The 72,089-nt window shown below is 39.8% G+C and overlaps 1 protein-coding gene across 1 annotated transcript; it reads right to left on the bottom strand.

Moving 5' to 3' along the window:
* Positions 1–11,431: 11,431 nt before the first annotated feature.
* LOC310810814 (cadherin-12-like) lies at positions 11,432–58,217 on the bottom strand (the record flags this gene model as incomplete). The annotated part of the gene is made up of 11 exons (XM_083678668.1): positions 11,432–11,970; positions 13,826–14,077; positions 17,052–17,169; positions 19,777–19,898; positions 22,783–22,919; positions 25,177–25,430; positions 37,122–37,309; positions 38,125–38,292; positions 39,895–40,014; positions 41,770–42,064; positions 57,972–58,217. The coding sequence occupies 11 exons, from the start codon at positions 58,215–58,217 to the stop codon at positions 11,432–11,434; spliced, it is 2,439 nt and encodes an 812-aa protein (XP_083534794.1).
* Between the last annotated feature and the right edge of the window lie 13,872 nt (positions 58,218–72,089).

The following is a 72,089-nucleotide window of genomic DNA, read 5'->3' on the forward strand; positions in this document are numbered from 1 at the left end:
TAGGGCCTCTGATTTACATAGGAATCAATTACACACTGTATGGATCAGGTTGTCATTACAAACAGCAAGCAATGATTTCCTTTTTCCCTGAAACTTCCTTCATTAGCTGTAACTGAACTTGGGTTAAGGCTTGGCACTAAGGTTAGTCTGGGATTGACATGTTTTGATTGCAGAAGCTTGCTGTTCGACCCGATCCTGTAGTACACTATTCTCCTTTTCTAGTGTAAATATTCTTGTCTTGAACTTTTTGTGAGAATCAAGGAGTGCTTGTAATGCTGTGGCCACTTTTTCTTTCTTATTCTTTAACATCTTTGGGTTACTGTTGAGCTCGGACATAGCCCATTCATAGGGCTCATCTTGGCTGTCTAACCGCTGTAGTATATCATGTACCTCATGCTTATCAATACACTGCCCCAATAACGTGAAACTAACCACTAAAATCTAATGAAAAACAATATGAAATTCAAACTGTCAAAACTGGAACAACAAAGTGTTCCCAATGGTTGTCTATCCAATTACTTAAGGATAAAACACATATCTACTGCCCCTGACCTTGGGCTCAAAAGTCCTGAGCCAAATATTTTAGGTCTGTTACCATAAAAAAAGATGTATATCTAGTTACACTTTAGGATGTAAGGCTGCTGCTTTAAACCTCCCTGTACTCCTGTTTCTTTAGAAATAGACAACAACCAAATGTGGCTACTATTGTGAGTTTGATCGGATGGAGTTTGAACAGATGGCCACCTGTGAACTCTGAGGGACAGAGACACAGACCCTCATAAAATTCATGACCAACACCCGATTCTGAGTCTCCTCACAGTCTGAATCTTACAAAACCAAAACTGGAACATGATTTATTTGATCAGTCAGTAAGTTGTTGAAATTGAATCAATATTGTTGTGTTAGTTGTTGTTCTCTTATAAATTGTGGCTTTTGAGCCATGTATGAGTAACTGATATTGAAGAATAGTAATGATACAGCACAAAAGCTAATAATCAATTTGTTAATATTATAAATGCCTCCTAATCACAGTTCAGACCTGATACTTAATGCTTCAAAGACTAAGATATTGTCTCCCATAGCTGATATAAAGCCCTTCAGTGTTGTGGGAATGGGGCCATGTTATATGAATCACTAGCTTTAGAGCCAATAGAGGACTGCTGCTGTACTGCTTTAAGTGCACTGTTACCTGAAAGGAGATCATAGGTCAAAACAAGATATCCTGTTTTAGACTTAGATAAGAGAACTGTAGTGGGTACATAAAAGGTGAAAATAATTTTAAATAGAGGCCGCAGTGTCTTAGCTGTCTCATCCCACACACTGTATCAGACTTCCCATGGGACTTCAAGTGAGCTTCACTTGATTTTCTTTGGCCAGCGACAAAGCAAGAGAGTGAAAAAGGAGAGTCCCGATTTCCAAGAATAGCATTCAACTACAGTATATAACTGCGCAGAGCAATCCACTTGCAAAGCACTCTGGACAGTGATGGGCAAGTGAGATCAGTGATCAGGCTCTCAAACTCAAAGAATAAGGGCAATGCTCCCAGAGCAGAGACAAGTGAAAATATATTGAAAAAGAGTTAGGAAAGATTTGAGATTTGAAGCAAAACGTTCCAAGAACCTTTGTAGAACTTGATAGCCTGATTTGCATGGATTTTTCAAATAAACAGTTGGTATGTCTTCTACAACATAATGCCTTTAACCATTTAACTCTATACGGCAGAGCCCAAAGTATCTTAGCTCTTGCCTTGTAAGCTATTTCACTTCAGATACAGTACCCCAGCATTGCTCACACCAACACATTGTGTTGCCCTTGAAATGCAAGACATTCAATATTATTTTTATTTTGTTTGATTATACTGACTCGATTACTTTACATGACACGTTTTGTAATTGGAAGACAGACTGTTTCAGACTAACAATGAACATTTGGAGGCACAACACGTGCATTGGTTAATTGCACAAGTTGCAGTTATGTCAGTTACTGATGTTTAATAAACATCAACGTATTCAACGTATCAACGAGTCCAGCTTGATGCATGATGGCTTTTGAAAAATGTGACCTTTAAGTAAATTACCAGATTGTATCATTAAGGCATCTTGAGTATAATCTGTTAAGTTTTAAACCAGCTGTTTGTCCAGTCTTTAAGTCAACACTCAAATCCAAAATATCCCATACACATATAAAGAAATAGCTTCTGATATTAGAATATTGGACAATCTGAAGGATACATTATGAGTTGTACAGTATGGATTATTAGTTTCAGCATGTTTAAAAGTTTCTCATTTATGGTATCGACGTGCAGACAGACAGACAGACAGACAGACAGACAGACAGACAGACAGACATTGCCAATTTAGGAAGAAAAGTTTCTCCTACTGCATTCCCCCTCACTGATGATTGTAGAGTGAGAGTTGTGAGGAGTATATTTTTTTTTATCAGTGAACAAACGTGATGTGAGTATGGGAGTAGTAATGAGTGGCTTTGTTTTGAGATGGTGAGTTTCCATTTCAGCAGTGTACAGTATATGCTTTGGGCCAAGTCATTACAACTGAGACTATGCCACTGAGGGTATGCTGGAATCTTCTATGCCACTCCAAGCAAGGTCTGTGAGGAAATCACTCCACCTAACCTCATCTCCTTCCACCAGTGTCTGACTTTTCAGTTCAGCAATAAATGTATGCTCAACAAGCCAACAAAATGCACACTTGTTTATTGCATGTGCTGAATAGCAATATGATCGCATGAACGCTTGATTGATTACTGTAGTAGTTATTAAGATGCATTGATTACATTCAAATTCTGAATGGACCCTGACCCTTGACAAGGTATTTACAGTATATTCATAACATTGGGTTTCGAAGGAACAAAGATAGAATAAATCCCAAACGATCTTACAGACAAGAAGGTCAAAGAGATTTCATATTTGAATATTTTAAGATTGAATCTGAGCAAGGTCTAATTTTCCAGGACAGTAGATCCAGGATGTTCAATTGAGACATTGGGTGGGATTTGTGTTCCCTCAGACTGGCTAATCCACATGTACAGTAAGAGACTGGGCAGACTTCATAGGGATCAATCACTAAACCCTTTCACATTATGCCTCAGATGAGTAGGGTTTGCCAACCTTGGAAACACGGTCAATTGTGAGAACAGGAAGAATTAGAGACTTACACGTTGCAAAAAGACACAAACTTTCTTTATCAACTACATTATGAGACTCATATTTATGAGTTGCTTGGACATTGCATTGAAAAAGGCTGTTTTTCCTATTATAATTTCTCCGCTGTTACTGAATATTTTTCAAAGCAGTAAAAAAACACCAGGCCCTATAAATAAGGAATGCACATACTGTACACACAGTACTGTTCAGTAATGAACAAGAGGTTTTCTGCTGCCACTCAGAAGCTATTTTACCAATTATTTATTTCAGTTGTCATTCCACCAGAAAATAGAATAAGAGGAATCTAGTGCCAAAAGTACAACACATTATTGCCCATATTTACACAGTGGAAGAGAAGATTGTGACATATAATTTCATACAGTTGTATATATGACATGCCTTGTGCTAGTCATTAATTATCACTATGTGGGCCTTAGGGTAGGTGTTGCAGACTGGTGTCATATCCAGCAAGGTGTGTCTCTAAGAATATCTTATGGCAAATACATTTATACTGTCTTAATTTAATCATGGGCAAAGTAATCCATATGAAAGTAACTCCTAAACAAATGTAAATGAATGTGGAAATGATTTCTCATAGAATTACTCCATTGAACGCTGAAACAATCATTACTATCATCAAACTGTCAGAACATCATCCACATCAATTTACTGTAATTTACTTTACCACATCAATTTTCTCCCTTCAAGAGACAGCCAACTTGATCTCTCACCATTCTATCAGGAAAAATATGATAAAGTTTATAAAGCTGGAATTCAGTCATTGCGCATAAGAAGTACACTATCAATACCAGCATTTACCACCGTTTGGGTGAAAAGGAGCCATTTGAGCATTCAATATGATAGTTAGTATATGCTAATATGAAGGTACACAATGAATGCATTTTGGTAAAGGGCCCACTAAAGATCTCAAACCTATACAATCTGAAATGTCTGTTTTCATTGGTTGGGCCTCACAGGGGTAGTGTTGCTTAGAGCTGGCCTCCCTTCCTTTTTTATGACACTAGTCTTGGCAATGGAAACATGTGGGCCTATGGCTTTACCCCAAACGCCATTGTTTTAGTGGAATAGTGGCATTAATGATGTTGTTTCACAGAAGGCACTGAGATAATGATGGGAAGTCTGTTCCCATAATGATGGTGTTGAGATATGCTTATAATTACATTTCAGTAGAATATAAAAGTTAAAGCATATTGGAATGCCATGTTATTATGTTGTGGTCCCAGCTGCATTTTAAGCCCACATAAAACAACACATTTATGTGAAGCTTTTGATACATTTAAAATGCACCTGCAAATAATAAGAAATGTCTCCCTTGGTTATCACTGTAATGATTATGCTGATTTTCTGCAGTGTCTTTAGAGGCAAGCTCAAGCTCATTTTAAGTCAAACAAACACATTGTAATGGCTCTACTTTCAAAGGAAACACACATAACCAGATACAGTAAGGGCATTGAGATTTTGTGGCTGAAGTCAAATCAAATGTACATTATTCTTCACTATAAGCACTATAAGCATGCTTAAAGCTGGGACTGTGATATCAAGCTCTATTTTTTATATATATTATTGTTGAATCAACTGAAAACTTTAATTTGTTGGATTAAGTGTAATTACAATGGAATCTTTACTTGCAATTTTACACAGCATTCCAAATTCATAGTTTGATGTCTTGTGTGACTTTATGTGTAATGCAGTTTCCTCTGGACAATGTGTAGATACGGTATTATGTGAAATAAAATGATTAATGGGCTACTTGCCGTATTATTAATTAATGAATTTACACCATTCTCTATGCACTGGGGCAAGACAAATCACCTCCATTCAGTGTATTCAAACAAGGACAATACCCTAGCGTCATTTGTGTTGACAACTTAGGAGGTTAAGCATAATGTATAAGACACAGACCTGTAAAGTTTATCTTGGGATGTTTTTATGTTGTTTGTGTTTTATGCAAAGGAAGACATTAATTAATGTCTCAGAATGCCTGTATCTTGAAGGAAACATGACCATTGCACAAACTCTCCATCCAGTCCATTCAGAAAGGTCTTGCTCAAGTGATTATGATTACTGTCGTCCTCACATCAGCAACACCTTTATTATTTGTTAAGCACAGTATCCAGATAATCAAACATGGCAAACATTTAATTAACATTGTAGTTACAGTAGGCCAGAGTTTAGAAGTTGCCCACCGGTGTGTCGATGTCGCAGGCGTACGGCGACGGAACTAGTGAGCTTTATTTCAGGTCATTAACCTCGGCAAAATTAACCACCAGGAGGCATCGTTGAGCATAATGGATATGTTTACAGTGTGTTATAGTGTACAAACATTGCCACTTGATGAATTATGTGAAGAGTAGCTTATGAGTTTCAATTTGGAAAAGGAGAAATTATTGTCTGGTCAGAGAAATTTGAAATCATGTCCTTGGATAAACCTTAATTTAGAACAAATAATTTATTCATATAGGTGTCATATAATTGCTGTAGCAGTGGACAGTTGTTGAGATGTGTGACATTCATGATCTGTAGGCTACACATTTTGATTCAGCTCCTGTGTGTGTGCATGCTTGAGCTCTGCTTACAACAAGCTGGAATAATTTCCCATTAACAAACAAAAGCATGACAATTTATCTAACCACTAGAGAGATACAATTCGAATGATGAGCACAATCCAATCCTGCCATACGCCTGGCCACGGGTAAGCGTGTGAGTGACTTGTGTGCGCTATTGGTCTGCCCTACATGCACTCAATTTGTCCCTGGCGACACTAAGGTTATGTTATGCCCTAACGCAGCTTTCGTTCCCAAGGTCATATTCATAGCACAGGTACAGCTCCATTTCCATTCTCCTCCCTTTTCCTCCCTGGAAAAGGACTGTACTGTGTAAACACCCAGTCCAGTCCAGTCCAGTGCGTGCTTTGCGTGTTTACATGAATAGGATCTCGTTCTGTGATCAGTTGTTCATCTGCTTTGTGAACACTACCTGGGGTAGGGCACTGTCTACACAGTGCCTCTCCCATTGGATTGCGGGGGCTATTGCTGAGGCTTACAATTCTAGGGGATTGCAGCCCACTGTGGGGATCCGGAAACACTCCATCCACAGGTTGGCAGCATCCTGGACCCTGTTCAAGGATGTCTCTGTGTCGAAGATATGTGCTGCTGCCAGCTGGGCTTTCTGCATAGCTTTCAAAGGTTTTATAGCCTAGATGTGACTGTGCCCTATGTTGCGCATACCGTCCTTACGCAGACCGTCCCTGGTTTGGAGTGATGTAGAAGGGGTACATTCTTGTATTACATACTTGTTTATCATACTTGTGTTGTAGGGTCCCATAGTGAGGGGTCAAATCGAGTCGACTGAAAGAGAACTAAAGGTTACAAATGCAACCCAGGTTCACTGAAAGAGGTAAGGGAGACCCCTCACCTCATTGCCCTTCTCACACTGGGCTCGTAAAGAGTGGTACGCTGGATGAAATGGTGTACTTGCTGCGTCTCTTTATTGGGACGGGTAATAGGGATCTTCAGCGAAACGTACACAAGCGTGCGTTTTCCATAGTGAGGGGCCTCCCTCATCTCCTTCAGAGAACCTAGGTTACATTTATAATCTTGAGTTTTGTTTATAATTCCTGAGTTCTGGCACTAGAATTACATGATTTCCTCACCATAATATCTGTAGCTTCAAGCCATTGCAATTAGATTTTGTCTTTTATTCTTTTCAATATCATTTGTGTCTCTCAATCTAGGTGCTGTGATTTTAAGACATTGACAGCAGTTTGTTTCATGCATTGTTCATGGGTGCTAGACAATTCTGTCCTTATTTTCAGATTCAGTGATACCCAGTCAAACTTTTGAATGACTTAAGTAAAATATTCTGCTTTGATTTGATTTGAACTTTGAGCAATAGTCTTGTCAGCCTTGTCTGGACCCATATACAGTGTCTATACCCATATTATATTGCTTAATAACATATTTGATTCGACATATTCAAAGGTGTCATTTCAAAGTAGGTATAATGCAATTTATATCATTAATTTAATCTACTGTATGCACTGACAGATTATTAACATGACATTATTCACAACCATGGTCAGGAAGTCATTCAAGTGACTGTACTACATATTGCATATAAGCAGATATTATTGTCTCTATATTCCATCACTAAGTGGTTCAGCATTGAGCAAGATATTTTGTCATGTTTCATTTGAAACCAGGGTGTGATAATATTTCAAAAGACATTGGGGAAAGGGACATTCCAGCAACTTCTCATGAAATCTCGTGAAATTAAAATCCCTTTACCTTGAGCACTGATAAATGTGCCAGGGCTTTGTAGTATGTCCTGGAAATATAGGTCCCTGAAAGTGCCTGGGCAATTCACAGGGGAGTTAGGGAGAAAGTGGGTAGGCAGAAAAAGACAGGCTGAAAGAGAGGGAGAGCAGAATATAATGAGAAAGAGTAGCTACAGTAGCAAGTCACTAGTTTGTGTGTCTTCCATTGTGGTGGTTGATCCTTAAGGAACCTGAAGGTCTGATCCTAATCCACTGAGATTTCCAATATGGTCCACTAGGATCTGAAGCTATGGGGATTATGGAAGACTTCATGGGGGAATAATCTACATACTGTAGGGACTAAAGACTTCTATCTCCATCTGCTTTATGCAGAATCAGTAATATCATTTTAAATGTAACAGGAAATTATGTGGACAATAAATTCCCTCCTGTTTGTTCCCATCTGTTCCCACCACAGAAATGTATTTACATTTCTACCACAGCAGTAACACCAAATGCAATAAATAAATGAAATACCGTAGCTCAATATGAATAACAACCAAAATGGAAATGACCTGTGTTAGCAACGTTGCTCTTTTTTATATACAATGTCATTATTGATTAAATGCCTTTTTTGTTGCTTAGTATTTGCTAAACATGTCCTTAGGATGTGATTGTAGGTGTGTTTACTTTCACACCAGTTTCTCAAGTTAAGTCGGCAGTGCTCATATGTAATTACCAGGCCAAAGGTTTCAGTGCAGTTATTTTATGCAGGTTTCCACACTGAGATCAGCATATTTTTGCAGTACAAACCTGTCATCCTAGAGAGCCGTTCGGAACATTAGGCATGACAGCTTCATTTACATACACATAAATACAATGGAACCATGCCTCAAGATGCAAACTAATATGAAGGAGTTAGTCTTAATTACAAATACATCTGTTTAATATCGACACATAACTCTGATAACTCATACGAGAACATGTTTACTTAGAAAATCTATCATTCACTATGTAAATAGTCTGGAGTCTCACACAATTAAGAGTAGATACAAATGATGCGATGACATCTAATCTTTGTTAAATAATGACTGCTCACTCTCTGCATGACTCAATAACTGAACAAAGCATTTATCAAAATACTAAGAATGTATTATCCTGATTTAGCACAGAATTACTGATTCTGTAGCTGCAAATTGAATCGTCCCGCAGGAGGGTAAAATCACTGCATTTGTTCACTTCTGATTAGGAAGACTTCCCCTTCTAGCAGGGAGAATACTGGTGCCACTGTGCACCGCTATTGAGAGCTATCACTGAGCATGGAGCTAGCAGACCTGGGGGTACAGCAGCAAGGGGTGAATCTATTCCAACACATATTGTACGGTATCATCGCCATTATTTGCCTCTGCTGCTCTTTTGCTGTGTGTGTTGCAAATCCCTGAGCAATTCAGTGTGTGCCAGCTCTCATGTTTATGGAGGAGGGGAACCTCCCCTAGTGCTGATGTCTGTGTTTGGTCTGTCTGTGTCTGCCCACTGTCAGTAAAGAGGGTGACTCATCGCTGATATGGCAGTGTTGTGATTTCAGTAAGGCCACGTTACAGCAGGGGGACATAGTGGTTTTTCACAACAGCTGCTGAGATCAAATAATATATTCATAATGGCAAGCCGACTATTCAAAATGTATATGGAGTGAAAGAAGAGACTGTAGTTCAGTAAACAAAGACCACACAGATACTCAATTTCTGACCTCAGGGTAAGCCTCTACGCTTGTCAGACTGCCTGCTCCGACTTTCATCCTTACCATACCTCATTCTCAACATCACCACTAAAGTCATTGACATTAACTCACATGACACAAAATAACATTCCAGCAGACCAAGACTAAGGTTCAAAAACTGGTACCCTGGTTTTCAGGATAAGAGGAAAATACCATTGTTCCTACTGTACACAGCAGGGAAGTGTGTATGGGTTCACTTGTGGTGTTATTGAAAATTACACTCAATACTATGCAATTACAAGGCAATTGCAATGCAATTACCAAGGTACATCATTGATGTAATGATACTTTTGTAAGATTAGGGGTGTTAACCCTGGTGTCTTGGCTTGATTACCAACCTGGCTCTCATACAACCATGGCGGTCTAACCACCCCCTGATTCCTTATTGGTATGTCCACTGTGATAGCTGGTGTGTGGAGAGTGTTCTGGTGCAAAATGCCTGCTGTGCATGGTCCTCTGTGGCTCAGTTGGTAGAGCATGGCGCTAACAACCCTTAGGTTGGTGGTTTGATTCCTGCTGTGACCATATATACTGAAAGATGTGTTCACTCACTGCAATGTAAGTCGCTTTGGATGAAAGCGTCAGCTAAATCACATATATTAACCAGGTTTTGCTTTCCCGTTCTGCCATGTGCACTCTGCTTACAACTTGACCTGCAGCACGCAACGCACAGAAGGAAAACATGGACGGAGCTGATGCCACTGCAATGCTTTGGTTTCAGAACGTTGCTTACTAATTGTGATGTAGAGATGTTAATATGCACATCTCTAGAGAAACTCCTCATCTCCATTTCAAGCACCTAAATGATTCAGGTAAAAGCAACCAGATGCCCCTCAGGCCCGATTCATTATGGTTAGCAGTCATAATTTCCTTTTATGGAGAGTTTGACTTACTGAGACTACCGATTGACAGACAATTTAAAGCAGAGTTCCTAGATGCCCTGATTAAGGACATTTAATTGATTGTGCTATGTCCAGGACTTTTCCCTCCCCCTTTCTCTTCATGTGTAATTGTATATCAAATGGATTTAGAGACATTTTCTGTACAAGAAAGGGCATATTGTTGAGGTGTCATGTGTTGGATAGCAGCTGCACAGTGGCAATAAAACAATGTGTCAAACAGCAGAGATTGTGATAAGTGGGGATAGAAGAGGGGCATTTCAGAGGCTTATGTTACGCCTTTACAGTGTGCACATATGAATAAATTGTAAAGCTTTAGGTTTGTACTAGTGACTGCTTCTTGCCAAGATGTTCAGCAATATTGCAAAAATAAATACTGCACATCCTAACAAAGGCCCCCTGATTCAATCTAGACAAGGACTAGATTGAGATCATTGTAAATGAAAAAGTGATATTAAACTATTTTTAATCAAATGCCACTTACCAACACCGATTAAATAAAGAGAAAATAAAACATGTTTATCTTTTAAGTGATGTTTATTTAAGAAAACAGTGTTTATTACATGACTGAACTGCATTATCTCATTTAGCCCTAAATAATCTTTTTACAACAAGTACAAGTCTATACACCTGACCCACCTGACAGGAACATCCATTTTCATGTGGGTCATGAATAATTACAAAATCCTCAAGTGTCTTCAAAAAATAATTAATATAGGTATGATTACGAGATAAATAGATAAATACATAAACAAACAAAACAAGCTAAAAACAACCTGTCAATAAATAAATACAATAATAAATAACATTAAAAATATCTTTGGCCAAACTTGGGCCACATAATTGTCTCCATAACATGGCAACTGAAAGTGTTATCAAACAGACATGCCGCTGCCATTCATTCTTGAATGTCCAGCTTTATTTGAGGGGTTTTGAGAGAGATAATATAGAATATGTGCAGTGAATAAAACAATTATATTGAGGCACTTTCAAGGATGTCAACGAAAATGCTAGCATTTTCTGTGTTTCTATTGTATTTCCCCTAGCAGTGAAAAAAATAAGCAGAATAAATAAGACAAAATAACATTCACTATAAAAAAATAATTGAAAGGCTGTTATTTTCATCTATCTACCCTCCTTTTGTACAATCTTGGAATTGAGGATAGCAAAAGCCACAAGTAAAATAAACAAGGTCCAAACTGATTTGCCCAAAAAATAAAAACCTCAAATAGAAAAAAAAAAAAGATTACAAAAAGTTTCTTAAGAAAACAAAAATAATGCCATTTTACATCCACTTTTGGAGTCTATTAATAACATCAATGTGTGTTTTCTGTTGTTGTTGTTGTGGTTGTTGCTGTGGTTGTTGTTGTGTCTGACTGAGATTCTGACTGTTCTCCAAATATCCCAGCCAGGGTCTTAAACCGAGGACCCCATTCACTGAGGTAATCATAGTCCTCATCAGCGTCTATGGTCAGAGACTCGATGGAACTGAGTGACTCTGCCACAGAGCCTTCACCCTCATAGGCATAAGTGGCCAGAGAGTCATAGGGCGGGGCTGAGTTGTCCAAATCATTTTCTTTCAGTCGCTGGTTGATGAAGTCGCGGATATCTGCGCTGTCCTGGGAAACAGGTGGTCTAGGGGCGTTTTTTGGCTCAGGTTTGACGTCCCGCCGGAAAAGGTTCTCTTTGATGACCTTGGGATTACGGAGAGTTCCCATGTCAAAGGCGTGAGTGTCCTCTTCACCTCCTCCCTCATCGTCGTAGTGGATCACGTTGTCACGAATGTCCTCCTTAGACGTCATCAGGGTTTCCTTCTTCTTTTGTCGTCTCAGCCCCACATAGAGGACCACAATCACTGGAGAGAGAACACAGAGAATCACACATAAGTGGTTCATGGAAACAGTGACACACTGCTCATAATATTGCTAATACGGTATCCAGAGTTCTTGTCAATGATAAAGTGACCATATCTCCAACACGCATTGCTTTCTAGCAACAGACATTATGTACTGACAACATAATATACTGGTACGGCATACTATAGTAGTTATAATCATCATTTGTGGTGGTGGAGATGTATTCAGAGGAATGCACCTCCACAGTCGCAACCAATCTATCTCTCCTTCAAAATTCATTTTTTGCACTGAACCCTTGGGAAGCTGCCTAAGGCTGTCCATATTGTACATAGATTTCCCATACTAATTCTGAAAGCAAGGGGGACGAAAGATTATTCCAGCATTTTTTCTCTCCCGGTGGTAAATACAGTACAGTAAACAATACCCATATGGGTCTTCAATGGAGTATTCACGAGGGAAAGCAATGCACAGTTCAATACAGACAAATTATTAAATTTAAATGAGGAAATAAATGGGTTTATAGGGACTAAAACAATCAAATTCAGTAGAGCTAGCATCTCTCTGCCCTTCTTTCCTTCCCTCCCCATTTAGCCTTGGTATACCTTGAATAGTGCGCCAGCTCCCCTCTGTGGTACCTATCTGTATTTCAGTAGTTAAATAATAGATATAATTTATATAGCACTTTTCTAAGACCCAAAGACTCTTGCCTCTAGTTGTTGAACATACTGTAAGCACTCTGGGTGGTGGGTTTGGTCAGAAAGGAGAGAGAGTGTGTTTGCTGAGAGTGTTATTGCTGATGCAGACCCTCATGCCAGACAGCTTGATTTTACTCATTATTTCCACAAAGGAACAACTGGGTCAGCTTGACAAATCCACCATTGATAATAACTGTCTTTAAGAAATGTTCTTACTGCAAGCTGATTCTCTTTGGCACTTTCTCAGGGACATTGTGCCTTGATAGAATAACAACAGTGCCAGTCTAATCCTGAGGGCATGTTGAATTTTTCTCATCACATCAACCCTTTCAACACACTGCTTTACCATCACAGCTACCACTCTGGGCTAAAGGGCTTTCATATTCACAAGGTCTCGCCCGTGAAAAATAACTCCTCTTTGTTGACTAAGCATATATTAGTGTAATAAAGTCCAATTATGTATTTATTCATGTATGTGTATGTCTAAACCCAATATAGGATGAGTACTCCACTTTATGTAGATAAAATAGCTGATTTACATGCAATTAAAACCAATGTAATTGTGGGTTTATATAAGTAATGTATCCCATATTTTTTCAGTTTATCATGCTGTGGAGTCAAGACGATGCAGTTGTGAGAGTGTTATTGCTACTGATTGCTACTGACTGTCCACTCTATGAGGGTCAGGGCCACACTTGACCTTTATTGTAAAAAAGTGCTGTTTAAATGTGCCACCCCCCACCCCTCATATAACCCTGGAAACGAGGCCATAAAGCCACATTTACGTCCGCTCTGCTATGCAGATGAGCTCTCTCTTTAAGTGGGAGAGTTAGGGAGGAGTTTTACAGCCCTGACCTTGAGGGTTAAGTTAAAGCTGAAGTCTGGCTGTGACTTCAGAGTAATGAGACAATGGGATTGGATGTGGTTTTATGGGGCCAATCATGAATAATCTCCCTTCTGCCAAGGACTCATATCTTAGCAATTAATTAATACAAGTGCTGTAATTAAACTATACCCCATAAATGTTATAGCACTCCAATCCACTTCCAATGATCAATTCCACAAGCCTTGAAATAGTCCCCCACAACGGAAAAGTGCATACCAGTATACACAGGCAATAATGAAGAGGAACCCCAGGCTGCAGTAGGTCACAACTTACCCAGTAGAATGATGATGCACAGTAGGATGGCGATCAGAGCTCCCGTGCTGAGTCCCACAGGGAGAAAGATGGCCTCTGCATTGCAGGTTAGGAGCGAGCCATCCGACTCACAGCCACACACACGGATGGTCAGGGTGCCGGTGCTGCTCTGGACTTCGTACCCACCGTCCTCGATCACCACTGGCAGAAAGTAGATCTCCTGAGCCCGTCGCCTGAAGCCGCTCCGCCGGGTCACAATCCCTGCTGTATTATCTGAGACAGAACACAGGCAGCCATTGTTGTAACTATGAATGACTGTTCATGCACTGTAGTCTTAGAGGTATAGTATACAATGAGTATCTCCTTCAGTCATGATACCTTGTTTGAGACTGCATTTTTCCCCAATGTTCACTAATGACTGTTATCTATACTAACAGTGTCATCATGTTTATTGAAAGTGATATTGAGGATAAATACGATGACAAGTTATTTCATTCCACTGTACTGTACTTTTGGCCTTGATGTGAGACCAATTAAGGCTGTTTTAAATTATATAAATATTGCGAAACCATAGCACTCTTTGTATTTCAGCTCATGCGTTGAAATAAAGCTGCCCTGAAATAACCTCACCCAGCAACTTCTAAACTGCCAATTGCCCACACACTTTCTCTGCAACAGAGAGCTCTAGGGACCATTTGTGATGTGTATGTGTTCATTCATCCAACATAATTCTAGAGAAATGGGAGCAGTTAAGCAGTTATAAATAATAAAAGAACAATACAACGAGGGAGTATGGTAGGGAGCTTAGCTACAGCAGGCGTGATGCTAGTCAGAAGAATGGTGCTGGACAGTATGGAGAAGGAAGAGACAATGTGTCAGGTTGGACCAGCCCAGGCCTGACACTGTGGGTAGACTGTCTGACCCCTGTCAGGCCTGGTTTGTTCCACAGACTTTTTCCTGACAAGGGGGGGGGGTCAGGCGTTTTAGCACACCTTGCATGTTATGTACAACCTCTCTTCTTGCTGTGCTAGACCCGCCTGTGGTGCTTGAATGCCCTGTCCCTGCGTATCAGATCTTGCCCCATGTCTGAAGATTGTGTATACGGTCACTCGCGACAGGTGGGAAAACTGTGTCCAAAAGGTAAAACTGGATCAGAGATTCAAACCAGGACTCCTCGAGGTTGAAGAATGCATTCGTTTCCCCGGCTTCATTCTGCCATGCCCCACTTTGCATAACCCTTCTTTCCTGTTACACTTCAAAGGGTCCTATTTTTGCCCAATGTAAAATGTTATTATGATTATTAATATGACATATATATATATATATATATATATATATATATATATATATATATATATATATATATATATATATACAGTGCCTTCGGAAAGTATTCAGACCCCTTCACTTTTTCCACATTCTGTTGTGTTATAGACTCAATTTAAAATTGATTAAATTAAAATAATTTGCCATCAATCCACACACAATACCCCAGAATGACAAAGCGAAAACAGGTTTTTAGAAATGTCAATACATTTATTAAAATTGAAATACAGAGATACCTAATGTATATAAGTATTCAGACCCTTTGCTATGACATTCTTAAAATGAGCTAAAAAATGTCATCAACAAATCACTCAATAAGTTGAATTGAGTCCATCTTAATGCAAGGATAATAGTTCATGTAATTTTGGAATTAATATATTTTATAGGGTCTCTGATTTACATAGGAATCAATTACACACTGTGTGGATCAGGTTGTCATTACAAATTGAGCAAATGGAGAGGAACAAAACTGCTAAGGAATGCAACCCTGAGGCCTGGGGAGACTTACAAAAATCTACAAAGTTGAATGGTGGGGAGGAAAAAGCATAGTCGATGGGACAACATCATCTCAGTAACTCTACAAAATTGGTCTATAACCAAGTGGCCAAAAATAATCCCTTAATGGAAAATAATCTCTCTCATATCCATAATTGTGTTTGCAACAATGAATTCAAATGATACAGCAAAGAAAGTGGCTGGAAATGTGTTTATATGGTTATACTACAAAGCATTAAGTTTGGTGCAAATCCAGCACATGCAAGGTAGTTTCCACACCATCTCTCGTGTGAAGAATAGTGGTAGCTGCATCAAGTTATGGGGATGTTTGTCACTGGCAGGGACTGGGGAGTTTGTCAGGATCAAGGGAAAATTATGAAATTTGCTGAGTTGGTAGTGACATCCTAATCTACACAGTGTGTAATTAATTCCTATGCAAATCAGAGACCCTATAAAAAAGATATTAATTCCAAAATTACGAACTATTATGAACTAATATCTTTGCATTAAGATGGACTCAATTCAACTTATTGAGTGATTTGTTTATGACATTTTTGCATTTTAGCTAATTCTAAGAGTGCCATAGTAAAAGGTCTGAATGCTTATGTACATGAGGTATTTCTGGTTTTCAATTTTAATAAATGTATTGAAATTTCTAAAAACCTGTTTTCACTTTGTCATTCTGGGGTATTGTGTGTGGATTGATGGCAAATTCTTTTAATTTAATTAATTTTAAATTGAGTCTATAACACAACAAAATGTGGAAAAAGTGAAGGGGTCTGAATAATTTCCGAAGGGACTGTATATATATTATTATTATATATATTGTTATTGTGAATATGGCATCTTCACAGGAATTTCCCCCTTTATAGATTTGATCAAGTTTATGTTTATTTATCTTGGCCCAAATTTGTAGCAACTTCGCTATACAGTGGCAATGCATTTCTACCATCAACTAAATCATTACAGTTTATCTTGTCTTAGTTAGTGTATGCCAAACCCACTTCCACACACCTCTCCCTAACCCGTTTTAAATTCCTGATAAAGTCCTGAAACAGTTAAGAGGGAGAACACTATGTATGCCAGAGGTTAGACAAGCTGATGGTTTGAATGGAAAGGTGTTTGTAGCAGCCTTTTTGTAGCATGTACAGTACAGTTTGATCACCTTAATCCCATCTGTTTTTACTTTGTGATAATTCCCAGTCATGTTTTTAACCTCTTACAGTATATGCACCGCCAACTTCGTCACAGCTATGAATCACAAACAACAGCAATTATAGCTTTAAGTGATAGTCAAGACTTCTGTTCACCCAGAGTTATGTTAGAAGTTGACACCATGTTTCTTCACCATTAACACTACATTCTCTTCCTCACCGACACAGTGCAGTATAGTTAAGTGTAAAAAAAAAATATCAAGATGACTCACTTCCAAAGTCCCGGATGGTAAAATTCTTGTTTTTCGCATCCTCCTGTGGTGATTTGAAGGAGAACTTTTGGCCAGCTGGTGGCAGATCCTGGTCCTTTGCACTAAAGGTTTGAATTACCTGAAAGAATGGAGTTCAGACATTGAATCAAAGGATGTTCACCAAGGGACTGCGTGTCTAGCATAGATACAATGAAATAATAGCACATAATGGCATGCTAGAAGCATAACGTTATTGCAGCATGCAGTGCACTGTTGGATAACACAGCCAATAACCCCATTACAAATGCTAGTCTTCCCTTCCTATCTGCAAAATATATATACAACAGATCATTAATGATGTAGATCATACTAGTACATGTTTGCTAATGAGTTATGAATCTGTGAACACATCACATCCATACGTGAAAGGTTGCAACACCTCACATAATCAATCTAAGATGTTTTGTTTTCTTTGTATAAGAAATAGATTTTCATTGACCTTTGAAGAAACCCTTAAAAGTTCCTAGGGGAGAAATAGTAAGTCTTTGTTCTAGGCTGCTACAAAAATGCTCATAGAATTTAAATGAACAGAGCTAGTTCTCTACAGAGATAGTTCTTTCAGTGCTGTCTAGACTCACAATGCTCTCACGCTATTGGGACATTATCCTTTAAGCTGATATAAGTTCAAGTTCTATCAAGAAAGTTTACATTTGTACATATTTTTGTGCTGGCAACAATACTAAGAGCTCCATTCAGCCTACTTTCCAAGCACCTTCCAAGCGAACATATTCCCCTAACCACTTCTATGAATACATAATCAAACACAGCCAAACTTGCTATTCATCTAAAGCTGATTCTGAGCTGTGCATCCACAGTAGGGCCTATACTTCAATAATAGAGGCAATTTGAAATAGATTAAATATGAAATGTTTATTTATCTGAAACCATGCACAAACTCTAGCTTCATCATTATAAGGTAGTATATCTGCCCATTATGTACACACAAAGTGATCTGTATTGTACGTTTAACCGCTAGACCTTAGTGGAAATGTACATGTATTGGTCTATTATATGTGAAAATCATAACCGTCTCTTAATGCACATCATTCATATTCATGCAGAATGCTGTGTATGTCTTGCATGGAAAACAAGTGACACTCGATTTTTGTCACAGCAGTTCAGTCCAAGAGCGTGAGGTCGCTTATTCTCTGCTCTTCTCCTCTCAACTCTCCCTGTGTGTGTCTGGTGACAGCCTCCTAACTCACTACCCATCCAGTGTTCCAGTGTGCAACTCACTTTCCCGCCATACCCAAGTGGTCCATGGATTTCAAGAGGCACTAGGTTTTGAACATTTTGAACATTACTCCCATCACTATGCACTTGTGGTTGCAAACGTTGCTGAATGTCACCTGAATAAATGTTTATGTACCGTTCTACATATTGATAGGGGAGATGCATTGTGGATAACAGGTTGATACCTGTACTGTATATGTGATTGTATTTTGATAATGCTTGTTTCTCAGTGACCTCTCCACTCCAGCATAAACATCATATTTGGGCATTACCCTGCCATGTTCTGTTTCAACATCTCAGTTTGAAGCCATATGCTTTTTTTCCTGTCATTTTTCTTCCTGCTTCTACATGGAATTGTATTTGTTGTGTGTTGCTTGGATACATCCTGGTTACAGATTACTTTTCATGGGAAGCTGAAGCACAGTGTGATATGCTACAAAACAAGTGATTTGTATGTTCTTTGGCAGTGTGAGCAAAGCTAATCATCAAGGGAGACTTATGATGGCTTTTACAAGAGAAGACCTGCAACTCTTTATAATCTACCAGCTGTGAGGAACACCTGGTGGATCCATGCTTTGGAAACTACTATACAAAATGTAATCATTTTTGTAAAACAGGCATCCCACTGGAGGAGAAGAGAGGGAGGCTGAGTAAAGGGTAAACCATGGCCATGGCTGATGTTTGACTTCTTGTTCATGATTACTGCTAAGGGTCCAGCGCTGTGGTTAAGACTGGATGTCGGCATAGGAAAAACAGTAGGTCATATTGACCTCTAAAATGTTTTTAACAAATGCATCTGATGACAAAAAAGCTTAAAAAAAGCTTAAGGATCAGAAAGCATCCTTAAGCATCCCAGCATTTGTAATAGAAAAGTCTACAGCTATTTGATGAACTGCCAGCGGAGCTCTCCCTCGGAACACGAACTGCATGTAGATGCTGGCTAATGGGCTAATTTGTAGGCACAGGTGGTTTACAATGTGCACAACCAGATACTCTACTGCATCCCAAATACATAATCTGAAATATACCCGCTGATGCGCAAAACCATATCCTGTCCCCATTTTACTTAAGTAGATGGTTTGAACAACATGCAAAACTGGCATACAGTTATGTCTTTGCGATGCATGGCAATATATTTTGCTTTCATATTCTACTCCAATTTCACATTTGAATCCATTTTAATCTTTGGTAGTGAATCAGTGGTTCTAAGCATGACCTTCATGCTCAGAAATATCATCATTCACCATTCTCTCTCACCACAAATATTCCACATTCTCACTTTTTATGTGTGGATGCACTTGCTGTCTAGGTTTCATCAAGCTGGTTATTGGATGATCTGTTAATGTAATTGTCAGAGCACCTTGAAAGAAAGAGTGTGTTTGTGCATCATATGTGTCATATATCTTCTAAAACAGTGAGGGAAGCATAACCACAGGAACACATGGTCACTTACCTGTCCTACTTTGGCATTTTCACACACAAATGTCTCGTATGGGATGGCTAATTCAGGGGGAAACTCATTGATGTCCAGTACATGGACCGTAACAGCCACTCTACTGGTCAGCACTGGACTATCTGAGGAACAAAATCACACAACAATTCAATTAGTTATAAATGTTGCATTTTACTGCGTGAAGGGAGACAACTGTGTGAAAGTTAACCATTGATTAGACAACTCTGACATCATGTGGTTATATTGTGTACTGCAGTTTTAGGATGATCAAACAATAGGGTCTCCGACGTGTCAGACGTGTTGTTCAAAAGTGTCAATAGATGCAAAATCTACATGCAACATAAAACTGCATTACACAGCTGTGTAGACAGCTGCACTGGGATGAGCCCATACATTGTGTATCGTCCATTATGTTGTACCAGATCAGTGCAAGCAAGCTATTCTTTGTCAAGATGCTGTTAAGTTGCAAGTCACATATTAATTACAGAACCAAAGCTCCCTCGAGGAGCACTAACTGGAATCCTGTATTATATTTATGATATCACTATACTGTTGGGGCACTGGGGGGAAATGTTATCTTTGTGTTAAAGCCGAAGTGAGGTGAACTTTATGGATTTGGTGTGGGAATAGGCTCTGCTCTGTAGTGGAGGCTTAGTGGAGGCTGAGCAAGAGAAATGGAGAGAGAGAGGGAGAGAGAGTGTGTGTGTGTGTGTGTGTGTGTGTGTGTGTGTGTGTGTGTGTGTGTGTGTGTGTGTGTGTGTGTATTGGGGGGGTATTGAAGATGCGGCTACAGCTCAGTCAGAGACCTGTCGGTGACCTTGATGGAAAAAGCAATCTTCCCACTGGGGTAAAAATGACACTGAGTATAGGATTTGCTGCTTCGCACTGGCCACACTTACGAACACTGATGCTCTGTGAGCAGAAACTGTAGACATTGCTTCTCCCTCCTATGTGGCCCCTCTGATCTTTTTACCTATCAAGGTCCCCAGGTTTTTTCTTGCCAAAAACATTGTGCAACTCAACATCTTTTAAGATTGTGTTTATGAAAGGTGGTGTTGTGTGATCTCTGATGTAAGAGTTAAGGTCTACATACTATAAACTGGATATTAATACACAGTATATGTCAGCAAAATATGTGTCAATAGTATGTCTGTTATTCATGCAAGGCAGAACTCTAATCCTGATCCTATCAATTTGCTGACTTGCTCATTGATTGTAACACTTTGTGACACTTTTTTCTGTCCACTAGATGGTGCAGTGGTATTATTATAATATTCAAATCAGTCTTCCGACAGTGTTCCAACACAACACCTGAATCTTGTGGAAAAATAATATTTTTCTTGCATAAACTTTTTTTATGTTAGGGAATACTTGCAGGTGTAGCCACAAAGCAGGCTCACTCAAATAACTTGTGCTGTGCAGGCAGGCTATACTGATTAAAGCTAAGCTTGATTAGCTTCCATCTCTACCTTTAATCAACCTATCATTTGTGCTTTCTTGAAACAAAATGGAACTGTTGATTAACATCACAACATGAAATGCAAATGGTAGCTTGAGGTACACAATAGGCTGACTGACACACACACACACACACACACACACACACACACACACACACACACACACACACACGCACACACACACACACACACACACACACACACACACACACTCACAAGCTGAGATGAGATGAGTCAAAATTGGAGTAGTCCTCTAGGAAATACATTTGAACTGATTTTTCAACTATCACTGGATAGTCTATCTAGCCCACGCTTTTACTTACTATGCCTCCTGCTCTAGTACAGTGAAATGTGTGAAGACTGGTAGAGACAGTGTTTTCTTTTTGCTGCATGACTGCAGTGCTGGGCGAACACTAGGTAGATCACAGGCTTTGTCGAACAGTGAGTCCTCAGAAATTGAGGCATACACAGATAGAGTACCTGCATGACTTATGTCAGAAATGTATGTATATATGTTGGGTTAATTATGACAGTTTGTTTTTTGAGGTAGTAACATGTACAGTAGCATCTGCATAGCCTGGATTAAAGACATGCATTTTACAGACTATGCAATGTCCAGATTTTAAGTAAGGCCCGGACATAATGTATTCCTCTCAAAATGAAACCGTCTTTCTAGATTCTCTAGGGTGCTAGGTATGTTAGAGAGTGGGTTAAGTTAGTTGGGTTCATTCCAAGGAGAGAAACCGGTGTAAGAAATGGCTGAGCCCTAGACCAATGCAGCAACCGCCCGCCCATTATCCCATTCCCTCCCCACATCAGAGACAGCATTAGCATTTCACCACTACGACCTTGAGGGGAAATTACTAATACCAGTTTCCAAGGCGATAAAAGCTCAACTTTTAACGGCCCTTATTTCACAGTCCGTCCTACTAATGGATATACAGCGTGGGTAATGTTGATTGAGCACCAGCCTGCCTCTGTGATAATGACTTTGACGGCTCTTAGCAGATTTGATGACTTGATGACGATGGATTTGCTTATTTATCCAGAAATTTGCTCCACTTCCTTCATGAAAACATAATTAGCTTGAAGACATATCTTAAAGTAACAGTTTAGATAAACTGTCTCAACACAACACTGGGCTCTACATCTTTACTCTTGGTGTTTACATGTACAGGCTTGTATGCATGCATCATTTTTTTCTTCACTGAAAACCTTGACAATATCCTCACTTGATTTTAACAAAAAAACACTATCCTCCATTTGTTTCGTCACACAAAGAAGAGGTGTAATTGGCAGGCTGTAAAAGGGAGAGGGGGGAGAATGAAGAAATAGAGTTGAGGTGGGCACAGCCAGAGGAGACAATATCCTGATGATACACGCTCTGGGGAGTTATCATGGTTTACGGTTGCCCATAAACGACTCCAACAAAATGGGATTGACTATTGACTTGAGTGAAACTGTGTTAAATCCGTCACACAGATTACAATGGAGGAAGGACAATGAAAACTGCGTGAATCACAATCGATTTTGCTGTCATACTTACTAAGTTTGGTCGCCACAATGGAGATATTGTGCTGGGCAATGCTCTCTCTATCCAGTAGTTCGTTTGTGGAAATCGTTCCCTCCACTGGATCAATATCAAAGTAGCTGTCCAGGTCACTCTTCCAGTCGATGGAATACCTAGATAAAAATGTTGGTAAATTAGGTTAATTTCCACCATAAAGAAGAGGATAGCATTGATAGACATTGATTTTCCCCATGGGTAAATAGAGGTAGGTCTAATATTGGATTATTGGTTATAATATTGGAGCAGGTAGTGTTTATTACTCATACAGTATGGCCATTTCCACGAAATTGGCTATTGTAAGCATACATTCCAATTGAGTAATGGGATCACATATATCTTGGTTTTGCTGACAAAATGTTTTTCAGAGTATCATAAAGTCAACACTCTCTTTACAGACCCATGGCAAAATGTAGTCCAATGTACTCTCTGAACTGGTACAGTACAGTACATTTGGCTCAATACTGTACTATACCCTGAATGTGTAATGATGTTCTATTAGTAATACTGCAGTCCAACACCATGTTAAATGTCAGTACTTGTTGAATATTCATGATACTATATGACACCTGTATAACCTGAACTCCTGCCAATCAGAGACATACAGCACACTTGACATGACCAGGTTCTACTGGTCTTTCATATTTATGAGTGTGCAGGATACATGCTCTTCTAGGGCAATGTTTAAAGATAGAGTATAAGTTCCACCATATTTTCTGTTTAAATTTCCAATTATCAAAGCACTTTCTTTAACCTTGTTTTGTTGGGAGCCTTGAAGTAGACCTGATCTAGCCAAAGCTGTTCAGTGGTTGTTTCTTTGATGAATAATAAACTCAAATTCTGATCACTGGTTCAAAGGGTTGAAGGCGTGTAATCTATCCTTTGGGCATAGCCCATATTTTTTCAGGTAAATCTCAACTTGTCTCATCAGTTTAGTTTTCCATTGAATTCTGTTCCCATTTGACATTTTTCTTCTAAAAGAAATAATTATGAATTCAACAAATAACCACTTATTGCAGATATTGGACATCATTTTTTCAATTCTTTGAAACCTAACATCTATGATGTTGATATACAAAGACAGAATAACTTCTTGCACAGCCTTTCATGTAACATCACATTATCAGTGTTTTCAGAAAAAAGAAATGAAAGGTGCAATTAAATTGACAAAATCTCAATACACAAATGTTAATCATGGTCACATTTTAATCAATAAAAACCTTTAGAAACGATTAATCAAAGGCACACTAACGTGAGCAAAAAGAAGAAAGAAGCTAAGTAAATTCAGTGATAACCCACAGACTCAATGCTCTCTTTGGAGCTTATGTGTATATTTCAGATAAATCTGGGAACATATATTGTGATCCTGCTGTATAATCTAGCAATGTATTAGGATGTTACCCATCTATGGCCATGTTGTCCACTGTGCTACCATACATATGAAGGTAGGTGTATGATAAAGGTGCTGCATGTTTATGACCGGAGTGCTGGTATTGAATTCTTCTTTTAGCTTTCTTTCAGACCTCTTATCATGTCAGATAAGTGACATAAGTGCAATCCATCGAAGTCTTAAGAACTTTGCGTTGTGGTTTGAAGTAGCCTGGAGTAGTGTTCAAATGCAGTATTCATGCTTTTTGTTTCTTCAATTAGAGACAGAACCTGTTGCTGCTCTACTAAACAGTGGGTTGTTTTGAGTCAAACTCTAAAAGCATGATTCCCTATGCATGGTAGGTTATTGGGACTATTGTTTTGGAGTTGAGAATGCAAGTATTGTCACTAACCTTATAAAAATGAACAATGTCAACTGTGGAGTTGCTTGAATAATTAAAACACTGAGTGAAAATCTAAACAATGGCGAGCGCAACCTTTCTGTACAACAAATCTCTGCCTTGTCCATTGTATTGTCTTTTATGGGATGAAATATTCATATTAAAACAAACACTATACATGATGCAACAGGCTTTCTTTGCCATTTGTGTTTTATGGAGTAGTACGTCTTGGAAAAGCATCACTGTAAAACTCAAAAGCAATCTGTCTGAGCAAAAATAACTAATAGAATGCAAGAAAAATATATTTCATACATTTTTAAACAATGCACTTTGTTCCATCAGTGCACGGGACACTCTATTGTCTACTCCTCTGTGCTCAGGCTTTATTTTAAGCGTTCAAGTGTGTGTGTATGTATAAACACACATATACACGTGAGAGAGAGTGAGAGAGTCATTGAGTATACTAATTGAATCAGGTGTGTACGTTCTGGGTTGGAATAAAAACCTCTACATCATGTGGGTCCGAGCCTTGAAGGACTAGCCTTGAAGTGACCAAAGAACCACATTTTTACGGTATCTTTTACACACAAAAGTGGAGATTTACCTGACTGGACTGTTGCTAGCGTCCAAGTCCTGTGCTGTCACAGCTCCAATGATGGTGCCTACAGGCGTGTCCTCATACACATCCATCATGTAGGAGGGCTTATTGAACACTGGGGGCTCATCCACATCCAAAACGTTAATCTTGACTGTGGCCGTGTCCTTAAAGGCCCCAAAGCTATGAAAACGAGGGTCTAAATAAGCATTGGATGCATCTACCTTAAAGGTGTAGGCCTTTTTGGTTTCAAAGTCCAGTGGCTGAAAGAAGAAAGAAAAGAAAACATTATTCAGATGAAATAGGAGCTATCTTACAGTTGGCAGAAGTTGGCTCGCGACGGCAATGGTGAGTTATTTTTTTGGTCATTCATCTTTTCAAAACAACCACCAGGAGGCACTGTTGAGCATGATGGATATGTTTACAGTGTGTTATAGTGTGTTTACAAACATTGCCGCCTGATTAATTTTGTGAAGAGTATCTTATGAGTTGTTTTTTCAATTTGAATATAATGTTTCTCAGTTGATTCCACACATTTCAGCAGTGGGCTATATGGACACAGCGCGCTCACAAAGCAAAGAGCGCAGTTTGTGTCATTAATGTTCTGCTCTGGCACTGAACATATTTCATATGATTGAAATGAGAACTTTCATGAATCAATCAAAAATGTTTATATGCCATGTGCAATGACGAGACGAAAACAAATAAACAGCTCTGATCATGAGAGCGTTGCATATATTAGTCAGTATGTCAATCTGATCTGATCACCCTTGCATTTTGGCAATTTGTCCTGATTTCAACAATGGCAGAGTTGGACAGATTCAGATATTTTTGGTGACGAATAGGACACTATTGAGAGGCCGTGTTGGTAAAAATGACAACCATTATTGGCAACTAATTTGGCCACGTCTCTCTTCAATGTCTTCCACAGCAGAGGCATGTCTTTTTTTCCATATAGTTGTATTGGTTTCGCTAATTCCATATTGCTGGAAACAAAAACAGCCATTTGGACTTGCAATGACTACTGAATACCCGAGGCTCTAAAAATAAAAAAATCGTCCTCCCTAATCTTGAACGGCACCTCCTAAATAGGCAATGGCATTATGATAAAAAGAATTGTCCACAAAATAAGACTAGAATCAGAATCAGAATCAGAATTCTTTTATTTGGCGTATAAGTATATTTGCACATAAAGGAAATTGACTTGGTGAGGTTGGTGCATGGACATAAAAAAGAAATAGCAAATATTGACAAGAAATTTTCAAAATAGCAAAGTATTAACAAAATAGCAATAACAAGTTTACAAAAAGAGCAGCAGAATAATACATCTTGTAGGCTGTGTGAGACTAAATGGCAATGAGGCTAGAGGCTGTGAAATGGTTGTGGGGCATGTATACTATAAGTTAGAATAATTTTAAATAATTATAAATTACACTGTCAGTGCATTGTTTGTGTGACAGGGTGGGGGGGGGGGTCAGTGGGAGGCAGGGGGCTTGGTTGTGAGCCCCACTGCCATGGGGAAGAAACTGTTCAGGTGGCGCAAGGTTTTAGTCTTGATTGACCAGAACCTTTTGCCGGATGGAAGTCTCTGGACGAGGTGGTGACCAGGATGGGAAGGATCAGCGATGATCTTTCCTGCTCTCTTGCTGGTCCTGGAGTGGAACAGGTCCAGGAGAGATGGCAGGTTGCAGCCGATGACCTTCTCGGCTGACCGAATGATCCGCTGCAATCTGCCTTTGTCCTTGGCAGTGGAGGCAGCGAACCAGACAGTGATTGATGAGCTGAGGATGGACTCAATGATGGCCGTGTTGAACTCAACCATCACTTTCTGCGGCATGTTGAATTTATTCAGCTGCCGCAGGAAGAACATCCTCTGCTGGGCCTTCTTGATGGTGGAGGTGATGTTCTCCACCCACCTGTCCTTTGAAATTATTGTCCCCAGGAATCTGAATGACTCCACAATGTTAACTGGGGAGTCACACATGATGAGGGGGGCGGTTGGGGCTGGGCTTCTCCTGAAGTCTACTACCATCTCTACAGTTTTTAGGGCGTTCAGCTCCAAGTAGTTCTGGCTGCACCAGGAAACCAGGCTGTCAACTTCCTCTCTGCAGGCGGCCTCATCACCGTTGGAGATTAATCCAATGAGGGTTGTGTCATCCGCGAACTTCAGGAGTTTGACAGAAGGTCAAAGGGTGGCTAGAGGTGCAGCTGTTGGTGTAGAGGGAGAAGAGTAGAGGAGAGAGCACACAGCCTTGTGGCGCTCCGGTGCTGATGGTCCGGGGCTCAGAGACAAGCTTGCCCAGCCGTACCTGCTGCTTCCTGTCTGTCAGAAAGTCAGTGATCCACCTGCAGGTGGGCTCAGGCATGCTCAGCTGGGATAGCTTGTCCTGGAAGAGCTGAAAGCCGGGCAGCTGTACAGTGGAGTCCGGTGTGGCTTCTATCAGCCACACTTCCGTGAAACACAAAACAGAAGAGAGAGAAAAGTCTCTATTTGTCCTGATAAGAAGACGCAATTCATCCATTGCACAAATTCATTTTGTTGCACAGTGCGTGGACATTTGAGAGGAGTATTCCCGGTATTCCCGGTTGACTACATTACATTATTTGATTTGCTCCATGTTTAAACTAAAATCAAGATTTAGCCTACTGGTGATGGTTGTTCTCAACTGTAGCAAACAGACCTGTGTCATTACAATAGAGATCCAAACAAAACAAATCTCACATTTACGTTTGCATTCACAGACTTCAGTCAAAGTTAAACTGATGTAATGTTGATGGGGGAATCTTTTCCATTACCATGAGTGTGAGAGAATGGGAGGGGGATGCAAGAGTGTACAGGACGTTATTAATCACTATCACCTTGATTACTTTAATGTTACTCTCCTCCTGTGCACCTGCATTATAAACTTTCCTTTGTTGGCAAGGTTGTATAGGGTGGGTATATTTGAGTATCATGCCCGGGATGGGTATGTAAATAGCCTAAACCTATAGATGTTCAACCTGATCAAGATCAACCTGGGTGAATGGAATATGAATGATAGTCATCCAATATGCTGTATTAGAAATAATGCCATGCTCGCTGCCTGAACACCTCCTTTCCCCTCTACATATTTCAGAGAAAATACATGGCTGCAGTCAGATGGACCCTGTAGCCTACATTGTGATGATGATTTCTGTAAATCACATTTGTATTAATTTGGTTTGGAGAGCCTCAGTTATTCAGCAGTCATTGCAAATCCAATAAGCTGTTTATATTTGCAGCAATATGGAATTAGTGAAACCAATACATGTCCGCTATCGTAAAATGTCCATTCCAGTCGGCTATACGGAAAAAAAGACACTCCTCTGCTGTTGAAGACATTGAAGAGAGATGTGGCCAAATTAGTTGTCAATAATGGTTGTCATTTTGACCAACACAGCCTCTCAATAGTGTCCTTCAATAGTGTCCTTCATCACCAAAAATATCCTTCTCTCGCCAAAGAATGTGTGAGAATGGGAGAATGTGTGATCTGCAATTCATCAGCTGCTATAATAAACTTGATTTTGCCAATCTACATGTACACTGTATCTGATAAGGCAAACCATTATTTTTTCAAACATCCTTCACAGCTCTTCTCAAGATTCACACATTAGTTCAAAAAGTACAATGATACAGGTTTTGTGTAGGACTATATGTGTAAGGACTTAACACATTGTCCGAGAATGTCGAGCTGCTGTATTCTATGGTTTCAGAGCATTTCACCCTATATGAGAGCTCTCTATAACCATTGGCTTACAGGTTCATGTGTTCCACCTAGGTCTCTGACATGTCTGCACAGAGTGAATTAGTCTGAGTTGAAGGCGCTTCAGCAACCACGGCATGTCTGCGGCCATGGTGTAAACATCCAACAGTGGTGACATCCATGTCCATGCCTCTGCCCGTCTCCTGCCTTCTCATGTGTGACTGACTGCACTCACAGAGCCTGGTCACGCCTCGCTGGCCTTGAGTCACATGAGAGACATTCCTTTCTGTGTATTTCAAAATGACTAACACCTAACACTATGGCAGTAATACTATCTCCCTGCCCCAGGCTGATACATCCTTAGGAATATTTAACTTCCATATGACATCCAGTGAAAACATCTGGTAATAGCTATGGGAAAATGTGCTCCTTTGAAGAGGCAGCAAGTGTGAAGAGAGGCAGCGGATGTTCACCACAATGCACTTTCTGTGAGAGAGCAAACATGTACATGTCTTGTATTGATGGCACATCCCAATGGAGGCTGATGGAGATAGAAATCGGAAGAAAGGCTCATTGTAATGATGGAATGGAATGAGGAATGGTTTTTGATACCATTCATCATTCCATTCCATGCATTACAATGAGCCCATCCAACAATGTTTTACCTCCACCAGCCTCCCCTGATACATCACCAGCTTCCCCTGATGCATACATGATACTTATCATCGGTCTATTATAACATTTTAGCTAAGCAGTGTCAAACTATTCGAAACCTCAGAGGCTATGTGTCCATGAGATCGCTGCGCTGCGATGGCAGATGTAACTCAGTCTTACCTCAATCTCCATGGTGCTGTAGCCTCAGCACCATAGCAGGTGTCTGATAAAAAGTGAAGCCAAGCCAATCTGAGAGCAATCATTGACCATCAACCACAATGATTGGTTTGATTACAGTGAGCCAGATGCAACTGACTGGGCACAGCAATAGGATTTTCTAGAGGAAATACACTCAGTCCCATTCAATCATTCTCAGGAAAAGAGAAGATCAGGGTCTTCCAAGCACTTTTGTCTTATGGTCACTAAGTCTCTGAAATGTACAGTGAAAGCTCACTTCATGAATACAGTTTTATTATGTTAAAGTGTGTGTTTTTCTCAGGTTTTATGGGTCTATACTGTATGTACGGGTTGGTTTCTCTGAAAAAAATAAATTGTCCCGATGTATCATAGTGTGCAGGCACCAACACACGGAAACACTGCGATACATTGCTCAGCTAAAATCTCTGCGCAGGTGGAGGGATGCTGTAGAGGTGCGTAGCAGGCGGTACTGTATAGGCCTCATTAGACATACTATCACTGGAGACCTGGGGAGATTTGACACTCCACCTCCTCACACTGCATCACCACAATTACTGTAGGATGGAGGGTCATATGCTCGGATCCATTACTCATAATCAGCTATGAAAAGATAAAGACGTGAATGTTCCAAAGAAATTACCATCAATATAAAAACACTGTTGTTATAGAAACAATAATTGACATTTAATAAATACTGTATGTTTACTTTAGATTAAGGTATAGTATGTATACAGCATATAGCACATACTGTATGAAGTTTGTTAAATAACTAGATACATTCAATTTTGTCTCATCTTATAATTTCGCTAAAGATACTAAAGATTTTTACAAATAGAGCTTTATCGATTTTCATGTCTTGCCAAAAGAGCTACTGCAGCTACTGTGAAACTGTGTTTATTGCTTGTACTTTTACTTAGTCCACCAACACTTTTATTGAGTCCTATACATAGTATTTTCCAAGTTCAGGAGTTTTTTGTTGGAAACAACATCATAAAGGCAGTTAATTGAAACCTTGTATTAGCACAGTCAACAGCCAATGATGTCACTGGAGGAAAACACATGCAGCTGCCAGCACAGTTTCAGCTATATTGGTATATTGGTAAAACAGGAGGCATTTTAACACTCTCGTCATAACGTAGAGACATCCACCATGATTAAATGTCAAATGTAGCCCATAGATTAACATGCCCAGGTTAGGTACGGAAGAATGTCAAGAGCTCCATTGCCCTTTTAATGAGTCTGACTTTCGTGACAGACCCGACGTTGCCAGGTATCTATCGTTAATGGCTTCCGCCAAAAAGCTTGTAAAAGGGAACGAAATGGGGTGAAGAGGGGTAATAAGAGAACGTCTGAGTTAATGAGAGGAACTGCTAATGTGCCAACACAGGAGTTAGAAAGAATCAAATCAGATCTGGAGACCATAAGGATCTGTCATGCAGGAGAATGACCAATCATTAATTTCTGTCAGAATGTAAACCTCACCTAACAGACACACACACACACACACACACACACACACACACACACACACACACACGTATTGTGGGTAAATACATTGTAGCATTCCACATGTTTGAAGAACCTCATTATGACATGAATTGGTATGCATATTTCATGGGTATCATGGACACTGAGAGGCAGAAAATGGTCTTGACAGAGCAGCATTTGTAAAGAGGACAGACAGACTTCCTCTCATGTCAGTGCTGCTGCTCTTCAACATCACAACAGTACATGCTTGAAATTCTAGACGCGGTGGCAAGCCCTTTGATATGTAAATGTACACCTTCGTTGCACTGGTGGTGATACTGAATAAAGGAACCAAGGTTTTTCAATTCAAGATGTTATGATCCAAGGGAATTTGTTAATTCCGACTTGATTAATCAGGGCATCACAATCTCATAGCTAAAGAGTAAAGATACTAGATTCCATATGCTTTGAAAATATGTTATTCTCTCTGATTGAACATCTGTAAAAGTACAAGAGACATGTTTGTTGTAATTCTTTAAAATCTGGTTATACTGTGTATTGTAAACTGTCAAGAGCATTTAATGTTTGATGTACTGTATATTTCTAGCATTGACTTCTTAAGGCATCATTTGGCTTCTCCCCCAGATCTACCTCCCTCTGTGTGTGAATGTGTTTTATGATGTTACTCCCTGGTGCTTTATTTTGGAGTGGAAAATGGATGATATATTTTTAATAGGCTTTCAGTTTGCTTATATGGAGTTCAATATAACAATAACAGATCTTCAATGCCCTCCCCCGTCCCCTACCCCCTCTCTCACCCCTCTAACAAGGGGGACAGTCCTATGCTCATACCCTGAGATAATGGTGTTAAAGTCGTGTTGTTTTCATAGAATTATGCATCAGACACTTTATCATAACACAGCTAATCATTAGCAGGCTGATACACCTGTTAACGCTAAACACAGGTATAACCTGAAGATAACATGCTGAAGATGAAAGGGGAATAAAAAAGAGCAGCGCTGTTTAATCTTTCAGAAGAGTCATGAATCCCATTTAGTATTATGTACTATACTGTATGCACAATGTCACTGAGAAATCATTAACACCCCCTCACATGGCATGGCAGAAAATCAAAGCTAAGCTGGCTAGTAAACACAACATCTCACAACACATCTTTAATTCTAGCCATGTTCATCACCTCAACTGCCATAGATTCAGTGGAGACATCATATATTATCAATCGCTCATTGGTTTAGGTTGATCTAATGTCTTCTGTTGTGAGCGAGCTCTTTTCTCATGGGGTCATCTCAGCCATTGACTGACAGCTCAACAAAGTTCTGGCCATTCTGAGGTACGGGAGTCCTCCATCTCCCACCATCACCAGTCAATTGAGCATGGCGCACAATGAGCATCTCATCAGCCCCACTTACATCCCAGGGGAGTCATTTGATGACCCATTGAATTTGGTGGCCTCACACTGTGGAACAGAGATGCTCACTTTATTGTGTTCCCATCAGTCACACTGGTTCGTGTCCTTGGCCGCCTCACAGCTCTGTCCCCTGTGCTCGCAGTAATGTGGCATCTGAAAGACTTGCCAGCAGCCCTATCCACACTGCAGGAGTGGAATGACTGTGAGCGACTCACACTGCCACTCTAATAGGACAGGGTTAGCCGCGGGATGAGCCCTGAGACACTGGTCTAATCTATTACACCCACATCACCGTGGGCCACCAGAGAGAAGACACTCCATCCTCACTACCTCCCAGTCACTCTCTTGTTCTTTCACACCCTTTCTCTTTATTTATTGCTTTCTGTCTCGCTCTTACTTTGAAGCACGTGCATCCACACACGCACGCACACACACAGACACACAGACACAGACAAAGACACACAGACACAAACATAGACACAGACACGCACGCACGCATGCACACACACACACACACACTCAGCGGAAGTGTTATTTGTCTGTGTTGGGAACCCTGTATCTCCTGCTGTTGTGCAGCAACTCCTTGCCTCCTCCTACTCCACCTCCTTTGGGTTTGTTCCTTCCAGGGCCTAAAATAACTCCCCACACCTTCCAGAGTAACACTGAGCTCAAACCATAACTTTATGTTCTAAGATACCAAAGTACCAGCATTGTATGCCAGTGAGGTAGGTCACAAACTACCATATGTATTCTGTGTAAAAAAAAAAAAAGAATGTAAAGAATGTATCTAAAGAGGCTAAATTAGTTTCATACCTTTTGAAGACAATACAACATGTACTGTACATGCATTCAAATGGACCAACACATATAATATTTTATCACTGTTATCACTCTAACATTTGTTTATGTACTTTCCAAAACATGCGATTATTCAAAAGTGTCCAAAGGGTGGCACTGTGAGCTCCAGTATCTGGCCCTAACCCTGCATTCTTTTGAAAAGCAGCAGTCCTGCTCACACTCCTCCCTCAACCTCTCTGAAGACAGCGAGCTATTTGTTCTCCTCTTACGTCATTTGACCATTACCTTTTTAGAGCCTAGTAGTAACTCATCAAAACCACAAGCCTGTAATGGTTTGAAGTCTCTCAAATGATCTAATGTTCAAACAGCACACTAATGACATTTCTGATAGGGAAATTAGACTGCTGACAGTGTCTGGCTTTTGCAAAATTAAGTGCTTAATTGATGGCAGTCAAGATGAAAAAGGCTACTTGCTGAACACTGCCAATGGTTTTGACTTTGAAATGTCAAATTGGGGTCAAGTTCTAGATAATTTATTTGAGTATTTCCTTCCTATGACAAAACACTGTAGATACAGCTATTCAACTGCTCTATTGTGCATTGTACTGTATTTTTAAAATGTTTTCATCACACTGAAGCTGAATGCATTTCTCTGAATGTGTAAAGGAAAGTGTAATCTTGTATCCTCAGAGTGTTGCGATAAATGAATTCAGAGAGAGCTGCACTAGGGTACATGACTTTGGAATAGGGTACATGTAGTTGGGTTGGGTTTATAAAGAGTTTATAAACAAGAGACAGCAGACTCTTGTATTTAAATGGATTCCCTGGACTTGAGCCAACAAGGCTTATGCCGCACATGTTACCATTAAACAATACCATTCCTCCAGGCTTAGTACATTTCAATTACACATATCAGCAGCCCAGGCATCTCCCATATGCTTAAAGAAAGACTAGAGGAAGCAGACAAACATGTAAGCAGACAAATGCATACAAACAAATTTAATCTGACAACAAGCCTCTTACCAGCACTGCCCAAGGATGTATCATCTATGGGTCCCTTTTTCTCCTTCTGTCGCTCATTCTCAGCATGTGCGTGTGTGTGTATGTGCACGCCTCCCTCCTTGTGTTTGTGCCTGTCTGTGCATGTGTGTCTGCATGCCTCCCTGCCTGTGATTCCTGCAGTGGTGTTGTCTATTGTCTCCTATAATCTTGTATTTTGCAGAGGGGATGTCTAACCCCCCATCCATTCCGGTCCCTCGTTGCCTCCCCCTGTATCGTCAGGCCGAGAAACAGATGATCATCCTCTGAACCCATTACCCTGCCTGATCCTCTTATCATTTAACCAAACCTTGCTGAGCCCCTGATTTGGGGTCTGCAAACTGCGTCTTGTGTGCCATGTTGTTTCCCCCCTGCTGTCTCCCCATGGCTGCTCAATGTGTGGGTGTAGAAGATAGAGATATCCAAACACCAGTCCCATTTGCACACCCCTCCCAGGGGATCCCACCGATCCATTCTAAGACTAGGCTGTGGGCGGGTCAGCTTTCTGAGAACATGGTCAAGAAGTCATAATGACTACATCTCCAGCCTCCTACTTCTCACCACCTTCTCTTCACACCCTCTCTCATGGCCCACTGCTTCTCAGACATGGGTCGAAGAACATGTCGTTTAGCAAATTATACTGTGGGGGATCCAGTTGGAGTGGCTCAGACTGTCCCCTGTTGACGGTGGCTTTGTGCAGTAGCCTCCCAGTAAGGGGAATACATCACACTGTTCCATTGTTGTTATGGCAGCATCTCAAACACTGAGGTAAAACAATGGAGAAAGGAAAGAGGCATCCCTGGCTATCCATCCACAGTATTTACAATGTAAACAAATAAATGTCCTAATTTACATTATAATCATAGACTGTCTCATTTTCTAATTCCATTATTCACAATTGAGAAGGTCAGTTTAGATGATCTATACCCATGGTTCATTCATTATGTACTCATAATATGCACACGCACATGTGCATGTGCCCCCCCCCCCCCACACACACACACTCACAGACACACAGGCACACACAGACACACAGACACAAACACACACACACACACACACACACACACACACACACACAGCACAGAATCAAGTACGGTATGCAGACAGACTCGCATCTTCCTGCATATATTTGTGGGTGAAAGGTGTGCACATTCCTTTGTGTGTGTCTATATTATAGTATGCACGAAAAACATACCAATTAAAGAATTACACAATTCCATAAATCTAGCATAAGGATAGCTGACATGCATTTCAGCATGGTTTTAGCTGTTCGTTTTACACAAACAAAATATAAAAACATGATTACGGCATGATTGAGCTCAATGTCCATAGAGCTCAAAAGCTTTTTAATAAATTGGGGCAACTGTGCAGTTAAATTCTTGAAAGCCTCCACTTGGGGTGGCATATACTGTAGAAGAGACTTGTTAGGATAGATGTAACTGTGACACAAAGGTATGAGATAAGGTTCCTCTAACTCTGCTCGCTTAAACTCATTCATGCGTCACATATATCTTTGTAATCAAAAAGACGCCATTCTTCACAGGGAGACCACACTAGAGTGTCAGAAGAGGCAACGTCTAGTCTTGACATTTATTTGTTTCCTTTTGCATTTTGAAGACATCTTCAATGATGGTTCCATTATATTATGCAAAGTTAGCTTTGCTCTGCTGTTTTATTTTCTTTCCAGTGACATACTTCACACCATGCTGCCAACAAATACCATTTGAAATAACTACAGGGGTTTTTACTGCCTCCAAAAAAACCTCCGACCAGCCTGAGGAGAACAGTACTGTGTGAGGGAACGAATGGGTAAAACCCTGTGAGTGTGCAGGCATGGGGAGCGGGTGAGTGAATGGATAGCTGTGTGTATACATTTGTACGTGTTTTGTTGTTACGTCTAAGATGTTCATGCTGTGCAAAAGCAAAAGAAAACTGGATTAAGTAGGACAAAAACCTGTAGACCTAATCAACACAGTCTTTGACTGCCATAGACTCTGCCAATACTGTAACAGCCTGCCCAAACACAACCGCACACACATAAGGCACCGACTGCAGTGTATCATTCATCAACATTCATCCTTCAACTATTTGCTAATAGTAGCATATAGATTAAATGGAAAAGAACTGCAGTGAGGATCAAGGGAAGCATATGTTATGACCAAATACCAAATGCCTATAACGGCAAGTCAACATACGGCATTTTAAATTAATTCTTGCATATTGAGAGTACAGTATACTATATGTAGCACTTACGAAGTTGTCTCATAGCACTCAACTGTCCTTAATGGAAAACACCAAAGCAGCATGAAGCTCTGCATGTGTTTGACTGACCATGCAATCCACAACAAACTGATATAAGGTAGTTATGTATGTTTGATACACCATTAGGGACATGTGCTGAAGAGTTTTCAGGCATTTTTTAGAACTACAGATTTACCATAACATATCATACACTTCAAACTGCACATGTATCTATAATATCAGGCGATGGGAGTATGTTGGGTTCATATTCTATACTATCACAGTAATGTCCAAATCAGATCAAACTAATTTGATATACATTACAACATACCATTCCTATAAAGCACTAATGCTAATTAGTACTAGTGCTTTAGTTTATGAGCTTACACGTCTGTTGGCCTTACCCTTCTGAGAATGATGATACCCTCCTGGTTGTGTTCATTGGTGGTGATGTCAAACATGGTACCCCCATCTCCAGGTACGATGTTGTACTCTACCTCCGCATTCTTCCCTATGTCCAAGTCGTGAGCTTTGATTCTTCCCACAGCGGAACCCACTGCCGATGACTCAGGAACTCTCAGATGGAAGAAACCTTAGAGAAAAAAAAAAGGAAAAAAAAGTGAGAGAGAGAGAGAGAGAGAGAGAGAGAGAGAGAGAGAGGGAGAGTGAGAGAGAGAGGGAGAGAGAAAGAGAGAGAGAGAGAGAGAGAGAGGTGACAGAAAACACTATGCTTGGCCTAGACCCCTGTGCTGTGACAGCATTATGGAAATACCATCTTTTCCCAGAGTCAAGGGACCCGCCTTACTGCATGTAATGTATTTACATTCTAAGCAAGAGACCCAAAAAGGGATCTCAAAATACCCAGAGAAAAGATCTGTAACCTACCGAACAACTGTATATTATTCCCAGGCCTTCTTATGTTTAGATAACAAGTTTATGTACATTGGTGGTAGTGCTATTGTTCCTTATATTTCAGATATCTAGATTTTCATAGATCAATAATTTAATAAATAACACAATCTCCACTCTTGGCCTGCCTCCGATGTATTTCATTGTGAACTGATTAACTGTCTAATAGAATAGATTTTGTTCAATATTTCAGATAAAATACTTAATTCCAGCAGTTTTAATACATTAATCAGCTCAATAAATATGCACAGAGCCACAAGACCCTATACATCATTTGTTCCCACCCATATTAAAACAGCTAAACTATGCCACCTAATAACCTACATTACACCACACCATGAATTCCTAATGATTACTTTCTGCCCTTTTTCTACATTGGTCTTGGGTTGAATATAATATCTGGATAATACAATCAATTATTTTATCAAACAGTGTCATTGAAAAGGGTACTCACTCATTCTCTAGTAAATTGTGCACCAACACAGAGAGATGCCTTACTTTTCGAAAACCTTGGTGGGTTGTCATTTACGTCGCTGAGGGTGATGTTGACAGTGGTGGTCCCCGCCAGACCCCCCAGTTGGCCTCCCATGTCCTTGGCCTGGATGAGCACCTGGTACTGTTCCTTCACCTCCCGGTCCATATTGGGCAAGGCTGTCCTTATTACTCCTAATGGTGCAGTCCATTCAAGTAGGATACGAGGGAACAAGATAATAGTGTAGGGACAAGGTGAACATTAACGTCTCCTGCAAGATGGCTAGTGCAGTTTCTGCGAGGGCACAATATACAAATGACCTGCCTATGAGCAGCGCCCTCAGAAAGGTCCCACAGTTAGAGGTACATTCATGTACCTGAAACCAAGGCTGAAATAGAGGTCATTTCACAAACTAGAGACACTTGACATTCAATACCAAACTTTAGTGAGGCTGTATAATGATTCACCAGAGGATCTGAGACCTTGAGATCAGAGCAAATATACAGGAGAGTAATGACGGGTCAGCTAGGAGGTTGTCAGTGTGATAGAAGGAGGCCAGAGGTACGTTTCCTCTCCTCTTATTCCCGGTAATGTGGAGAGGATGTCACATTTGATCCCCCAATACCCCGTTCTGTGAGTGCACAATCAAAGGATGTTGTTTTGACACTCTTCTCATCTTTTTTTGGATGTGGTTCTAACAGGGCTGCTGCTGTGAAGTGCATGGTGATTAAGGCATGGGGCTCCCCCACCTCTCCCCCACCTCTCTCCCCCACTTCCTCTGTATGTTTGCTCACCTTGTTGATGATGTTTGAAAGTAGTGGCAGGCTCAGCAGCACAAAAATGTGTTTTACAGTTTGATTTCCCTCCATCAGTTTGAAATACAGTCACAGTGTGTGCTCTGTACCCTTCAGTGAGGAAAGGCGTAATCTGTGACAGAGTCTACCATTCCCTCCGTGTCATATGGATGAACCTATTTTTGCCCACTTTGAAAACTGTTATCATTGTGTGCATGGTGCTCCCTCTGTGTTAATGCACTGTATCTAACTCTTCGGTGGTGTACTCTGTTTGACCATGAAAGACCATGTTTATCACATGTGCACCATACATATGTCAGCGTAAATGGGCTACATTTATAATTTACATTTTCATACTGACAAAGCAATGTGGAATGCAAACATATTGGATTTGATTAGACTGCTGCACCAGCAATGTCATTACACACTGCCATACAGAGACAGACTAAACGTAATTACTTTGAACAATTTGATGTCCTTTCTCTCTTTGTAAAAACAGAGGTGTGTGAAATGTAATTTCTAGATACTTGCATTGATTGTTTTTCAGCTATAGTCATGATAAAAAGTCTACTTTCAGTACTGCAAGTTGTAAAGTGTAACAACTTCAAATCCATTGCCCCAATGTAATCAAATCAAGTAATCTCTCTCATGTGTTTAATAGGGTTGATATTGTATAATTAAGTTGAAGACAACAGTTTGCCCATACTAATGTTGATAATTAGATTCTATGCACCAACGTTGGATTATTACAAATACAAATGTTGGCAAGGAATCGTATACACTCTTTCAAAAGTAGGTTACGGTGGCAAAAATGTAAAGAGACTGGTGTTAATTTTCCCAACATATTTCAGACAAAGGTGAATGATAATTTAAGGAAGTGTTCTAAAAACAATACAATAATGAAATAAAGCAGTGTCAGAACAAAACAACATTCAACATCCATGAGAGGTAGAGTACCATAGATTTCTATATTCTCTGACTGGTGTGACTTGTCTATTTTACCTGTCTTGGGATCAACAGAGAAATATGGCTGGCCATGAAGGATGCTGTACACCACTCTGGCACTGTTCCCATAGGTTGGGTCATCTGCATCGGTGGCTGTCACTTGCATCACATAGGTCCCTGTGGAATATAAACACAGTTCAAGACTCCTTTAGATCAAATTGACTATATTTCTCATGAGTTGAGTAAATAGATGGATTAGTAGATTGTGCCCTGAATGAAAATTATATGATGGATAATATATGTGCAGTGTGAAATGCTGTTGAATTTTCCAATATTTAAAGTAGGCCTATACAACATTTGCAGCTTTGTTAAGTGGATGTTTAGCCAAAGCATAAATCAGGGGTAAAATAGCTCCTCATGCAGTCATTTATTAGGCACTGCTACCATTAGGGAAACAAAGAGCCACAGCAGGAATAGAAACACGATGGCAACTTTCCAAACTTCCACAGTATCAGGAACATGCATAATAATTGTTGGAAGTTTGGCTCATCCACCTTAACTAGCTTGAATCTACAATACTATTGCATGAATCCACTTCCGCATCATCGACAATCAATTCAATGGACAATAATTTTTGGTTAAAACAGTGCTAAATAAGATTTGTCTGTGTAATCCATACTGTATGCTTTGTCGACATTTAGAAGGGACTACATCCACACATGGCCAATGAAGCATCATGGATAGAGATGGAAATCTCTTAGTTGCTTGTAATAAGCCTTTATTAAACAAGCTTTGCACTGTGAGCAGATGGTAACAATTGTGTTAAAACATAGGTGAGAGAGATTAGAGCATTAATCCGTTTTAACAGAGCACACACCCATTTGGGTATAATAGAGCTACACACGGTATCACTGCTATTGGTGAATCACACGTTTACAGCTCTTATGGTTTACACTGGTTTACATATGTTGTCTGTGCAAAATGGATTCAGTTATACAACAGAACAAAGATATTTCCATAAAGCTTTCATGTTTAGCTCAAAATGGTTTAGCTCTGCACTACTGAAACTACCATTTCCTTAAGGTTCTTTGCAAATAAATAAAGATAATTCACTGTAATTGATTTGAATCCATACGCATTTCCACATGCATTTCCTCTAGGAAGGCTTTTCAGTTCCATTCATCTTATTAATGTAATTAGCAGTGATCTTCGTTTTAACCTACACACACTCCATCAATGAGCTACTGAACCATATATCACACATACTGCAGAATAATGGGGAAAAGAATAATCATTCCAAAAGCATATAGCCATTTTCTCATTTAAAGGAATCAGTTATTTCATTGACAGGCCAGGTCCTAGAGCCTACTCATCACCCTGATTCAAATTAAAGCAGGCAAAGACTTGAGCCCATAGAGAATATAACAGTTCTGTCTCTATGCTCAAGGCAGCCTCCCATCTTGGTTGTCCTGCAGTGCCTAGTAGAATGAGCTATATTTTGACTCAGCTTGAAAGGGACCATGACAACTTCAAAAAGGTAGAGCCCAGTTCCCTGTTCAGTTCATGGTTTTCTAACAGAGCTCTGGAGAGTGCTGATTTGCTTTTCTCTTTGCAAGGGCTTCATTGCCATTCAGATCAAGGGGAGCCAATCTCCAAGTGAATTACCTTGATCTGTCCTCCCTGGGGGAGAGAGCATACAGACAAGCCTTCTCAATGTACTCAGGCACATTGAGCATAACTGGCTCACTGAAATGTCAAAATCTGTTGCGTATTCTCCCGCTTGTTTTACCTGTGGTGATGGTGCTGCCTTTTTGTGGTACCTTTTTGTTATCTATCTGGGTCCATATGCAGTGTGGTGTTACAAATGCAATGACAAGTGTCTTTTTTGCCAAGTATACTAAACAAATAAAGCCGGCAGTGATATGCACTTACCTACTGGTGCCATCTCAGAAACACTGGCTGTGTAGGGACCCTCCAGGAACTTTGGCTCATTATCATTGATATCTTGGACCTTGATTACAAACTCTGATTCGGGCTCCAGGGGCCTGTTGGTGTCCATATCGACAGCCTGAGCACGGAGGGTGTAGTAAGGCTTCTCCTCCCTGTCAAGACTCCTTAAGGCATGAATGTCCCCAGTTGTTTGGTCAATGGTGAAAATGGAGCCGGCCCCATCTCCCGAGAGAGTGTACTTCACCACACTCTCCCCCTTATCCAGGTCAGTGTGCAGCTACAAGACAAAGAGGGAAAGGACAGGCTCAGTCCAAACAATAATATGTCTAATGATTCAATGAAAGCACTAGGGGAGAGCTCTCAAAGTAGGTTACAGCTAGATCGGATACAGCTTTTGTCAAACTGACGTTGAAGTCCTGTTACTATAACAAGGCTGAGTATCAACAACAATGGTGGACGGGACTAGACTAGAAAGGATTCCAAAGACCCAAAACTCTCAACAGAACCCATCATTGACTGAAGCACCAATAGAGAAAGTGCAGTGAAGTTCTAACATTCTCAGATGGAATTCCCTGCTTTTATTTCCTCACATTCAAAATGGAAGTTTAGATATTTTCTGTGTTTAGTTTGCCTTTTACTGATTAAAAGTTCACTAAGAACTATTTTTTTTATACTGAATAAAGCTTTGCTGAGTCAGGAACTAGTCATCATTTCAACTGACATGCTAGCCACTTCAAGACAATGCTAGCTGTACTAGCGAGCAGTAGAGCTAGCAATGGGTGTTATCATTTAGAGTTAGTTAACAAACATCTTTGTTAAAATGCGAGATAGATTAAATCCCTTTTTGATCATATTTGTTTAGTAGATTAACAGACCAGGAATATTCATGTTCGACAAGAGCATGTGAAAGCAGTCTCATCAGTAGGGCTGTGCAATAAAATAGATTTGACAGATTATCGCAATATTCTTTTTCACAAAACTCGATAATCCTGCCCTAGCATTAAAATCCTTTTTTATATAGTTTTTCTCTTTTATTGTCTATTTTCACTCCTCAATGTTAAACTCTCATCATGGTGAATCAAAACTGATTTACAGTTATGAATGGCTTACCCATTTCGACCGATATCAGCAACATAGACAGACAGACAATAACAGTTATTTGCATGATCAAAGTGTTTACATGTGAAAAGCCCACGCAGCACACACCCAGGCTGTGAAGAACAGACACATACCCTTCATCACCTGTATGTTGAAAAGCAGGTTTATTACATTTGTTTTACTCAAACCACCTATGCGTGTACACTCACCGAATACTTTATTAGGAACACCTGTACACCTTCTCATGGTGGAGGTGGTGTAATGGTGTGGTGAATGTTTTCTTGGCACAATTGGACCTGTTAGTACCAATCAATCATCGCTTGAATGCCACAGCCTATTTGAGTATTGTTGCTGACCATGTACATCCTTTCATGGCCACAATTTACCCATCTTCTAATGGCTACTCTAATGGCTAGCATGATGTCACAAAGCAAAAGTCGTATCAAACTTGAACATGAACATGACAATGAGTTCAGTGTTCTTCAGTAGCGGATCTGAATCCAATAGAACACCTTTGGGATGTGGTACAATGGGAGATTCACAGCTTGAAAGTGCACCTGAAAAATCTGCAGGAATTGCATGATGCAATCATGTCATCATGGACCAAAATCTCAAAAGAATATTTCCAACATCTTGTGGAATCAATGCCATGAAGAATTGAGGCTGTTTTGAGAGCAAAGGGAGTTTGCTCTGTTTTGAGAGTATTAGTATAGTGTTCCTAATAAAGTGTTTGGTGAGTGTATGTAGGCTACAGTAGCCTATGTGTGTCTGATTGATGATAAGAGCACGAGATCCATGCACTTGGAGACGGACACATTCGCCGATTATCACAGTATTATATATTGCAATACAAATTTGCCATGATGAGTAGGGCAGGGTATTAGCAGTTTGACGCAAGCTGTATCCGATCTAGCCATAACCCTCAAAGTACTGTAGTTCATGAAAAGAGTGGATTGTACTGAATGTGCTTTCAAACAGAGCTGTAATCTGTAATCTGTTTGGTTTCATGTGTTTGGTTTCATGGATTTGCACATACAACGACATGAATGATATGTCACCACTTCATAATTCACATTACAAACATAATGTTCCACATTTTCAAAGAAATTAATAGGTTCATGAGAATCTGGTAAAGATGGCTTTACACAAGAAAACATAACTGTAGGCTAACACACCACACACTGTATTGGGAGTGTAACCATGCCCAAGCTGTTGATTTTAGAAGCATGTGCTAGTTTCCTCAAAGCATGTGCTAGTTTACACTTTTTGAACACCTTTGCAAAATCTGATTTCTTCAGCCAGAGGACTTGATTAACTCAGTTCTCTCTCCACTGTGCATCTCTGCTCTGTACAATCACTAGAATAATATTTCCTTGTCCTCAGGCAATACACCTGTTGACATGGAAGCTTTTCACTCTGTGCAGCATGCAAACAATTCCCCCTGTGCAGGAGATCAGCCTCACAGCTCACAATTTCAAATACTATAGTCAGCCTACTGTTGTGTAATTTTATGGTCACCAGGACAAAATTGTGGTAACTGTCTCCAGTGTCTCTCTCTATAAAGTCCACACCAACAAAAACTGTTAGTGAAGATAATGGTCAATGTGGGCCCCAAAGAGCCTACAATTATAGTGCAACAGTGACCCCCCCCCCTCTCTTGGTTGACTATATTCAACACAAAGTAGGCAGCCATATGCACTGTATATGCACTGTATATACAACCTGCACCTATTATCATTGCAAGTACTTATTTTGTACTGTAAATACAGCTTGCAGTTTATTCACTGCGCTAGCAAGTTTATTCAATACCAACTACCTAAGAGTGACACTCTTTATCAGACCTGCAAATCGATTCATAACTGCACAATTATAGATGAAAAAGAAATACAAACCAAAAAAGAATAGGCCCATTCCCTCATTAATTAGAAGCGAAAAGTTGAGTGATACTAATTAAAAATTCCATTAGGCTAACAATGGTAATCAATTATACAAAGGGATTCATTAAAGGGGAGGCAGACTCGTACCCTTTTTTAAGCATGCCTCATAATCCACTAGGCCCCATAGACTAGAGACAGAATTGCATTTAGAAGCAGAGGTAGTTTTAGTTTTTTTTTCGTTCTTTTTTTTCTTTTTACAATATGTCGCAAGAAAATAAGTGAATTTTCTTTGTAGAGAAGACATATTGAGCACAAAATCTGTGGAGGCTTGCCTTGCAGCATTTGTTTTCAAGTTTTAACACGTGAATCAACAGAACTAAGAATGTACTGCATTCAAATGATGGCATTAGTATTATCATTATGTAAATCCAAAAAAGCAAACAGAAATTTGGTTAACGAAAGAAAACACATTCAGGGAGAGAGAGGGAGAGGGAGAGGGAGAGGGAGAGGGAGAGGGAGAGGGAGAGGGAGAGGGGGGGGGGGTCATAGAGACTGTGAAATACACAAGTGATGGGCCAAAGTCCCATCTAATCTATACTTTACATGGGAGTTAAAAAGATGAAGAACTCATTGGAGACCTAGCGTTTTAATGTCATATATGAACACACTCTATTTAAATGTATGGCATGACTGACCACGCCAATGTTGTTGTTTAATTTGACTTAGATCAAATTATTTTCCCTCTGTTAATCTATTCTGTTGGCGCATTGCAGGGTAGCAGACAGGTGTTAGTGCCCTGTGCAAAACACTTCCCTTCTCACATTGGTGGAATTAGTTAGTTGTTCTGCTCTTGTTGACATTCTGCAACTTTCATCTGACAGGAATAAGAGAGGAATCATTATGATAGTCTCATTATCATCAAATTTAGGTCTGTTTGGAAGCTAATGACGTTTTTAATGACTCAATAAAACATTTCTTGAATTATGTCATTGCTCCTCCTTGACTGGTACTAAGACCGGTATTATAGCAAATATATGTATCATTGTGCAATAGAAATGCAATATATCATAAGTATTAGGACTAAAATATGCCATCATCATAACATGCCTGTGGTACAGAACAATATTACCTTGAGGGGATTCAGAGAAGAAATACCCACAGGGGATAGTGAAATACCTTCGAATAGAGGGTAGGGTTTACTGAAGTGTACTCTGGAGCTTTTCATGGGGAAGCATTTCTCCTGCAGTATTTGCTGCGCCTGCTCCCTCATTGGTCATGCAGAAGACCGGCATATTGATTAATTTGAGTGATTAAAGTGGTAAATGTAACCAACCTCTGTAGAAAACGTTGTAATTGGATTCCTGAAACCGGGATTATACGGGTTTCATGTTGGGAATGCATATGGAGGCAGCATCTCATGTGGCATGCATGCCCTAGTGAAGCAATGGGAGGGGGAGCTAAAATGTGCATATTGTAGAGAAGGGTACAGTAGCTAGTATACCAGCTATGCAACCACTAAACAAGTGTGTGTGTGTGTGTGTGTGTGTGTGTGTGTGTGTGTGTGTGTGTGTGTGTGTGCGTGCGTGCGCGTGCATGTGTGTGCGTGCATGTTTGTGTGTAAGGTAGACAGATAGACCTATGTGCATCATAGGAGATGGAAAGTCTGTATCAACCTGCAAATCAGTCACAGTTTTTGTTCATAAACAGACATTTATCAGAATAGCGACAACATAAATTCTGCTTCTACCATTTCTGCTGGCTTCTGGTAGTGAATAATGTTGTATTTACTTAAATGTAATTAATTAATGGGAGTTATAATGCCTTCCTTTCCTTCTTCCATGGACAACATTATGAAGTATTTGGAGGCTACATGTTCTCAAGACAATTTGTCCAACTTTTTCCATAGTAGGGTTTCAAACCAAAAAAACATTTTATTACTTTCAGATGATCCATTAGCAGTTTTTTTCCTGGAAAAATGGTATTTGTATGATATTTGACATATCACATTTACGTCCACGATAGATATTGATCTTTAAAGCGTTTTCTCATATCACAGTTGATTAATGGTAATAAAGATACAATATAATGTAAGTAGTTTTCTGGCCAGAATCATGGCGATATTGTTCATCTTTGTCCAGGTGCCACTAGAAAAAGTTGAGCCGCCAAGTAAGTGATACTGATTGAAACATTAACAATTTTGAAATATGTTCCGAAGCCAATTTAAGTGAAAATACAAAAATATATGAAAAGGTATTACATTGGCAGGGCTGATGAATGACATCATTATCTTTCATTTTAGCTCCTCTTTTCAGAGCACCTCACCATATTCATCATCAACATACTTTACAATTGTAAATGCCTTCAGCCCCTTAACACGTTCTAATGAGCAGCAGAATTATTGGCAAACCTGACACATAATTGTAGGTACAGCAATCCTTTCAAATGACTTCACATCTGCAACCATGATTTATTTTGCCATTGAGTTTTGAGCTAAACACTGGATTTAGATGAAAGCTTTTTTGCATGACTGTTTATATATGAGTATGTTATTATACTGTTATGGCCTAATCCACATTTATGATGATATTTCATCCCTGTATCTAAACATATTTCCACAATTATTAATATATTGCATTGTCATGAAATTGAATTATGTAATTGCTACATGCACACTCGCAGTCACACACACACACACGTATGTACATATGTATGCACGCCTACACAAAATCACATGACAGACACTTACAGACACAAACACAAACACAGACAGAGAGACACACACACGTCTGCTCATGCACACACACACACACACACACACACACACACATACACACACACACACACACACACACACACACACACACACACACACACAATCATGTGTTGTACCACCAGACACCCACTTAGTGATTTAGGCATGCTTCATGGATAGATCATCATGATAATTGTCAGCAACTTTGCTGTGACTCTATGCGTTGTAACCTTCATTAGCTTCTAGGTCATTGAACAAACCTCTCTACGTTACTGGTACACGGCATTCCTGCTACAGAGCCTGGGAGTAGTAGTTAATTAGCTGCTGTATCTCAACCATAAAGTGTTCCCATTGAGCTATTTCACTAGAGTGACCATCATCATAGCGGTTAGAGGAAATGCAGTTTATGTCTTCACAGACATTATGAAATGCATTTGACTGCTATGCTACAGTTATATTACCATTATATTTGTTTGTGATGTGGGACACAGTGTGGTTATTGCAATGAGGCAAGCTAGCCTAAATTGGCCATTGAAATCTCTCTTTGTTGGTGGGCGTGGTGATCAATCAGGACATAAGTCTTGTTGAAAAGATTTTACGACCTAATGATAGGTTATCACTGAAAGATTAAATTGCAGACCGAACGCCAGTCATAAATCTGAGCCGAATGTTGGAGGGGACTGGAAGAAAAACCATCAATAAAAAGAGGGATTGCCATCTCCTGTCAGCCTAGAACCATGCGGGTAAACAAGTTGTTGGAGAAACACAGCTGCCCTTTCCAACAAAAGGGTTTTATTGACTCGTATTCAAATGTGCAACCTTCCTGATATACTGTAGGAGTGCAGGGGAAAAAAGGTCCTATTGGACCATGCTGCAAACCATGACATCACCACAGTGTCCTCATTACTGAGGGTTTGATTGCAGAGTTCTTGCATTGGCTACCCACAACGTCACACTTTATGTTTGACTAACTCTCTGAATGGAGCAGTTCCTCTATGATCTGCAACATACATTGCCTTACCCCTGACTTAATGAGCTTGAATTGATTCCCTTGCAGGGGCCAGTATACTGTTGGGTTCTTTTGAGAGTCTCAGAACCTGGCCCCCCATTGTGCTGTTCCTATTCCTATGAACAGGCCATTGGTCTGTTGTGTGTCAGTGCAACCAACATACAGCAGAGTCCCACTGAGCAAAGCCTTTGTAAATACACCATGAGCCTAGAGACCAGGTCAGCCTTATGCAGCCCCAAAGAAACCCATATCAATCTGGATGGAGCGAATGGGATCTTGAACAAAGGCTGTGTGTGGCACACAGAGCACACACACACACACACATGCACACGCACACACGCTCATGTGCACATTTTCTTTGTGTTTCTTTGATGCCATTGACAAGGTGACTGATTCCTCTGGTACAGTATGCTGTTACAGCATCAAAGACTGTGTTTTCAAGGACTGAAAGCTTAGTAAATAGCTTTATGGTAGCTTAATGTATGCTTCCATTCTACCACTTACTGTATGACGACAGACAGAGGCTGAAATTCAGTCCTTCTGAAATGCATTTACTTCTTCAAGAGAAGCTGAACTCTTTCAGTGCTAACTGTTGCCAATGCAACACTGTGACTTTACTGTGGCTGTAATTTCAAAATATCTTTTATGTTCCCAAAAGCACTTCTCTCTGACAAACATGTTGTCTAAAGTGGGCCAAAACGGCTGAATCACAACAACTCTCAAAAATAAAACTTTTGTGTCACACAGCCATTCATAACCATTATGGGTGATGTCTGCCTTGATGGCAGAAAGAAATGCTGGAGAGTGGATGCTGGACTCAGCGGGGAGTTTAATAGTGATTGAAAGGACGGAGTATGGCTTGATTTATGGTTGCAGAAATGATAGCTGTTTCTCGTGCAGATAACCATTGCTCAGCATGGGAACTGTGGGACATTATCTAATTGTGAGTGTGCAGGCTTGTTACATTATCCCCAAAGGCATCCTAGGCTTTTATTTCCTCATAATAAACAAGAAATTGCTGATCTGCTGTAGTCCGCTTTTTGTCATCAAGGGGTTGCAGGTTTTTAACATTGAGCTTGCACATAATATAATCCCAAGGTGCTGGACAAAGTTATACAGTATTTAAATCAATAAATGTTTATGATTCAAACACATACTTAATGCTTCAGGTGAATGGGTAATGAATTGCCTCCTAAACATGTATTTGAAGGACATTGTAAACTAACTTTGATTAGATACAAACTTCTTGTTTTACTTTTTAGAATAGCTTCAGCAGCACAAATTGTGGTACTTCACACATTGATGAATGTATGTATTGCACAATGTATTATTAATGGAAATGTGGATTGCATTTCTTACCTACAGTATTTTTTCTTTTAAATGATATTCTTTCAATTTAATAACAGACTTGTCTTGTATACAGTAAGACATTGTTCATGCTCTAAAGTCAATTTGTTTATATGGGAGGAAATCAAAGTCAGATATAATAGAACATTTTAAAAGGTAGACTGGTTTGATTGTGCTCAAAGTTAAATCAGTTTCATGCCCCAAATGGTATTTATTTTTTGCCTAAGCAAGGCTGAATGCATACAATCTATTGTTGTTTATTGTGTTTATTCTCTTGACACACTGACAAGCGAAAATGCAGACATAGCTTTTTCTTTCTCTAGTGTGTCACAGAAGAAAACAAATGTTGCTTTGCTTGCATTCATTAATCCAAAATAGACGAGAGGCAGCCCATGAAGAAGTCAAAAAAATATTTAAAAATTCCCTTTTTTCTCTCTGCTATTCCCCATCTTCAGTCATGCAAGCCTATTCACCACGAGCACAAACTCTAACTATTATTTCTTTGGAATGTAAGAGGTGTAGGTGTATCCATGAGACAGTGTATTTTTTTTTTGGCTTAAAAATGCACGTCTTTCAAAGTTAGGAAAAAGTGGGACATCTCATTAGAGGGTTTATTTGAAGTAAGATGGATAACGCTCATAGGGATGTTGTGTTTTTCAGATTTTGCACATCTGTGTGCCCCTGCTGATGTATGGGTATCATCGGAACGCTACTCTGCTGGTATCATCGGAACGCTACTCTGCTGGTTCCGGTCCTACCTGGACAGGAAACAGTATGTGTCTCTTGGACACTCAAAATTCTCCCCAGCCGCTGTCAACCAGGGCATGCCTCAAGGTTCTGTCTTTGGAGCCCTGTTGTTTATCATCTACAGGCTTCCCCTGGGCTAGATCATCCGCCGCCATGGTCTCAACTTCCACTGCTATGCGGATGACACCCAGATATACATCAAAACCAAACCCACCTCTCATCTCCCTCCCCCATCTCTGATAAGCTGTCTCCATGATATCAAAAACTGGATGACAGCCAACCTACTCAAACTGAACAGTGACAAAACTGAGGTCATGCTGGTAGCTCCCAAGGCTCTGCTCAAGAACGTGGGTGCCCTAGTGATGTCCATTGAAGGTTGTTCCTGCCCATCCTGCAAGGTCAGAAACCTGGGTATCATCCTTGACCCCTCTCTCTTCTGCGAGCCTCACATCAAATCCATCACCAAATGCGCCTTTTTCCACCTCCGTAAAATCTCCAGAAAAGCCCTGCATAGGCTCCAGTCCAGAACTCCGCTTCCAGGGTCCGTTTCCACATGCACCAAACCCAGGGAACACATCACCCTACTATGCACCACCTTCAATGCCTCCCAGTCAAAGAGGCAGTCACTTACAATATCCTATTGCATTACTTACAAGATCATACCGCTCACCTACAAGGCCCTGCATGGCCTCGCCCTCTCATACCTCTCTGACCTCCTCCACTCACACACTCCCTCCCGTTGTCTCTGCTCCTCTGACTCTGGACTACTCACCATCCCAAAAACAACACTGTGCACTGTGCACCACCTCCAAACTGGAACTCTCTCCCCCTAGCCACCTGCAACTCAACGCCATATTCGAAATCAGAATCAAAACCCACCTATTCTGTCTGGCTTTCCCCTTGGCTCAACATTTTTTTATTTTTCATGCTATTTTTCCTCTATTACTGTACAATGTCCTTGGGTTTTGTGAAAGGTTCTTTAGATCCAATGTATTATTTATTTTTTTTAATTATTTTTTTTCAGCTTAATGTTTGTAAGAAATTGTATTTCTTCATTACTTTCACTCCAGACAGTTTTCTCTGGTCAAATTAAATCAGTAGTGTGTAGCATTTCTGTGATGTGTGACATACATTCATACAGATGAAAAATGATCAATAGAATTGATGACATCCCTAACATGTATCTATCATGATGTCTTGTTGGACACATCTTGAATCCTTAGCATAGTTAGATGACACAAAACATTTATTCAAAATATATTTCACTTGAGTTCTAGAGAGTCTTCCCTTAACCCATCTAAAAGAGCAGACTCACAACATGCAATCATCTCTATCCCAGCAGGGGACTAACCACCTGTCTGTTTAAGGGATGCTTTAACACAACAAATTACTAATCATTGCAGAGAAGTTGTTTTTCCAGACAGCCTGTTTATGCCCTCGCCCACTGGTATACATGGGGTGAACAGCCGAGGAGACCAGGTCAATAGAGGTCAGTCCTCAGAATATTTCAGTCTAATAACATCATTCTTTAATCTCCCTACTAATGAGCTATACAGTATTTAATTTTCAGCCAAACAGTAACACTAAATATGGACTTTATTTTCTCTCGATTGTACTCTATGGGCTGGAAATCTCCCACACTAAAAATGTGTCCCATTTACCGGTTGCATACATACAAGACACAATAAATAATATATCACTTTGCATGTTTCTGAAGTGTACAGTATTCTAGAATGAATGAATAATAATTATGTTTGTGTTGTGGAGTGAAAGTATTGTTGCAATTAGTTGTTGATGTATTATAGGCATCAGTTCCACAGAGCAGTATGCCCCATTATACTTCATTTCTGTGCATTGAAAACAAAACTGTCACCATTTATGGGCTACAATGACTTTGCCTGATCTAAATCCCAGAGAGAAATGCATGTCCATGCAGTGTCCAAGTATTAGACACTCATCCCACTCAACTGTATTTATTTGCGGCAGTAGATTTTCTCTGTTTAAAATTGTCTTATGCAAGGTCCAGGGATTTCATCTCCAAATGCCTTTTATATGGCAGAGAATCAGTCAATTATTTTGAAGCGGTGCAGCAGACCAGGATTAAGTGACTTAAGAGTGCTGCAAACAGCAACTACCACACCCCCCCGCCTTTAGCCTTTGAGACTTCCACAAACAGTGCAGCACGTCAGGGCTGATTGCAGTGGCACTGGGGCAGATAAGTCAGTCTAACTATTATCCTGTGTAAGCTAGGAGTGCCAAATTACAACTTCAGCCTTAAAACCCCACAGAGTTAAGTTAAGAATGTCTTAAGCCTGAGCAGGGAAATAAATTGAATGCAAAAAAAAAACCCTGAAATGAAAAACAGCTATGGCTTTGATGGAACAAGTGGCAGCATGTGTGTGGCTTGAGGACTAAGAATCAGTTCAGGCTATGGGATGTCCTCTGCCTTTTTATTGCTGTCAGCATCCTCCTTTCCTCATAACTATTATGTTCTGACAGGTTTACAAGAGTCATAATTTAAATGTATTTCTACCAGGTCATTGATCCTTTCACCACTAATGTCGTGTGTGACTGCAATGGAAATGTAAGTCTAACACAGAAACGTTGGCAAGAATCCAGAAATGTTATGGATTATTTTTTCTTTACGTCGCAGACCATTAATATCCTAAAACACTCATAAAAAGAGACATTTCACAAACACTTCCATTATGAGTTTATAATGGCAAGACCTAGCTTCAGGGGCTGAGTTAACACCAGGGAATCAATCGGCCTTCTACGGACACACCTCGAAACCTAGTGGCCATTGTAGTTCTCACTTGTAGTTCTGCCCAAAAAGACAATTCCCACTGTTATTCCAATGGCAGAGTCGGTATTGTTCCTGACCAGATGAGGTAGATTCCAGGGTGACTGTGATGTTCTACAATTACATTCAAATATACAGATTCATGCCTTGGCCATCGCATTTTTTTATACCCCAGATCGGACGATATAGATCTTACTTCTATAAAGCACTGCCGTCATATGGTAGCGCCTACGCCAGCCAGTCAGGGCACGCGCAGACAGTGTGAACAGCATAGACAGTTGATAGAGACAGCTGCAACAGTGCAACTAGTGTTATATTATATTATCTGTACAGTATATAGGCCACTACATGTAGTCTAATTATTGTGTTCTCAACAATGGTTCTAACTTGCTACTGCAAGATCATGCAAGATGGTAATGTAGCATAATACAAATTATGCGATGATAAATAAATGATTATATGATTATATGATATTTTATGATGTTCTTAAATTACAACTTTGTGATGATGAACTGAGTTGTCCAACTAAATTAGAAAATTACATATTTTTCACGACATGCATAGGACAGCTTCAGAATAGAAAGTGATAGGCAATTATCAGATTCATAACCAGGCTTAGAACTGAAAGACGTTTTTATGAGCGTTTTTACATCGATAGCTGATGGAAGCTATTTTAGGTCTTGCTTGAGGCCATTAGCAAAATCGAGGATATTTGGAATTAAACTGTGGATCACTTCGCATGATGATAATGCATTATCACCCGTTTACATCTAAAGGTATGGTATAAGGTTTCATACGATATGTATGCAACTTTCTACAATGTAGCTTAACTTATACCATTCTCTCCGTATTGATGCATTGGATCGATCAAACACTTACGCGGTACAGTAGGCCATCTGAAGATATGTGTATCGGCAAAGCTTCCATACTATTCATGCTACTTACAATGTGACATTACCGTTCTCTTGCGATTGACATTGGAGCAAACTAATGCACAACTATAGGGCTAGATGTTGTCTTATCGAATAAATAAAATACAAGGCTGCAGGAGTCGATTTATAACTGTGGCAAAGGTAGGCTGTTTTACTTGGAAACGTATTATTTGGGCAATTTACATTTAGACATCACAGCTGCAGAACAGAAAAATAATAAATGTTATATCTTATTCATAGCAAGGCTTGAAAGAATTGAGGGCGCTGTCATGAGCAGACATCGTGAGTTGAGATGTTAATATCCTCCAGCCACTATTGACAATATATTGTAACGAACGGCGGGGCAGAGTAGCTTGCCTTAAGCGGGTATCGAACTCGCAACCTTCCGCTTACAAACCGGCCGCGCTAGCCACAACACCAAGAGAGTTAACTCCCTTGGCGGAGCTGCTAACGGGCCTTACACAGGGTCGTTACACTATCCCCTCCGTTCGGGAGAGCGTGCCCTCACGCTTCACTATACAAGTCTCTCACGTGGACACGCCTCTCCGATGGCCTCACGGGCGCCATCCCACTTCTGACACCAATGTAACGAACGGCGGGGCAGAGCAGCTTGCTTTAAGCGGGTATCGAACTCGCAACCTTCCGCTTACAAACCGGCCGCGCTAGCCACAACACCAAGAGAGTTAACTCCCTTGGCGGAGCTGCTAACGAACAGGGTCGTTACAATATCATTGAAGGCCTATTTGGCTATTCGGTGATATTCGGACCATGTTTTCTGTCGGATGCTAATTTACTTCGGATGATGATATCAAGTGGATTATCACTGTACACATCGTGGCTGAAGGTCAGACTTTCTATAAGTATAATGCAACTTTTACCATTCTCTCGCAATCGATATGGATCAAACCGTGTTAGTACATTTTTCAAATCATTACAATTTCAGTCAACTTCGAATGCAGTACTAACGTTTCTCATATTGCCTAAATCCTATAGCCTACTTTTATGATTAGGCTATGTCGAGAATAAAATCACATGTAGGCTAGATGGTATTGACAATAAAGTTGCTGGTTGATGACGAAATAACATGAAATATTGTGGCCATGTTAAAATGAATCGCTTGGTATATTTTGCAGCTCGGCAGATTAGGAGCTTCTCATAAATAATTTAAAAAAGGATTTGCACAGAATCTGAATAAATTACACTATGGTTATCCTAATAGGGCAATGATAAACATCATAAAAAAAGATAAATAATTACCATGTGCAGTAGGCTACCCATTAAGGTTACTGCAGTTTATCTATATGTGCTTAAGTCTTGCTTAAAGAAAAGTGACTCCTATAGTGGGTGTTGTTTTATCAGATGAATACTATGCTGTGTCTTTATTGCTCTGTTGCTGGCATTGGTTGCTGGCTGAGGGCTGAGTCGTGTTCCCATGTGCTTTCTCGTTTTGGTAATCCAATGCTCATGCTCATGCTCAATCGGCAGAGACTTGCCTGGGGCTGCCCAGGGACTGCCTTTGTCTCACACCTAATGCTCATGTTGTAGTGAATACTGAGCACGAGCTGCTACTACCATTGAATTAACCGGGTGACGTCAGACTTCAATGTGTGCATTATTTTACAGTCACTGGTTAACACTAGTTGTCTCAAACAGGTGGTCTACAGATGCATGACACTTTAACATAAAATAACTCTGCCGTTGTGAAACCAATGTTCCACTCCTCCCCTCACTTTTCCTAAATGTCTGTTTTTAACATAATAGCATTGTTACAATTTGAAAATCACACATGGAAACAAATGTTGAACCATTTTCATGACTACCACATCTTTTTTTGGTAGCCAACATTTCCAAGTCACGTTCTAAGGGGCGATTAACCGGTGCTTCGAAATGCTCCTCACCGTAGCTTTTACCCTCATCATGGTGAATCGGAACTGACCTTACAGTTATGAATGGCTTACCCCTTTCAACTGTAATGGAGATATCAGCAACATAGACAGATAGACAATCACAGTTATTTGCATGATCAAAATGAATACATGTGAATAGAAGCATGTGATGCGCACACCCAGCCTGTGAAAAACAGACGCATACCCTTTATCACATCATATGGAAGCTTATTAAATTTGTTTCACTCAAGCCAAAGTTTTGCTCTCAGTCTATTAGAAGTTATTTTTCTCCACCTGTGTGTGTATGTAGGCTACAGTAGCCTATGTGTGTCTGATTGATGATAAGGGTATCCACGTGCAGGGAGACGGACAAATTCCCCCCGATTACAGACATTTGGAACACTTTTGTGTGTAACTCAATTACTTGTTATAGGCCAGAAGACAAGATCATCAATATCACTATTTGTCAACATAATATTTGTTTTTAATATGGTTCGCATGTTGGAGCATAAGAGCCGATGAATTTGTCTGCGGACTTTATTGGCGCTTTTTCGTAAAGGCGCATAGATACTGAAAGAAGAAGATTTTGTGTCCACTTTTTTTTGTTTAACTTTAGCAAATGACTAGTGTAAATACCTTCTTGCAAATATGTATAATTATTAGGGGTGTGCCAGAGTCGTCATACTCGTATTCGTATCTGTATCCGTTTGTAGGACTTGATTCTTGTATCCGAATGATAATCATGATCAGATAACCGGAGTACTTAAAATGATGGAGCTGCACATTGTGCCGCCTGTCACTATTCTCCTGAGAAATTCCTGTTATTTCAAAAGCATGCTTGGTTCATGTATTAACTGACACACGCAATTAAAGATCAATAGTTTTTATTTATTCTTGTGCAATATTACCACAGTTTTGGAAGGTATGCTCTTTGACTGCTGCAGCTGCAAATCGTCTGCTGGCTTCTTTCAAACTGTCTGTCTGGTGAACAAGACGGAGTGTGGGAAGAAGGAGAAGAGCACAGAATACAGTTAAATGCTCTGATCCAATCATTGCAGCAGGCACATCGCAGTTAACTAGCCAATGGCATCCAAATTTTTTTTTTTATAATAATAATCTTCTCCGATTACGGATAATATCTGAAAATGATCGGATGATACTCGTATCCGTAAAATGCCCAAAATCCATAGTATCCGAGTATTCGGCACACCCCTAATAATTATATTTCATAATATGTCATTATTGTTTCAGATTTGTGTTCTGTTTTACTTGTTATCAAGCATTGGCGCTTAACATTTCACTGCAGGTTGTTTTTTGTTTTTGTTTTTTACAGTAGGCTATGTACAGTTACACCAATTATGTCTGTCACTATGTTATATTCAATACGTAAGCTCTTTAAAAAAAAAAGGAGCATGGTACTCATCTAATTCAATGATTACATCGTTACACAACGGTCAACAAATGGAGGTCTCCATACGTCACTCTGGGTACTTTGGATAGTAATGAGGGGCTGGGGCTCCCAGTGTTAAAAGAGTGACAATTGGTAATACCGTCAGATATTAAAGGAGATAGAAATACTCAAATTCAAACATGCTCTGCTCCTCCCTCCCTCTGTCCCTTCCTCTCCCTTCTCCTTCTCCATTTGATACCAGTTCAGTTTCTCCCCAGCTCTTAGTCACGTGATTTATGACTTCTCCCATGCTATAAATAACCACAGAAATGAGGCCTCTTACCTTGCCCACGTACTGTGGGTCTGACCCCATGTATTCCTCGAGAACGAAGAACTGGTTCCACACCCAGCCCCTCTTGACTCGCTGAAACCCAGCAGCCCCATTCCTCATCGGGCCCACCAGGCTCCTGGGATGCTCCCTCCCTAGCCTGTTCCTGCTCAGTGGTGGTGTGGGCGGGCGCACAGGGGAGAGAGAGCCTTTGTCAAAGAGAAACCAAAGGAACAGCAGCAGGCAGTTCCTTGTAAGCATTGGCGGTCTGTGAGGTTGAGGTGTCCAAGTTGAAGTCCAAAAATGAGAGCCAGGCCACACTGAAAGAATCAGGGAGGTGGATCTGTTCTGGGGAATGACTGGAAACAGCAGGATGAAGAGCCGCTGCTTGGTTTGTTGCCGTTCCCGCTCAACGATTAATGGAGCTCATCACCTAGAAGACAGAAAAATCAGAATGAAAAGTTAGCTACTTTCTCTATATATTTCTGTTACCTGTACAAACTTGTTTGATAAAAGATGATGGATAACATTTTGACAATGCAAAGAAGTGTTCATGTCAAAATAGACCGTATTACTGCTACAGTAATATTTGATTTGATTTCAAAAACCTCAAAAACTTATCATATCTGTGAGAGGAGCGCACTAATGTATGGACGTTCTGAATAGTTTGAATTCTTGCAGTCTGTTGCATTCCAAACTAATTTTGAAACAAGTGTCATACAGTACTTACAGTGACACAGTCTGTTATTTGGTGATCCTTTTTTTCACGCTGTCAAATTGTCACACTGCAGCACGTCCCATACACAGTATAGAGATAGATAACAAATGTATTGTATTCTGACCATGCAATATATTAAACTCACCATCACAAATTCTACAGTATGCATAAGATTGCCTCATGTTACAGAGGCAATCTTGCATTTTTCAAGAGGACTTTGAAGATTCTCCAAAGACATGTTTGAGACAGATATTAAATCGATGTGTGAACTGTCAATACAAATCACTGCGATCCCAAATGATCCCTTCAAGCCCAGATCCCTTATACACTCAGAGAGCTATCTCTTGAGAGCAGTGCACCAGCTTTGACAACCAGCTGCCACAGAAGATTTTTCCTCTCACTGCGGCCTGTGTAATTTGACAGCTAAACATTCCTTAAAATGACAACCGCAGAAGATTACCAACACGTAATCTAGCTCCCAGGCATGCAATATAATATTTCATTTGTCCTCTTTTCAATATGATATCATCAATATGTATGTATTTTCATCTAAGTACCGATGAGCTGTGGGTAATGTTTAGAGTTTCAAATACAGAGGTTATCTGGTCATAGAAGATTTAATTTGATCTTGCATGTGCATGAATGCTTCTTCATATTACTCATTGATTTAGCCCGAAAAACATGTCAAAATGTAATCAAATGTCAAGCAGAAGTGTGCTGTTCAGTGAGCATCACTGTATATATTTTGCCTCTAGACAGCTTTAAAAGCTGTTGATAATTACCTTTTGAATTGAACACATGCTAGCCTTCATGTTCTCTGTCTCACATCCACTACTGTACACTATACTGTATGGTGCAGGTGGCTATCACCTAAGATTGAATAAAGAAACTACGCCTTTTCTATCAGACTTGAAAAATTAGATAACAGAATTAATCAGTCAAAACTCTAGGCTCAGAGATTGAGACATAATACATAACAGTGAGGTACTGTAGAAACTGTATCTGAGCAGCCCCATGTAACTTTGAAAAGGGGAAAATAATTGCTATTGGATTGGACATGACTTTTTGGCTCTAGCTGTGTGCCACTGGAAAACAGGTTGATCTATTAAGTCGATTACTTATCCCATTGCCTCCTTAATCATTTGAATTATAGACTGGAATAAAAGCCAAAAAGGAAGAAAACACTACGTGAACCCCTCAGAAGAGCCATCCTTTTTGTTCTTCACAGGCAGCATGCAATTGAATGTGGGCTTAGCAGACTGTGGTGATGCCCGACTCCAAACAAAAACAATATATCACAGCAAACACAAACAAAACAAAGAGAGACTTGGATACTCTGTTTGTTTATCTGCGTATCTCTCATCTTTTCAATTATCATAGTCTGATATTCACACACTAATGCATAAGAAATGCATGTAGGGCTACTTGTTTGTCAAGCTCTCTAACTCACTTAACTTACTTTACCCCTGCTCAGCAGGTTATAGGGATGCAATGTTAACATTCAGTCCAGGGATGTTGGATTCATACAAAGGGCCTTCAGATGAACATACTCACTGGATTCCAAGAACCAAAACATCTCTTGAAATATTAATCAAGGTGTAGTATTGTAGTGTTATTTCTTTGCTATTTTACAACTTGTATACACACTATAACGAGAAATTGAATTATCATTTAAAAGCTAAAACAAACTTTCTTATCTTTAAAAAACAGATTTTTAAATTTAAAATGTATTAATATTAACATCACTTTTTACCACTGGCAAATGCCTCTGGATACACATACTTTATCCATATTCATGTGTTTGCATGGTGCCATTCACAGAGACACAGTAACCATCCAATGAACATTACAGTCTAAATCCACAGTACCTAAATGTTTTAGACGTATAAGAATAAATGACCATTTGGACAAATTAGGCTGAACGATTGATCCTATAAAGCAATTAAAAGGACTGGATTAAACAAGATCCAGTAAAGTACTGTTGTTCTTTAAGAGCTGTGTTGAATGATTTGCATTGAATCTGTTATAGAGAAGAGGGGTGAATCACTTACCAAAACAGTGGTTATGAGAGTGGTTGTTTCAGTAAAAGACAAAGCCCCTCAAATAAGAATCACACTAATTTGTTCAATGTCAATGGTGAATTGAGCAATCAGTTGATATGTTCGCACCGTTTTGTGTCCCATTTAGCTAATCATCTAAAATACTTGAGCAGTCAACAGTAAATTGCTCACCTAGGCTTCAATTGAGCTATGGCCTTGTTACAAGAAACATGATTATGCAAATTACATGGTACAGATCCAGGTACTTTACCGTGACATACTCTAAAATAATATTTTAAGCTTAAATACGAATTGTTCAGGAAATGATACAGCATACTCAAATAAATCAATTTAAATGATTGTATATAGAAGGGAAAGTTCTGGGCAATGTTCTGAGGAAACTTTACATGTAAAAGTTCTAACGCCTGGCACCTATTAATTTACTCTTTAGTTAATTATATGTCCATCCCAATGCACTTACTGTATGAATGGTATGATAATGCAAGACAGAATGGATTTCATTTTGTAGCTGGGTCCCTCATTGACATCATTGTCTTTGATTAATTTCATGGATTTGGAACATTGGCTTCAGAGGGAGATTATTCTATCAAGGTTACACCATACTGTACACCCAGATCCATTTATTTTAACTGCCACTACAGTATCTTAGAAGTCAAAACTAATCTGCTAACTTCCTCTCGCAAATCAGGGGGAACTATCTTGACATAGGTCAGCTGGACGATCCCACAGGTCACTCCTCATTCTGCATAGACATAATGGGAAATGACTGTTCCCATAATTCCTGAAAATCGTGCCTCCGTCTCTGTGCGTTCCTGAAGGGGTTTGATGCATATTTAATGAGATAAGTTCATTAGCATGTGTCGGCCCTCGGTGCAGAGCCTTGACCCGCGTGTCTGCCTCAGATAACACGACGCAGTGGGCTGACAGCATTCTCACACATCACCTCTAATAATCAAAGAACATATGGCCTGCCGAGCTGCCGGCGCAGATTACGAACCGTAAGAGACGGCCCCTTGGAAAGTTATTCGTTGTCAAGCCCGTCGTAAACATGACAAACAGATAAACGGCATTGACTCCGGGAAAGTGAGGGAAAAAAATTATCTGGATGAAGTTCTCATTTTGCATATATTTATGTTTTATGATAGATATGTGGACTGTGATATTTTAATTGTGTCACAACCACAGGTGTGTTGTGTTGTGACAGAAGTGTCATTTTAGGTACAAAGAAGTCAAAGCAGTTTTAATAAGGTTAAGGATACGTCTGGTCCAAATTCAGACTTTTAAAGAAGACATGACTTTGATGTCTTCTTATTCAACAAACTTTGTTAGCACTTAAAGTTGCTATTATAACGGTGATACCGGTAGATCCTTATTCCACTTGAGTAATACTGCACCAAAAAACAAGCAATTACTGAAGTATTCCTTATCGTTCTCTTATGTAATATTTTTAATTAGAGTAATCACAGTGTTCCTACACGTGTGAGAGCAACTTCATGTAGAGAGTCAGTATTGACGTCACTGCCTTTACAAACTCAGATTTAGAGTGAACATCAGAAACCCAACACAGCTCAATCCACACGTCCATCGTGTTACAACAAACATGGTGGTGGATAAGCTTAAACTGTAATTAAGAATATAAATTAAGTTGCTCTCTCTCACTCACAGGATAAACCCTTGCGCAAATATAATTGGGGAGGGACAGATAAACCATCATTAAAAGCATTAAAAGCTAAAGCAATTTATTTTCTAGATATTAAGATTCATATTTGTCTATGTTTGTCTACAGTGCATAGAAAAATATGTGAATCCCTACATAGCTTTCACATTTTGTTGCGTTGGAGCCTGACATTTAAATGTGTCTTGTGTAAACTCCACACATTCAAAGAATACAAAAAATGTCCTGTGTGAACGCTTGGCAATGGAAAAACTAAATTAGTACAAAGCACTCAAATTGCCCTTCCAAGTTGTACAATAGTTGGAGGAACTCCACCTGTGTGCAAAAATAGTGGTTTACATTATATATTAATAAACATGAATGTCTCTGAAAGGTTCCTGTCTATCATTAAACAGTGGATGGTGTGTACTAGATCAGGCCATTCCTCCAAAGTGAGAATAATACAAAAAAAAAGAACTAAAAAAGACTGCAGACTAACTCAGCATGCAGCAATTTTTTTTTCAGTAATGTTTTTTATATGGCCTCTGTCATATACCCATGGATAGTTTTCTCCTATCTTAATATTTGATGTGTGTGGCTCTTTCAAAGTGGCACATATAAAATGTGCTATTATTCTTTGGCTGCTCACTTTGGAGGAATGGCCTGATCTAGTACCTACTTTTTAAACTATGTCTATACATTTTTTATAATTTGTTTTTCACTTTGAGTATGTTATGTGTGGAGTAGATCAGTTAAATTAGTTTTAAAACAAATCCAAATTAAATGCATTTAAATTTCAGGCTCCAACGTAACAACATGTGAAAACTGTGTATGAGTTGACATACTTTTTCTCAGCACTGTATTTCTCTGTGTTCATCTCTGCAGTATTACTAAAGTATTCCAATCATATTGTGTCAGATATTGTGTTTTCTTCCCTTGCTAAGACACTGAAATACCAATGACTGTTCATACAGATTTGCTTTGTGTCTGAGCACATGCATGTCAACAAGGCATTATCATTTTGGTGCAGTACACAATGTTGTTTCAAAGCTGATTTAAGGCCTTGTCTGCAGTGAAAACTCATCTCATAATGGCAGCAGATGTTTCAAGGTTCGGCACACTCAGCATAATGCTCAAGGCACAGACGAGAAACTGGAAAACTATGTCACTCTGCACTGAATAAATATGTACACTATGACCTGTGAGAGAGAATACCAAAGAAGAGCCTCAAACATAAGCATAGTGTGCAGTCATGGAACTCGTAGTAAACTCCAGAGGTGTTTATGTCGGCTAGACCAAAGTAGGCGGTAATATGCCCGTAAGCCTTAGGGAAAAGAGTGGGAGTAGGAGAGAGCATTGGAGGAAAGAGGACAACTGGAAAGGTAGTCAAAGAGAGAAGAAGCACGTCAGAGGAGGACACACTAGCTGCAGGGCGGGAGGAGGGGGAAGGTAATAAAAAAAGGACTAACAACACGCCCGGCCAGGCTAAATAAATAATCAAGGAGTAACTCATGAATAAATGATAGGGGCTCTAAATTTGCTGATAGTGACTAGAGCAATGCAGGGTCACAGCAGGGTCAAATTATTCACATGCAGGCACTTACCGAAGCTCTAACCTGCTGGGCAGTGCCCATAGCAGGGGCTTGGCTATCACACTAGTGTCCCTCCCAAGGAAATCCTCCCTATTTTGATACAATACAACTCTTTGTTATGTCTTAGTCTGCACATTGCAGGAGCCCGTAGATAAGCAAAGCTCAGCACATGTCTTTTATGCTTTGTCAGTTGTGAAACACATTCACTACAGTTCTTTGTCATGGTCCAGATGTTCAAAAACAGTGCAGGGCTTTGCATCCATCATCTTCTCTCATTTAATTCAGAAAAAGCAGCACTCTCTTATGTTTTCTCAAAAGCTTTGTAGGTTTAATAGATTATGGTAAATGAGCACTGACAGTGCACTGAGAGAGTACTGTACATGACACTAGCTTAAAAGGCAAGCTATTAATTGTGCAAAAGGCCAGTTATAGTCATTGCAATAGCTGTTGTATTTCAGCGATAATTGGTCTTTGGTGTTTACCCTAAATGCTCAGTTAGCATAACAGGGTGTTCACAACTGGTAAAAAAAACACTGTGGAGACTGTTGGGTATTAATTCATACCAGATCAAACAACAATCCATTTTTTGAGTTGATTCTGGGTTATAAAGCCACAATCAAAGGGCTTGCAAAACAGAATGGCTTTGCCCTGCTGGTGTCTGCCTCCTGCCACTCTGTCATGTTCACCCATCTTTTACTAACCTCTGACATATGTAGTTGTGACAGATACAGATATTCTGTCCGTTGACATGGGCGATTTCAATGTTGGGCAGTGAGAGACAGACAGTAACAGATATTCTATGAGTCAGCCTCGTGCCCCAAGGCAGCTGAGAGCTGTCAGTGAGCATGCAACTGTTGTCCTCCAGATGGACAGTTTCAGGAGTGTATGGAGCTGCGACTCAGTTTTGACCCCGACCCAAGCCCTGCGCCATATGGGACCACTGCCTGACTCTGCTGGTGGCCACTTTTCTGGATGAGAGAGTACCAGTCCCTTACCAAAGCAGCCTGGTGCTCTCTGGCCTGTGGAATGGGGGAGAGGGGGTTGAGCCCATGGATGAGTATTAAGCTCCCAGGGACATGGGGTCGACAGGATTAAATGCCAATCATGTTGGTTATTGCTTTGGCCGCTTAATCTCTGTGCTTTCCTGAGGGCCAACAATGGGGTAAAAGGTACTCAATTAATTACATCTCTCAATCATTTTTTCTGAACACACCCTGTGAATTTGAGTATGCATACTTCCTGTGATGGCTTGCAACCTACAAAATTATCAAGCAGAAGAGGAAAATAAATGAGATGCATGTCCTACTGAACGAAGGTTGCCTCTCTGCAAGAGACTGAACTTCTCCCCCTGAAGATATGGAAGGATTTGCAGTACAGACACAAATGGCCAGAGGCGAAAAGAAGCAACACACTGAGTCAGCTCTCCCCTGTGTGAATGTGTCTGAATCCACTGCCAACCAGGTCTATGATGCAACAGTTATAGCTCCAATGAAAGCCTGTGATTAAAAAGGAAAACTATATGACAGCCTAAAATGCTGTGAGGGTTTGAATTATGCATTTTCTTCCCCCCTCTCAGATGTCAGCGCTACAGTGATATATATGGTACATAGAAAATGAAAAGGGGTACTTGATCATACCGTGAGCATCCTGTATCCTTCTCAACTGACATGTGGTACATGTTTGGGTCAGAGCTGCTGCAAATACTCAGATCTTAACAGGCAAGATCTATTTTGACACAAAAGACCTTGGATGGGGAGGGCTGTCAGTACTTGACTTGCCAAATTGACAGGAAAATGAACTTGGCTATCCACCTCTACAGTTTTGAGCTTTCACTTGAGGCTGTAAGGACTCAAATGCACGACTCGGAGACAAAACTTCAATCCAATAGAAAATCTTTACTTTCAAAAAGGTTCGGTACACAAGTAGGCAGTCAATGGGTAAACAGATAATCCAGGAAGGGGGTAGGCAAAGCGGGGTTCGGTACACAGGTAGGCAGTTCAAAAAGGCGGGCTGATAATCTGATAAGGGGTAGGCAAAAAGACAAAGTCAGAAAACCAATAATAGATCAGAAACCAGGAGTACTTAACAGTAGGAAAATAGATGGGACGTATGACACAAAGGTACAAAGACGAACTGGCACAGAGACAGGGGAACACACATACTAGGGCAGGTAGTGAAGTGTCTGAAACGAGAGACAAGGTGAGGAACACAAAAAACAGGAAACAATAAATTAATAACATGAAACAAAGACAAACATAAACTAAGGAGCAGGGTGAGATGTTACAGAGGCACTGACAGTTTTTTTTTGTGTCAGTGCTTTTGTGTGAGCTAACCCTTGAATCTTGTTTGTCTCTGGGTTTCTGTTGTACCATGCATCATTAAACTAAGCTGTTGGGGATGGTAACAGATGGATTATAATAATAGTAACACAGCTAACAATGAGCAGATATGAACCTAAGATGGACAAAACAAGACATATACTATATACCAGGAATTGTGGAAGTATTCACAACACACAAGGTCCTGATCAGTGCATTGCTAGACTTGATAAAAAGGATATTTACAAGTACGTACTGTACTGTATTCACAACTCAAGTATAGCAGTGACGCAGCATGCAAATCAAATGATCCCTCTCAAACTCAGTTTAAGCCACACATAACATATTATTTCTTTGGTTTGTTGTACCATTAACCATTAACTTGTACCTTGTTTTTAAATATTAAACAAGATATGCAAGTACATATATCAGATATACTCTATGTTTGTACAGTACCTTAGGACGTACAGGCACCTTATTCTTACTGTAGATTGAATCCCAGAAGTTCAAGCACCAGTTGAGTTTCAAGATGCAACAGTCTTTGCATACAGTATATCTATGTTTTAAGTTGAATTCAGTAGAAACAAAAATGGCATTTTCATAAAAGTCCTTGATTGAAACTATTTATCACTGCAAATGAAATTAACTACCATTTTAATGAATCTGCTGCATATCTAATTCTTTTCAAATGTAGCATTTGCTCCCTGTGAAATTAAATGCTTTATTAAGCTGTGTGAAAACCCATGTTCCCATGTGCGTTCATAGAGAAACTTCAATAAAGTTAATGATAATTATTTTAATTTGTGATGGTTTGCTTAATAAGGCCGCAGCTAATATTTCTTAGCTCCATGAACACACATTCAGAATAAAAAAATACAGTTACTATAGGAAGTCATGTTTTTTGTATGTATTTGAACATGCTTTTGTGTGTGTATTTGAACATGTTTTCTTTGCAATCAGTGATAGCAAATTACAGTAAACTGAGGCATGAACCCCTGACTCTTTTGGTCAGGGAAGGCACAGCATTTTCATGAGATTACACAAGCATTATATATCTGTGAATATGGTGAGTCATCATGTAGTCTGAACGCAATTCCACTATCCCTGGTGCTATTTCTGAAATGAAGAATACAGAATGAATATCATCTCACTGTACCTATCATAGAATGTTGTATTGCATCAATCCAATATCGACATGTCTTTCGATTACAGTTAATACTTTTAATTAGGTGTTGTCTGATTCACATAGGACCTTACTGTATAAAAAGCCATTTTCATTCTTCTTGACAAGCCTTCATATAGCCTTCAGTGGATTACAAAATAACCATCAGTGTTGGTACATTTCCTTGCTGACCTTCCTCAATGGTTCATACAACCCTTCCTGTTCAATTGCAGTTCCCTGAGATGGCCCCTACTATCATGGCTGAACAGCTTTTTCCATTACAGTTGTTGTCTTCCACTAATTACCCTGATCTAATAAGTTCATTTGCATAGTGTGACAGACACATATCCCAAACTATTATGACTGCCATTATCAGGCCGCAGAATTTTTCATCCAATACATCCCATTTTCACTTAATTAGACATTGCCAAATGTTAACACATAAAGCTTGGCTGAGCAAGTCAGACAACGTTCAGATTTACACCCTGGCATAGCAGATGGCAATGAATTATATAACAGAGTGGGGGAGAGTCACAACAATAAGAACGGAGTCAGTGGTCCAGACACAATTCCCCTTGTAATGGTGGCCACAAAGGGCCCTGCCATGTTCGCTTTTGGTGCTGTTTTTGAAGATGCCACTCTCTATTCTAATCAACAGAGATAGAACGCGCATGAGAAGAAACTCTATTCTTAAGTCCACAAAACACAGGTCTACTAAAAATGATTTGAAAATGTATATACCCAACATTTTTCAGTTTTGCTAGAGAGCTTTCTCAGTAAGTGTCATAATCACAACCTCACAATGTTCAACTAAAACTGCTCCACTGCACTTATCCTGTTAATTCTCGTTAAAAAAAAATTCTCCACAGCAGTGTTTCACTCGTATTTAAAGCAGATTGAATTTTGACCTAACATGCTCCCGGTGAATGGAGTTGCCAGAGCGGTTCATTTTGAGCAGTTAGAGATTCTAAAATATAAATAGTGAGCATCTCAGTGTTGTTATCCTCTAAAGCTTAAATAGGAGCAACGTCTTCATCTCTGCAGTCGACTGAATGCTGATGGCGTCTGACAGTTCAGTGATTGCCATTTACAGGCTCTCTGTTGCGCAACAGGTCTGCCTTCCACTTCCAGCCGAGAAATTAATCACTCCATCGCCCAGATTCTCTCTGCTTCACCCAAACACTGACAAGCCTGTGCTGTTTGGTAAGTAACTCAATACCATACAGCATACATTCTACCTCAAGTTGATTTACAGCATGGAAAAGTCAACACTGAAGGGTGTTCTCGCAACTTTTTTATCACAATTATTTTCTCTTAGTTTTTTTGTTTATTTCCGTGTCAAAGGCATGACTAAAGCTATGAAGAAAGTCAGGGGTTTCAACACCCAATGGGATGCTCATTATTTGATTTTGTGACATCTCTAAATTGCGTGACTCTGTGTTGTGGCTATGCAGAGCTTAATTAAGTACCCCTGATGCTGAGGAGCTATCACTTATGTGATCGGGGGAGAGGGAAGACTGAAAACAAATTAGGCCCTCTCAGTATGCGCAGACGATTGACAAAGAGTTCAGCACACATGAATGTGAAAATCACCACTTGTTCAGTGTGGCATTGCCTCTTCAGCTATGCTTAGGCTCTGCTCTTCACATGTGTAAAAGAATGTGCAATCATTGCTAAAAGGACATACAGGACATTATTCCATACCACATATTCATCAGAACATCCATTATGAACTGTTTTGTAGAATCATGAGACATATTTCTAATATGCTTCTTCTACTGTTAATTGAGTATGATAGATTGATTATGATTCCATTTCCCATCTATTCACATACAAGATTCTCCTTGAGTGTTTAACTTGTTCATTTTCATTCGGAATACAAGCACATTAGTCTCTTTTTCAGAACAAGATTCTTTGCCAGGGTTTTCTATTACCACAGTAATCTAAATGCAAATTTTAACTGTCCTTTTTTCCGCCAGGATGATGCTTCTGGCAAAGGATATGCACTCGAATTGAGATGTGTTTTTCCCTCCCATTCTCTCTGTGTTCCATGGGAATTTAATAAAGAATGAGGAAAGCCTATTGAGTTAACATGATGTAAGAAGGCTTCTAGTCAGGTTCCAGGTCCCAGTCTACAAAACCAAACTGAAGTTGCAGACCTAAACAGAGGTTCTTTTAAAGGATGTTTTTAAGTGACAAGATGAATCACATGATCAGCTGTGATACTTTGAGAAGGGGGGGAACTAAAAGCATTTACTACTAATGTATGGGAAATCAATTTCCAAGTCATGGCACTGTTCAGTGATATAGTCTGCTACAAAAAACAAAATCAAGCCAAGATCAAATCCTTTTGATATTATGTTTGCGTAAGCAATGGTGGACATAAAAAAGGGGCTTTATCCGGGCATTCCCTTTGAGGTGTCAACTTGGTTAGTTTTGGTCTGCGGAGGGGAAAAAAACACTGTGTTCCCATACAGATGTTCCCATACACTGTGTTCCCAGTGATGCTGCAGCCATCCTGGATGCACTGATATGGATTGGTGGCAGTGAAAGGCTTCATCATTCCTGCCTTCCCGTCTGCCCCTGCCATCAATCTTGCCTCGCATGGATGTAGCCCTGAGTGACACAGGGCTGAGTTGCTTTCTCCTATCTCCCCTTTCCTGTTCACTGCAAATACATTCATAATACACACCAGGTGAACCTGTCCGTCCATACAGTAGGTGTAGCTGTAACGTGCTGGTGGTCTGATACCAATAATCTCTCCATGCAAGTTGGTGCTTCTGCTTTGCCACTATTTCACTCTTGTGCTGTGAATGTGCTCAGTGCTGTGTAGGGGTGTAAAAACCAGGGACATCTCTCGTGGGCTCCATGTCACTGCCCATTCATTAGAGGTGTAAAGGCTTTAAAATACCTGCATACACATCAGTTATTCAATTGTTTTCTACTTATTTCCCCCTTAATAAGAGACAGAGGAGTGAGAGGAAGCAATTTACTGAGGGGCTCTTTAAGTGTATGCGTTGCCTATGGAATTGCTGATATCGTTTTGTGAGGTAGACCTAATTACAATGTTGATAAGTGCTGGCTGATTGTGTAAATGCTGCTTGCTCTATTGCTTACCCTGATCAGGTTTTTTAATCATGCATCACTAGCCCCGATACATGCTCCCTTGTCTGTTTGCTTCATAGGTGTGTGATAGCTTCTTATGATGACGATAAGAGCATGACTTTTAATTACCCTAACTCAACAAATGGTTACTGATGGGACAACATGACAAACTAGAAATGTTTCTGAAGAAACTTTGTGGGCTTGCACAGTCTTATTTTGGTTGTGGAAATAGTTTAAAGATGGTTTGGACGATGGATAGATAGTTGGGTAGTTGAAAGAAAGTGAGATACTGTATCTCCAATGGTATAGACCAATAGGTAAAAGTTGGTCAGAGGGTAGAATATAGGCAGATAGATGAGAGAAGGATAGATAGATAGACAGATTTATAGATAGATAGATGAGAGAGGGGAAGTATAGATAGATCAATACAATTAAGAGGTTAATCAGTATGGGTTTTACTGAGTAAAGCAGTAGTGACTGGTGATAGGAAGAAAGGACTATGGCTAGGTAGTTGAAAGAAAGTGAGGTAGTAGGATGGACAGATGGATGAAGATCAAAGATGGTCAGAGGGTAGGATAGACAGATAGATGAGAGCAGATAGGATAGATAGATAGATAGATAGATAGATAGATAGATAGATAGATAGATAGATAGATAGATAGATGAGAGAGGGTTAGGAAAGCCAGATAGATTAGAGAAGATTAGATATACGTAGATAGATAGGTAGATAGATACTGATGGTTAAACAGATTAAACATTAAGATACTGATGGTTAAACAAAGGTTGACTTTGTGACTCCCAGGGTCAAAAGATTCACTCTACTGTGCAGCAAATGAAACATTCTGTAATGACAATGCTGTATACTATATACAGTATAAGTCTCTCTCAAGTATACAATCAACATGATGGAGAACATACACATACTGTACCAACCTGATCTCATGCCGATACAGATGCATGTTACAATTGTTCATGCCTCAGAATACGACCAATATATTCTCAATAAATTAAACACAAACCAACTTAAAGGCAAGTTTTTTTAAACTTGTGGACGTGCAAGAAAACCTGCATGTTTTACCTGCTCGTCGGCAGGGTTCAAAAGCAGGTTTAAAGCAGGTTTAATTTACCTGCATCTCGGCAGGTTAGTTTTACCTCCATGTGCAGGTTTATGGGTACGTACAATTTGCAGGTTACATTCATGAGGTTGCTTGGCACACCAGGACCTCAGAATCACCATGGGTGGTGAAAAAACACCAAAACAAAAACACCAGTGCTTACACCCAAAAAAGGAGTCTTAGAGCACACATGTAAATGAGAAACAAATTATTAATAATATTTTGATCCATAATCAATTACATATTGAATGCTCAGCAGTTCCACCATGACCATGTTTCTCCTGTCTTGTTTGATTGCACTTGTATATTCACACACACACTTACTCACTTGAAGTCTTATAGAGGCCAGGATCCGAAGTAAGTACAAATGAGCCAATCCTTGCCATGTGAATAATGTATTACAGAGTGT

Source organism: Argentina silus (assembly GCF_951799395.1).
Source record: "Argentina silus genome assembly, chromosome: 1".
Classification (NCBI taxonomy): Eukaryota; Metazoa; Chordata; class Actinopteri; order Argentiniformes; family Argentinidae; genus Argentina; species Argentina silus.